At 36.4% G+C, this 72,089-nt stretch overlaps 4 protein-coding genes across 10 annotated transcripts; 2 read left to right on the forward strand and 2 right to left on the reverse strand.

Moving 5' to 3' along the window:
* The first annotated feature begins 30,503 nt into the window (after window positions 1–30,503).
* On the forward strand, window positions 30,504–34,960 carry LOC113287406 (vacuolar-sorting receptor 3-like). 2 transcript variants are annotated; one of them, XM_026536157.1, is made up of 12 exons: window positions 30,504–31,151; window positions 31,232–31,924; window positions 32,010–32,098; window positions 32,193–32,262; window positions 32,344–32,427; window positions 32,532–32,608; window positions 32,689–32,770; window positions 33,401–33,504; window positions 33,590–33,656; window positions 33,962–34,090; window positions 34,178–34,287; window positions 34,514–34,960. In XM_026536157.1, exons 1-12 carry the CDS (start codon window positions 30,851–30,853, stop codon window positions 34,610–34,612), a joined length of 1,905 nt encoding a protein of 634 aa, XP_026391942.1. In that variant the 5' UTR covers window positions 30,504–30,850; the 3' UTR covers window positions 34,613–34,960. The 2 variants fall into 2 exon arrangements, with proteins under 2 accessions (XP_026391942.1, XP_026391947.1); XM_026536162.1 differs by having other exon boundaries at window positions 30,506–31,151; window positions 33,401–33,483.
* Window positions 34,961–35,916: 956 nt separating this feature from the next.
* Window positions 35,917–37,612, reverse strand: LOC113314062 (transcription factor bHLH84-like). The gene is made up of 5 exons (XM_026562860.1): window positions 36,905–37,612; window positions 36,561–36,818; window positions 36,385–36,450; window positions 36,210–36,275; window positions 35,917–36,044 (listed from the first exon to the last, which is right to left on the reverse strand). The coding sequence occupies exons 1-5, from the start codon at window positions 37,610–37,612 to the stop codon at window positions 35,943–35,945; spliced, it is 1,200 nt and encodes a 399-aa protein (XP_026418645.1). The 3' UTR covers window positions 35,917–35,942.
* A 6,633-nt stretch (window positions 37,613–44,245) lies between these two features.
* LOC113287417 (zinc finger protein-like 1) lies at window positions 44,246–51,649 on the reverse strand. The gene is made up of 9 exons (XM_026536175.1): window positions 51,355–51,649; window positions 50,877–50,957; window positions 49,939–50,059; window positions 49,596–49,690; window positions 47,830–47,901; window positions 46,706–46,966; window positions 45,913–46,018; window positions 45,372–45,558; window positions 44,246–44,670 (listed from the first exon to the last, which is right to left on the reverse strand). Exons 1-9 carry the CDS (start codon window positions 51,376–51,378, stop codon window positions 44,583–44,585), a joined length of 1,035 nt encoding a protein of 344 aa, XP_026391960.1. The 5' UTR covers window positions 51,379–51,649; the 3' UTR covers window positions 44,246–44,582.
* A 13,474-nt stretch (window positions 51,650–65,123) lies between these two features.
* Window positions 65,124–70,921, forward strand: LOC113287423. Of its 6 annotated transcripts, none has more exons than XR_003330071.1 (6): window positions 65,124–65,262; window positions 65,584–65,760; window positions 66,024–66,116; window positions 66,207–67,554; window positions 68,103–68,199; window positions 68,936–70,287. XR_003330071.1 is itself a non-coding variant. In XM_026536197.1 (3 exons), exon 3 carries the CDS (start codon window positions 69,423–69,425, stop codon window positions 70,263–70,265), a length of 843 nt encoding a protein of 280 aa, XP_026391982.1. In that variant the 5' UTR covers window positions 67,565–67,719; window positions 68,103–68,199; window positions 68,936–69,422; the 3' UTR covers window positions 70,266–70,921. The 6 variants fall into 6 exon arrangements, 3 of the variants coding, with proteins under 3 accessions (XP_026391982.1, XP_026391978.1, XP_026391969.1); XR_003330065.1 differs by having other exon boundaries at window positions 66,024–66,101; window positions 68,936–70,286; XR_003330057.1 differs by having other exon boundaries at window positions 66,024–67,554.
* Window positions 70,922–72,089: the final 1,168 nt, after the last annotated feature.

Below are 72,089 nucleotides of genomic sequence, written 5' to 3' on the forward strand. Positions count from 1 at the left end.
CGTTTCTATATCAAGCATGTTTTTCAATATATGTCTTGATTTCTAGTATACTTATGACTGAGTCTCGGTCTACGATAGTTAGGAATAGTTGAGCTCCAGACTCCATGGTGATTATCTTGCAAAGACGAAGAACTACTCAAAGAACCGGTGGAAATTCATACGACTAAAAGGTATGTGGAGACTTGAACTCATCTCACTCAAAAGTCTATCTACTCTATCTCTTACTCTTGAGACAAAAGTCGTATAAGTATGATAGTTTTCATACATACACACTTGCTATTTCGACCCGAGTTTACTCGCCTATCCTTTTCTCAAAATACGTGTTGGTAAGCTTTTGCTTTAACCATCTTCATCATTACCCGTGACGAAAGTCATGATGACGTTTCAATGTTGAAAATAGCTTTGATGACGATAATCGATTCTTTATTCTAACGACTGTTATAACATTATAGAAGAATGTTTCAATGATTGAAATGTAGAGTTGAGAATATGTAACCACCTCTGGATGTAAGCATTTAGTGTGTTCGCACATTTGTGTATAAATACATGTGCCGGAAACCAAGTGTGTGCATATGTGTGCATGCAGTATTGGTTAAGGAGACAGGTTGAGTATGCGTACCCGTACGCATACTAGCGGAAGTTCACATCCGTGAAACTCTGCTGGGTTTGAAGTTTACGAAATCAAAAACCAATCACCTTAGGTATGTGTACCCGTACGCATACTGGCGGAACTTTTTCACCCGAAAAAGTATACTGAGTTTGGAAACTAAAACCAACTCAAAATCCGGTGGCTAAGGTACGCGTACCCAAGCTGGTTATTTCTCAAATCGGTAGTTCATGGACTTAAAACAGTAAATTATAAAGAATTCAATCTTTGCAAACCGTGGGTATATTGTTCATGAATTGATTCAAATGAATCAAACCGATTTTGTTTCAACTGTGTCTATGTATAAAGACCTAAGCAATTGAACAACTCTTGAACTAGTTCTTATGAGTCATTTGAACTAGTTATGAGAAAGATGAATATGGTTGATATGAAAGCACTCATATGGCTAACCATTGGTCAACCATTTGTGAACCAACCAATGTACATGTTTAGGTACGGTTACTCAAACCTAAATGAATACATTTCTTGTGTGTGTGACAAGCTAAGTTTCGATCTAACGATTGAAATATATTAGCTTGGATAAATCAGGTTTTTCATCTAACAGTGAATATTGAATGCTTTGTTACCAAGGTAACTTGGATTGCAAACCCGGATTTGAAAACTATATAAGTATACGTCTAGCAACTGTGCAAAACTAATCCCTACACCTCATGTGTGATACTAGTTGGTTTGCTAGAGTCGATTCTCCTTTAATCGTAGGTTTCTTCTCGAGACCCTGTCGATTAACGACTGAAAGACTTCATTGGGATTGTGAAGCCAGACGAAACTACTTCTCTTGTAGTTGATCGATCTGATCTTGCCATTTTCTATCGTACGAGTTCAATTGGAATAATTGACTTGAGATTATATTTCCGATAGGGCAAGATAAAAAGAAATCACAAACATCTTCGTCTCATCGTTTGTGATTCCGCAATATCTAGTTTCGCTACCATACGATTTAGATTATTGTGAGGTGATTGATAATACTAGGTTGTTCTTCGGGTATATAAGTCATGTTTATCAACTGGCTCTTGTTCACCTTGATTTTTATCAAAAGACAGAACAAAACTTTTAGGTTTATATGTGGGAGACAAATTTATCTATCTTTGTAGACTTTTCTGTGTGATACAAAATTTGTTTATTAAATTCTTCGACTTTGGGTCGTAGCAACTCTTGGTTGTGGGTTAGATCAGCTAAGGGAATCAAGTGCGTAGTATCCTGCTGGGATCAGAGACCTAAGGAGCGCAACTATACCTTGAATCAATGTGAGATTGATTAGGATTCAACTACAGTCCAGACCGAAGTTAGTTTGTAGTAGGCTAGTTCTGTAGCGGCTTAATACATGTGGTGTTCAATCCGGACTAGGTCCCGTGGTTTTTCTGCATTTGCGGTTTCCTCGTTAACAAAAATTCTTGTGTCTGTGTTATTTCTATTCCACATTATATTTTGTTATATAATTGAAATATCACAGGTTGTGCGTTGTGTCGATTAATAGTGAAATCCAACCTTTGGTTGTCGATTGGAAATTGATTGATCCTTGGACATTGGTCTTTGGTACCGTCCAAGTTTATCATCCTTGTATTTGATAAAGACTCGCAAATTCTTATTTGCTTGAGTAAAGATCAAATCAAGTGAGAGAGATATTAACTCCTCGATATACTTTTCTCTAGATTGAGTCTGACTGTCTAGTTGATTCTCTATAAAGTATATTGGATTTAGTCCATACAGATTGCTAATCAAAATATTGGGTGAGGTTGTTAGACCCCCGCATTTTAAATTGGTATCAGAGCAGGAAAACACGTTCAGTCTGTGTTTGTAGCGATCTGACTCTATGGATAGAGGTGTTATCTCTATTAATGTACCACCAGTCTTCGATGGCTCGAATTACTTATGGTGGAAAATTGTTATACGTGTGTTTCTTCAAGCGCGTGATTTTCAATGATGGGTATATATTGTTAATGTCTATGATGCTCCCATTGTTGCAGTAGGTAACGTTAATGTTCCAAAAAATATTGGCGAATACGATGCTGCAGAGATACTTGTTGCAAAGCAAAACTCCGACGGTTTGAATGCCATTATAAATGCCATTACCCAAAATCTTCAGCACCATGTGTCAAATTGCACTAGGTTTAAATATGCGTGGGGTATCTTAGAAACCGTATTCGAAGAAAATACCAGTGAAAAGGAAGCTAGGCTTCAAAACCTTAATTCCAATTGGGAAAACCTTCGTATGGCAGATGAGGATTCATTTGATGAGTTTAATCACAAAGTGTCTGAAATTGATAATGCATCTTTTGCATTGGGTAAGACTATTCCTGAAAAGGACATTGTGATGAAAATTCTCAGATCGCTGCCATCTAGATACGATTCTAAGAAGCATGTCATCGTTGAGGGAAATAACCTTGATAACCTCTCCAGAAATACGTTGGTTGGGAAGATTAAGATCTTTGATCACGAACACTCGTCCAAATCTAAGGATGTTGCGTTCAAAACACTTAAAGACACAAAATTACTTGATAAAAGTAAAAATGTGTATATCTCTGAAGATAATCACTCTGAGACAGATTCATCAGATGAAGATCTCGACAAATCAGTCTCGATGATCACAAGAAAATTTAGAGATCTTCTGTTGAAGAGAAGTAAACGGTTCTCCAGAGATAAGCCAAAGGCATCAGTCAAACCTCATAATCGTATTCCTTCTAAAAACAGGGACACAGATGAAACTGATGACGAGGATATGCCTCAGTGCTTCAAGTGTAAAGTATTTGGTCATTTCGCAAATGAGTGCCCAAATCATAGAAAATACACTGGGAACAAAGGTATTGCTGCGACACTTGATGAGATGTCTGACAATTATGATTCTGATAAGAAATCAATTGTTGCTCTTCTGTCTGAAAATATTAATTTTGATAATTGTAGCAATACATACATCAAGCTTGATAATCTTTTAGAAGAGAGCCCAATCAAGATGGAAGAATCTGACCCGTCTTTTGGAAACCCTTTACTTTAATGTTTCAAGATCTACTATGTGCCTAACAACTTGCATTTCAAAGGTCCCTGAACCATTCTTTGCATTAACATGATCCTATTGTTCTCTCAAGGGACATGAATTTTCAAAGTGTTTCAAGTACAAACACAAGATGATATGTGTCAACAAGCTTCAATGAAGAGAAGATCGTTTAGCCAATAAGCTTAAACTCGCGGAGAAAACAGCTAAGGTATGTAAGATCTTGTCCTCTTCGAAAAGACTGGTTTCCAAAGAAAGATATAGACCATTAAAGAGGAAAAACTGGTCTAAACATACAGAAAGGCGGAGTTCCATTGATTCCGTACAAAAGGGTCATGGTGGACAAATCGTTGTTCACCACAGCACAACCTGATTGTGTTGTTTTTTGTGCATCTTGTCTCATGTGCCTGTTCAAAAGAGATAAGATCTTGCACACCTCAGGCTTTAAAATTAAAATAGAAAATATTTTCTTTTCTTTTGTTTTTTAGCTTTGAGTTGTTTGGCTTTGGAATTTCTTCATATCACTGTTGGTATTGGAAGGGACCAATTTTCCAAAAGAAGAGGGTTATTATCGACAATTCCGCTCTTTATAGGGTTGTGAGTTGGACGTATACGAACCTGTTTAAAGATTTCAAATCCCTACATTCCTTTTTCCGTCTTTGATACTCTTTATATCTTAAAGACTTCTTGTTGAAGTTTAATTGTGAACTCCTCTCACAAAACCACACCATGAAAACTCCAAGCACCATGTCTTTAGATGGTAAAGATATCAATATTATTTTTAAGCCATCAATCACCAAGAAAAAAGAAAAGTCTCATGTGTCTCCATCCTTGAAAAGAAAAAGAAGGAATGCGAGGAAGCCAGGGGCAATTCCTTCTAACTCTCAGAAATTCTTTGATGTTCTTAATGAGTTGAAAGAGACAAGAAAGGAGATTCGGCAAATAAAGGCTTGTGTGCTAAGATATTTGGAAATTCAGAAGGCCCTGGTTCGATATCTCCAGCCAAGACGGTTTGTTGGCATTGACTCCTTCCTCCACGAACCTTATGTTCCAATGGTTATTGATGACAAGGAGTTTGGGAACGATGCAGAATTTCTCAAAGATATTAATGTCTAGAAAGTCTTCTTATGAGATTTTTTCTCTTATGTTTTAGGAAGAATAACTAGAGTTTGGAGTAGTCATTATTGTGAGTACACATAGTTATGTCCATTGTTTTTTCATCTTTATTTTTTAGGTTTATTTGTTTAAATTCTGGTTTGGAAGATGATTTTTGCAGTATTAATCTTTATGGTTTTATATATTGCAATAAGTTATGGGATATGTGTGTTTACGTCCGTGAACTATTATTGTCCCATATGATGTCGAAAGTTATCTCCTTTATATGTCGATATGCATGTGTTGATAAAAGAAGGAATGAACTTTTGACAAACAAAAGTTAAGCCTATTATGTCAATTATTGATGGAAGAGAGGTTAAAATCTTTTGTTCGCAAGGATTATGTCTATTGTATGTCATTGTGCAAATAGTGATGAAAAATAAAATGAATCTTTGTATATGCCGCAGTATTAATCATTTCCTGATCCATATTTTATATGTATACTGCAATGCTCCATAAGTTTTTTCTTGTGTTGAGCATAAGACGATTGAGTTAATCATTCTTTTATGGTGAACTTAGTCGTAGCTCCGTAAGTTCTCTTATGTCGAGCATTTCCAACTAGATTAATCATAGATTCGTTTGTGGTTATTTTGGTTGTGTATTCCGATTAAATTAATCATGGGGTCTCTTGTGATTAGTTTAATTGAGTTTTTTTGATATAGAAAATCATTTCTTTATGGTTTTTGGTGTCCAATAAAATCCTTCTTTTTTTTGTAAAAGTAAGGTCGCTCTTGTTGTTTTCTAGGGAATGACATCAAATGGGGGAGAGTTCTTTTGAACTTGCGGTTAAATTCCATATCTTTGTGGAGAGTGCGGATGTAGAATATTTGAGGAGTTATCTTGTATCTTTATAAACTCCGTGATGAATGCATTTAGCTTCGGCTTTATGATTGCATCTAAACAAGTTGGTATGTACTTTTCTTTGGTCTTGAAGTGTTTCCATGAAAATTTTCATTAGGATCCCGTTTTCGTACCTTTGCCAATTTTATTGACAAAAAGGGGGAGAATTAATGTGTAGTTCACACTACAAATACATATGGTTTTCGGATCATTATGTAAGGGGGAGTGGTTTCCATGTTGAGACGAAGTATTGACTAAGGGGGAGTGATACATATCACCATAGTATTGTTGTCGAAGTTGTGATATGAGAACTTTGATGATGTGTCATAATACTATGACATTGTATAACAACGATCGAGAGCCTTTGTTTTCTCATTTTTATGGATACGGAACTTCAACAACTATGATGCTGAACTTTCAACCTTTGGAATCATGGGAGTAATCGGAAAAGACGAAGTTTTCGAGTAACGTTGAAGCGCCAAGGAGATCAAGCATGTGGACGAGAAGCTACAAAGTTTTATTTATTTTGTAATACATATGCATTAATAGTTTTGCCACTAAAATTGACAAAGGGGGAGATTGTTAGAGCATTGCTCGGTCGAAATCGCACGCGTTGCTATATCAAGCATGTTTGTCAATATTAGTGATCAAAACTATATGTCTTGATTTCAAGTATACTTATGACTAAGTCTCGGTCTAGGATAGTTAGGAATAGTTGAGCTCCAGACTCCACGACGATTATCTTGCAAAGACGAAGAACTACTCAAGGAACCGGTGGAACTTCATCCGACTAAAAGGTATGTGGAGACTTGAACTCATCTTGTCACTCAAAAGTATATCTCCTCTATCTCCTACTATTGAGACAACAGTCGTATAAGTATGATAGTTTTCATACATACACACTTGCTATTTCGAGCCAAGTTTACTCGCCTATCTTTTTTTTAAAATACGTGTTGGTAAGCTTTTGCTTTAACCATCTTCATCTTTACCCGTGACGAAAGTCATGATGACGTTTCAATCTTAAAAATAGCTTTGATGACGATAGTCGATTCTTATGTCTAATGATTGTTATAACATTATAGAAGAATGTTTCAATAATTGAAATATAGAGTTGAAAATATGTAACCACCTATGGATGTAAGCATTTAGTGTGTTCGCACATTTGTGTATAAATCCATGTGCCGGAAACCAAGTGCGTGCATATGTGTGCATGCAGTATTGGTTAAGGAGACAGGTTAGGTACGCGTACCCGTACGCATACTGGCGGAAGTTCACGTCCGTGAAATTCTGCTGGGTTTGAAGTTTACGAACTCAAAAACCAGTCACCTTAGGTACGTGTACTAGTTTGCGTACTGGCGGAACTTTTTCACCCGAAGAAGTCTGCTGCGTTTGGAAACTAAAACCAACTCAAAATCCGGTAGCTAAGGTACGCATACCAGTACGCGTACCCAAGCTGGTTATTTCTCAAATCGGTAGTTCATGGACTTAAAACAATAAATTATAAGGAATGCAATCTTTGCAAACCGTGGGTATATTGTTCATGAATTGATTCAAATGAATCAAACCGATTTTGTTTCAATTGTGTCTATGTATAAAGACCTAAGCAATTGAACAATTCTTGAACTAGTTCTTATGAGTCATTTGAACTAGTTATGAGAAAGATGAATACGGTTGATATGAAAGCACTAATATGGCTAACCACTGGTCAACCATTTGTGAACCAACCAATGTACATGTTTAGGTACGGTTACTCAAAACTAAATGAATACATTTCATGTTTGTGTGACAAGCTAAGTTTCGATCTAACGATTGAAAGATATTAGCTTGGATAAATCAGGTTATCATCTAACGGTGAAAATTGAATGCTTTTTTACCAAGGTAACTTGGATTTCAAACCCTGATTTGAAAACTATATAAGTATACGTCTAGCAACTGTGCAAAACTAATCCCTACACCTCATGTGTGATACTAGTTGGTTTGCTAGAGTCGATTCTCCTTTAATCGTAGGTTTCTTCTCGAGACCCTGTCGATTAACGACTGAAAGAATTCATTGGGATTGTGAAGCCAGACGAAACTACTTATCTTGTAGTTGAGCGATCTGATCTTGCCATTTTATATCGTATGAGTTCAATTGTAATAATTGACTTGAGATTATATCTCCGACAGGGAAAGATAAAAAGAAATCACAAACTTCTTCGTCTCATAGTTTGTGATTCCGCAATATCTAGTTTCGCTACCATACGATTTAGATTATTGTGAGGTGATTGATAATACTAGGCTGTTCTTTGGGAATATAAGTCATGTTTATCAATTGGCCCTTGTTCACCTTGATTTTTATCAAAAGGCAGAACAAAACTTTTAGGTTTATCTGTGGGAGAAAAATTTATCTATATTTGTATACTTTCTGTGTGATACAAATTTGTTTATTAAAGTCTTCGACTTTGGGTCGTATTAACTCTTGGTTGTGGGTGAGATCAGCTAAGGGAATCAAGTGCGTAGTATCCTGCTGGGATCAGATACGTAAGAAGTGCAACTATACCTTGAATCATTGTGAGATTGATTAGGTTTCAACTACAGTCCAGACCGAAGTTAGTTTGTAGTAGGCTAGTGTCTGTAGCGGCTTAATATAGTGTGGTGTTCAATATGGACTAGGTCCCGGGGTTTTTCTGCATTTGCGGTTTCCTTGTTAACAAAACTTCTAGTGTCTTTGTTATTTATATTTCGCAATATATTTTGTTATATAATTGAAATATCAAAGGTTGTGCGTTGTATCGATCAATAGTGAAACCCAACCTTGGTTGTCGATTGGAAATTGATTGATCCTTGGATATTGGTCTTTGGTACCGTCCAAGATTATCATCCTTATATTTGATAAAGACTCGCAAATTCTTATTTGCTTGAGTAAAGATCAAATCAAGTGAGAGAGATATTAACTCCTCGATATACTATTCTCTAGATTGAGTCTGACTGTCTAGTTTATTCTCTAGAAAGTATATTGGAGTTAGTCCATACAGATTGCTAATCGAAAAAATTGGGTGAGGTTGTTAGATCCCCGCATTTTCATAACCATTTTCTCAACAAGATGGAGTTATTGTATTTTGGATTAGTTTTATTTAGTTTGATCGAGGACTATCAAAAGCTAAGTGTGGGGGAATTTGATAAGTGCATAATTCATATGATTTTAGTGTCCATTCCATACTTATTTTAGCTATTATTCTTGCATGTTTTCGTATTATTACTCTTGTTTGCTCTTATTTTACTCTATTAGGTGAATCATCCAAAAAGGAGCGACAAAGTTCTGAAAAGAGCTATGGAGAGAAGTATTCCAATTATCCAAGTGCCCAAGTCCACGAGAAGTGGAAGAAGTGCGACGAAAAGGAGCAAAACGCTCAAAATCAAGAGAAGGGCCAAAGACCGATCTTCACTCATTCAAATTAAGGATTTCTCATCATCATCTTGAATAGAATTGAAAGATAAAAAATAATTCAAAAAGAATGAGGTCATTCCGAGTTCGGATGAAGAAGTTGTGGCCAAAACAATTTTTATCGAATACCGAAGACAGTAAGGTTCGCATACCGGGTACGCATACTTAATTCCGAAAATTTCTGCTGGAATTTGAAGTTTGCGGACCAGGTACGCGTACTTAGCAAGTAGGAAAACGTGTATTAATACCTTGGAAGGCCTAAGGTCACGTTTGGGATATTTCGTATTTTTGGGTCGGGTTCTTGAACCGAACTAAATACGTGAAGGCCAAGCAATGTAAACCTATAAAAAGGTATTAGGTTATGTGAAATATCATCAAATCAAGGGATCACGGAATTGTAATTCTTGGAGAGGAGAAATATCAAAGCTAGGGTTTCGGAGCGGTTCTTCAGTCGTAACGATATCTCTAAACTTTTCTCATATGTATAACATGGATGTTTCTACATCCATGAGTAGCTAAACACCTATTGATTGAGGATGAATTCTAAGTTGTCAACAAGATTTGAGTTATTATATCAATCTACTTTGAAGTTCTTCATATGATTATCGTTTGTTTGTACTATATGAATATTCATGATTGATTGATAGATTTTTTAGGCGGCTAACTAAATTGATTTGTTGATTCAATCTATTGCTAGTATTAAGTTAGGAGATAAGTAATCGTCGAATAACTTGTTGGTGGGCCCAAAGATATTATATTTAAATGCAAAATGGTCCCCGGCAGCGGCGCCAAAAACTTGGTGGACCCGGGAAAGCGTATAAAATTGAGTGAAATGAAACGGGCCTACAGTAATACCGCAAGTAAACGGTCGTCAGTTGTAACTCGTGCAAGTACGGGTCGATCCACAGAGACTGGGTGTGTTTGGAGTTTCTAGCTATTTGGGTTCTAGTTGGCTATTGGGCTTTAGGTATCAAAGGGTTGTGGTACCAATGGGTTATGAATACCCTTTGGAACTGTTGGGCTTAATGGGTTTGTTGTAATGATGAAGTGCTTTAGGCCCAGTGGGCTTTTGAATGATTTGGGCCGTGAACTAGAGCTAGGTTTTTTAGCTATAAACCTGGGCTTTTAGCCTTTGGAATTGCACTGGGCCTTGTAATGTGAACTGGGCCTTTGATTTGGAATTTGGGCTTGGGCTCAGTGTAGTGAACTGAGCCTTAGGCCTTAACCTGAACTGTGGTCTGGGCCTTGGAGAGGAAGCAGCAGCAGCAGTGGTGGATTGGCACAGCAGGAGCAGAAGCAGTGCACAGCAGCAGATGCTCAGCAGGGAAAGGGAGAGCAGCAGTGGCTTCAGCAGTGCACTTAGGCCACAGTGAGCTTCAATGGACTAATGGGGAGCAAAACAGAGAAACTAGAAGAGCAAAAGATAGCAAAAGAAAGAGAATAAAAGAGAACACAAACAGAGATGAGGAACAGGGAAGAATAGGGAACAATAACTAAAGGATTAACAATGGCAGTGAAACAAACTAACAATGATCATGGGAAAGAAGCAAAAATCAGTGGCAATGAGGCACAACGGCAGTTAGCCTAAGGCAAGGGAGCAGCAATGAAACAAATGGTAACAGTGGCAGTTAACAGGAAACAAAACCAAATAAACCAAGGCTGTTAGCCAAGGGCAGGGAGGAGAAGAAGTAACAAAGCAAAGCCAAGGCATTCATCTAGAGTGGGAAGAGAACCAGCTTGCTCACAGTCACTAGTGAGCACTAGTTTCTCCCCACTGCTCAATCAACTCAATGCTCTAAGGCTCTAACCTAGCATTGACACAAAACAGTAAACTAATCCTAACATTTGAGAAGCTAACAGTTGACAAAACAAGAGAGCCTAGGCATACAACTAGAGTGGGAAGAGAACCAGTTTGCTCACAGTCACTAGTGAGCACTAGTTTCTCCCCACTGCTCAATCAATCCAATGCTTCAAAGGCTTTAGCCTAACATTCACACAAAACAGTAAACATCACAGAGACAACATAGTAACATACACAAATCAGGAGCATTTACAGTGAAATTAAACAGTGCAACATTCTAATTAAACTATCCTAATATAGATTAAACAATGAAACATTAACAAAATTTACAAAATAAAATTAACAGTAACACAGACAATTAACAGCAAACACTAAGAATAAAATTGAAAATTGAAATTAACTGAATTTGAAATTAAAACTAACCTAAACATGGAATTAAACAATAAAGTATGGAATTGAAATTTGGACAGTGGCAGCAAATGAAGAACCCTAAAAATTAACAGTGAAATTAAATTAACCTTGAGAATTAAATTAACCCAATTAGGGGGTATCTCGGCTAACCAAGAACAAGTTTTAACATCCTACATCAGTTCCTATTTATAGTTTACAACAAAATCCCTAATTTTGAGAAACCCTAAATTGATTTGGGGAAAATCAAATTCTCTCACCCATGTGTGAATTCTGCTCGACCCATGCCCTGTTGATGTTCCCTCTGCTCCTCCTCAGCTCGAACTGCTCCCAATTGCGTCTACTGATGCCCTAGCTTTTCTCTTTCTTATCTGTAGCACCTAGGGTTGATGCTAAGAACAAGAAAGGGAAATACTAGGGAGCTGGATGATGGTGATGGCTCTGATTTGGTCGAGAGAATGGAGATGGTGAAGCTCGAGGTGGTGATGGAAGAGATGGTGGTGGCAGTGGAGTTGCAGGCGGTATGGTGGTGGAGAAGAAGTTTTGGGGAAAGAAAATGATTTGGGAAGAAGAGGGTGTTTGGCTTGAGGTCGATGGGTTCGATGGCTAAGGTGCTGAGCGGGTTCATCAAACTTTGATGTCTATCGAGGAGACGCGTTGGATGTGAAGATGGTTGGTAGATCTAACGATGGTATGAGAGATGAATCACTTCGACCGTTGGATTGTGAAATACAACAAAGTTAACGGCGAAGATCGAGGTTAGGTGCTGTAGTGTTAAGCGGAAGTATCGAGATTTGATGAGCAGGCAAAGAAGCGACCGTAGGATCTAAATGTGATCTAATCTGAAGGCTTGGAATTTAGGTACTATGGTGTTTTGCAGGGACTTCAGATTTTGATGAACGATGAAGAAGCGACCATTGGATGATGAGATGGATCCGATCTAACGGCTGAGAATGGAGGCGGGTATGGATATAGAAAATGGGTTTGGGTAAGGGTTTTGGGCCTTGGGTATGCCAAGCCCATATCTTCTTTAAGAACAATTCTTCCTTCTTGAGCCCATTCCTAGCTTTTTGGACGTGCGCTCCATTCTTTGCGTCTTCCTTGCGTAATTTCTTCCGGCTTTTCACTACTTTTCTGCTCCGCAAATCATCCAGACTTTATTTGGTACCTAAAAATGCAAAATTAATTAAGAAAAATATTTATTCTTGAAAACAATGAAAATACAGAATATGGGATAAAATGTAGAATTAATGCACAAAAGATGAGTTAAATGCCAACAAAAAGGGATAAATATATACATTATTTGGCACTCATCACTTGTACACAAGTAGAGAACACAAAACCTTGCAGTGGGATTCTGTGGAGCGATTGTGTGTATAAACAACACTAAAAAGTAGACCTTGATCTAAGAGTCTAACTAGTAGGATCAACCTATAAATTCACAAAAGATAAAACATTCAACTAAATTACACATTGAGTGATCTACTACTAGGTGGTTTGGGTGAATAGAATCTGGTAGCGCGGGAACTTTCGTATCCAGTGATATAAGGAATTTAGAGGATAGCACTGATCTAGTTGTTATTCCACGGTTGGTGATAATCTATGATTAAAAACGAGTAGGCAATTATAATAACTCATTGATAAGTTAATACGCTATAAATTAATAACTTCGTTAAGATAATAAAACCCTATGATCCTAACTAAGCTTGCATAAGCTAAATTTTAGTTTGATAAATTAATAATTTCGATAAAATGAGTTTTCTTTGATCCCAACGCTATTAATTTAGCGAAGTTTACTATATCACTATACCCTCAGCCAAGTAAGACTCGGATGAGTGGATACAAATCTTCTTCTTCTTTTTTTTTTGATAAATAGCCGATAGATTCAATACAGATTGCAGTGCGTGACTCAACTCTTATAGAAATTTATTCCACCTCTTGTTCAAGGATATAAAGACTCTAGACTTTGAAGTGCAAAATCATCTCTAACCCCCTTCTTTCTAGATACATCTTTTCTCTTTCTTTCGAATCATATATTCATTTGATCATTTGATCTCCAATGAAACCCATATTCACCAAATAAATAAACCTAACTCCTTCCTTATTTTGGTAAGCTCCGTTATGACTCACACCCATAATTTCTTTCTTGCAAATATGATTCACTTTTAGGGTTTCTAATTTTTTTTAGTAAAACTACACTCAGATTCCTCCTAATGCCCTAATTTTTTATCACCTATAATCAAACTTATCACTGGTTTGTTGTTAATTTTGATATTTTTATTAGGTAGTGTAATGATGAACATAAAAGCAGCAATATATGCTGAAAGGGAGACTAGGGAAATGCTTAGAAATCCTGATAGGGATATTAACCGGAAGTTGTGCAGAATTCTTAAAACCAGAGCCAAAGTATTCTTCTATTCATACTTTCGCTTTCCCTGTGATGCGTTGATTTTGGTACTTTGTTAGTTTTTGGTTTTATGAATGAATTGTGAAGATTATATGATTAACAATTCACTATTCTTGCAAATTTATAATCTTCAGTTTTTTATATATTTTTCGAATCCGTACTCAATCATTTGATTCTTGATGTTTAAATGTGGTTTGGGTGGATTTGGTATTTTCTTATTTGGTATATGAATTTGAGATGATAATATCGTTAGTCTTTTTAAAAGCAAATCAACCCATCAATTTAGTGTTTTTCATTTTTTAGATAATTTATCCCATTAACTTGACTAGATATGTAGATCATATTCTAGATAATTAATCTCATTAATTTGACTAGATATGTGGATCATAACGAATTATAGTCTAAGTGACAAATATTAGTATAGGTGCAATAAATTAAGAAACCAGACTTATGATATTTTAGAGAATGATTAAATAATACTCCCTTCGTCCATTTCATTTATGCGGAAGATTTTTTTTTTCTTATATGAGAAAGTATCTAAGCTTTTATAAATATATTTATTTAATACTTCTCTCATGCTCATTTTTCTCCTTTTTTTATTTCTCTTTCCCCTCCTTTCATCTTTTCTTTTAGAAAAAAAATCTTGCCTCATACTCAGATTTGGTCCTTTTTGGACCAGATCTGAGCAAGATTTCTTCTTCCTTATAAGTTTTAGTTGAATTAAATCAGTTATTTTAATGTTTTTGATGTCTTTTGACATATTTCTTCCCTATTTGGAGCGATTTTTCTTCGTCATTTTGGACGAGTTTCTCTCCGCTTTGAGGGTGATTTATTCAAACCTTGATCGTTGGTTCGTGATTTTCTATTCTCGAGTCAAGAACATCGACTTCGACACAGTGTTGCTTTGAATCCATATTCAATCCAAGAGATTTAGGGCATCCGGGTTCGTTTGGATCTACAAGATTTTTGACAAATTACTCTTTTCTTCTAGAAGCGTCTCTTATCAAGAAGAAAATTAGATCAAATGGTCGGAAAGATTTCGGATTATACTATCATCCTTCCCTATTACATTTACAAAAAATTGGATATCTTTGCAGTTACGGCTCTTTCTCTTCGCGATTTACTTGTAATTGATATCTTCATCTGTATTAGGGTTTTGATTATCTTGTACTTTGATGTTTTTGTTATTCTTGTAATCACGATTTTGATTTGAATAAATCGAAATTTGTTGATTGACCATATATATATATATTTGGTAATAATATATATAATACTATTCATAAAAAAATTCAAATTAAAGATTACTACGCAACATATCAAAATAAAAATGGTAATAATTTTGATAATATCAGGACAAGTCTTAGTTATCTTTGTTTATAACAAAAATGAATATGTATCAAAACCTAAAAAATATTAGAACATGCCATCTTGAAGATTAATGGTATTTGGCCTATCAAAATAGACAAAAAAAAAACACATATGTCTTTCAGTATGTGTTTGAGACCAAGGCTGATGGTGATACAGTCATTGTATACTTATCAAATGTTGTATTTTAAGAAGTTTGTCAGTTATATATACAGTCATCTGTTCACTATAGTTAATATTTTGCTTTTTTTATCTTGTGATTATAGATATTTAGAGTCTTCACATGGGGTGGGGTGGGGGTAACCATCGACATTTGAGTCACACAATATACCATGTCGCTTTGCGCTAGGGATTCCAAAGTATGACCACATGCCAGGGTACGACACGTTCCAGGTGAAAAGCTAGATCCTTAAAGTTTTTATCATTTTTTTTGGTCTCTGTTTGATCTTTAATCTATAAATAATACTTTTTTTGATTTTACAGTTGAGGGCGTTATGTCATTGACCGTGATAGCCTTCACGGTGGTGCACATCGTGCTCCGATATTTGGACCACGTGCTTGCAGCTGTCATTGTAGCAGTAAGAACCATTTTTATTAATTTTCAAGTGATATAATATGAGAGTCGCATTGTGTTTTGGGTTTGGCTTTGTACGCTAAATAATGGTTTCAAATTGAGCTTCCCAAAGATACTAGTTTCTTGTATATTGTACAACTTGAAGTGATTTTTTTTTGTTGTTGCAGATTATAGCATACACATCATCTCAAGTTATATACGTGGCTTATTTATGGGTCCTACACGTACAGAAATTTATGGAAAACTTTGTATGGAACCTTGCGGAGTATCTTGATTACAACCAAGGTAATGAAGTTTTTTAAATTTCATATGGTTGATTTCAAAACATTAGTAAAAGAAACAAAAACTCTATTAAACCGTAACTTTTTGTTTAACATATAGGTTCCTCTTTTCCCTGAGGTATTTCTCGCAAATTTACTTTCATCCATGGAAAAGGTATGTGTAAGCCTGTACTTAATTCAATTATCTTTTTATCACTAATGGTTATTAGACCATTTGATTTATATGTCACCTTCTCGTAGGTAATATCTGATATGGTGCAAGTTATATTGCTAATGAATGATTTATGGAAGCTCAAAATGAGAGTGCTAAAGAAGATCCTATCGATCAAAAATGAAGAATCAGTGCTCAAAATGAAAAGCCCGAAGCTCAAAATACTCAGTAAACTACTTATTTTCTTAGATTTGTCTATTAATTGCTCCAAGTGGTCGAATCATAGACACTACGCAACAATACAACAAAAGGGTCGTCATTGTCAGGAGGTCAATACCATGATGATTCTATTAAGTCGTCATTGTCTTGGGATCAATCAATGACGATTATAGCATGCAACTTTCCCGTGTTATGAAAACATGAATTTGAATCCAAGATATTCAATTGAATTAACCACAAGCGAACCCATGATTAATGCAATTTAAAAAAACACAACCAAATTAACCACAAGAAAACCCATGATTAATTTAATTGGATACACAACCAAATTAACCGCAACAACGTGATCAATTCAATTGGTCATGCTCGACATAAGAACTTACGGAGCAACAACTAAAATAACCACAAGAGAATGATCAATTTAGTTGGTGATGCTCAAACATAAGAAACCTTATGGAGCAACACAGTATATGCACAAAAATGTGGATCGGAGATCGACCAATACTACGGAATAAACAAGGATTCATTCTAATTTCCATCACTATTTGCACAATGCATATAATAGACTTAATCCTTGTAAACAAAAGTTTTATCCTTTCTTCCATCAAAACTATGACATAAAAGGCTTTAATGTTTGTATTGTCAAAAGTTTATTCTCTCTTCTATCAATACTTTCATACCGACATAATAGAGATAACTTTTGAACAAGTATAGGACAGTCACAGGTTCACTGACGTAAACAACATATCCCATAACAATTTGCAATAAAATCATAAAGATTAAAATTGCAAAAATCATCTTCCAAATAACTTAGAATTTAAATAAATAAATCTAAAAATATTGAAGATAAAAGTCGTTGGACATAGCTATGTGTACTCACAATAATGGCTATTCCAAACCCTAGTTATTCTTCTAAAAACACAAGAAATAAATTCTCTAAAAGAATATTTACTAGACATCAAAACAACTCTAAAACCAAAGACCAATCACAAGCGATAATCAGAGTTTCGGTATGGAAGCTTTACTGGTTCCAAGACCTTCGAGCTTGTGACAGACAGAACTGACAACATCTTCAGACACGGCATTGAGACTTCATTGGAGCAAGTTCGGTGTTGACCTTTATCAATTCGGCTGTTAACCCATCTAGCTCTTTTGTTAACAAGCAATAGTTTTGTATCGTTAAACTTTTCGATAAAGTTTTGAACAACTTTCATTAGAAATCTCTTCATCATCCTCAATATCAGACAAGTTATTAGGAGATTGAGAAGATGTGTCATCAACTTCCACGAGAGTTCCTTTTTCCTTCTCCTCGAGTATGAGACCAAAACCCTTATCAAGAAAACCTCTTGGAAAATAACTAGTGCATGAAAGTGATCCCATTCATGACAAAAAGTAGCCTGGAGTATGCGTACTTTTCAATAGTTGGGTTTGGTATTTAAATGGTTTCACAGAAACCCCAATATTAGGGTTTCCACAGTCGGTGCGTGACATGTAACAAGGATACCCATACGAACATGAGCTTGGAACATTATTCATAAACAACTCAAAACGACAAGTACTCAATTAAGAAGACAGATTAAGGAAGGTGTTTGGCTATGTAAAAAGATTCACAAGTCTTAGCTCAATAAACTTTTTGAATCTCCATAGGGAAGAGATATTTAGAGCATAAGAGTAGCCACTTTGACACAACAAAAAGAAGAAGAAAAAATATCAAAAAGGGCACAAATACTAATGGATATATGTTTGTGATTATCCGGCTAAGAGCGATAAGAAACTAACATAGATATTTTGGAACATCTGCCATCAAGTATACCTGAGTACATATCACTCTACCGGGATTTTTCTTGAGAGTGAGCATTTCAACCTTGTGATTAATTAGCACAAATATGAGCCTTAATCTCATTAAATGAACGTCATTTTCGGTTAAACCTCTTCTTTTTGATCTTTGGAGGAAGACCATTATGATGTGAAAAATTATCATCAAAATATGATGTATAGTGCTGATTCTTACCTGAAGATTTTTTCCCAGAGGGAATAGACAGCCTGTTGATAATTTATTACATCCTTCAATTTTCCCTTTTAAGTTGTCTTCCATACCTCCGTTTTTGCTTCCTTCTTCTGGTACCTTTTTCACATCATGTACAACATTATCTCCCCTTTTGAAAGAAGAAAAACCATGAGTTCTTCTTGATTGAACAACATTGGGAAGTCTGTTAAATTCTTAAACATTTGAAGAACACCTCGAACTGACTTTCCTGGTAGAGTACATAAGGTGATTACTAAATCCAATTGGTTTAGACATACGAATGTCAGTTACACTTTTGAGAATTAAATCTAAGGTGTATTGAAGATGACTGACATAATTGTCATTTAACTTAGATTTCTTTTTTAGTCCGTCATGACCTTTTGAATCACAAAAGAGACAAACTTTCTGATCACTTGAGTGATTAGAAGGAAAAGACTCAACACTATTGTTGGGAGACTTCTTCATTCCAAGTGATGTGGATATTCCTTGATTAGAGGAAGACACGACCACATTATTTCCAACATGGAGGGATTTCTGTTTTGCTTCTAAGACAGGGTCTTTTACAGTTTTAACAGAAGCAATTGGTATTGTGGACTCTTTGGAAAAATCTTGAACAAAGAGTTTCCTCAAAAGATGTTCTCAATGAGTGAGGTGTTTTCCTTTCGAAGGCCCTTTAGAAGAGATTCATGCTTATTGTCCATACCTACAAGGACATTGACTTCCTGTTTCAATTGATTGACATTATCAGCCCGGATCCTAAAAAGTTTTAGAATCGTTGAACTCTCTTTGGTTGTATTCCTTTCAACTTCTGAGTCAGACTCGTCAGTAAGGTAGTCAGGGAAACACTTTTCAATGTCTGTTTGTTTCTTTGGAACACTGGGTTCATCTATATTCATGATTGACAAATCTTTCTCTTTAATAGACTTCATAGAAACATAACTATTATTTCTGGCGATGCGTTTATCAGAGACAATATTGTCTGTCATCAGATCGCTATAAACACAGACTTATTAGGTCTTTAATGTGTTTTCCTGCTCTGATACCAATTGAAAATACGAGGGTCTAACAACCACACCCAATAATTCGTTTGGAAATCTGAGATGACTTACTCCAATACACTTTCTAGAGAATCAACTAGACAGTCAGACTCAATCTAGAATAAAGTGTATCAAAGAGTTTAATATCTCTAACTCTTAATTCAATCCGCAATCAACAAATAGAAATCTGCGATCTTGATTGAATATAAGAGGAGTAACTTGAACGGTACCAAAGACCAATATTCAAGTGTCAATCAATGTAAATCAACAACCAAAGATTGGATATACTTATTGATTGATCTTTACGCACAACCTGTGATATTTCAATTATATAAAAAAATATAATGCGGAAAAGAAATAACACAGATACCAGAATTTTGCTACCGAGGAAACCCCAAATACAGAAAAATCCCGGGACCTAGTCCAGATTGAACACCACACTGTATTAAGCCGCTACAGACACTAGCCTACTATCAATTAACTTCGGACCGGACTGTAGTTGAAACCTAATCTATCTCACACTGATTCAAGGTACAGTTGTGCTCCTTAAGTCTCTGATCCCAACAGGATACTACGCACTTTATTCCCTTAGCTGATCTCACCCACAACTAAGAGTTGCTACGACCCAAAGTCGCAGACTTGATAGATAAATCTTTCTCACACAGAAAAGGCTATAGGATTGAATAAATATGTTTCCCACATAAATATCCAAGAGTTTTTGTTCCGTCTTTTGATAAATCAAGGTGAACATGAACCAATCGATAACCCGGACTTATATTCCCGAAGAACAACCTAGAATTATCAATCACCTCACACTAATCTTAATCGATTAGCGAAAGAAGATATTGTGGAATCACAAATGATGAGACCAAGATGTTTGTAATTACTTTTTTATCTCGCCTATCAGAGATATAAAATCTCGAGTCAATTATTCCAATTGTACTCAACATGATAGAAACAGCAATCAGATCACGCAAATACAAGATAATAGTTGGGTCTGGCTTCAAAATCCCAATGAAGTCTTCAAGTCGTTAACCTACAGGGTATCGAGAAGAAACCTAAGGTTAAAGGAGAATCGATTGTAGTTATGCAACTAGTAAAACACAAGAGGTGTGGGATTAGGTTTCCCAGTTTCTAGAGTTCTCCTTTATATAGTTTTTAAATCAGGGTTTGCAATCCAAGTTACCTTAGTAACAAAGCATTCAATATTCACCGTTAGATGAAAAACCTGATTAAACCATGCTAATATCTCTCAACCGTTAGATCGAACTTAGCTTGTTACACACAAATGAAATGTACCCTCATTTAGGTTTATGTAACCGTACCTAAACGTGTACACCATGTTGGTTCACAAATAGTTAACCGAAATTAGCCATATGATTACTCTCATATCAACCTTATTCATCTTAACCATAACTAGTTCAAATGACTCAACTGAAACTAGTTAAAAAGTTGTTCGATTGCTATATTCTCATAGAATTATACAAGAACACAATTGAAGCAAAATCGGTTTGATTCACTCGAATCAATACATGAACATTATAGCCACGGTTTGCAAAGATTGCATTCCTTATTGATAAATGTTTAGTTTCATGTACAACCGATTTTAGAAAAGTAACATACTTAGGTATGCGTACTTAAGTAACCGGATTTGAGTTTGGTTTGGTTTTCAAACTCAGTAGAAATTCACGGACGTGAACTTTCCGCCAGTATGCGTACGGGTACGCGTACTTTAGGTAACCGGATGAGTTTGGTTTTGGTTTTCAAACTCAGCAGAAATTCACGGACGTGAACTTCCGCCAGTGGTCGTACGGGTACGCATACTTACCCAGTCTCCTACAACCTTTTTGTATATCCACAAGTATGCATACTTTAGGTTCCCGGTTTTGGACTTATACACCAATGTGGGAACACACTATGCTTATATCCAAAGATGGTTACAATATTCTAAACTCTTTATTTCAATCATTGAAACATTCTTTTGTAATGATAATAGCCTTCACACACTATTAGTATCAAAGCAATTTTCAAGATATTGAAATAATCATTATCGAAACATTTTAAGCCTACATCAAATGATTGTATCACACAAACCATGTAAGATGTTACTCGGCAATTTTCTCATGATATAAGATGAACTTGGTTGAAGCGAAAGCTTACCAACACATATTTCGAGAAATATGTAAGCGAGATATACTCAGCTCGAAATCTCAAATGTGTATAGAGAAAATTATATCATAACACGACTTATGTCTCAATATAGGAGATGGTAGAAATAGACTTTCCAAGTGATATATGAGTTCAAGTCTCCATATACCTTTTGTCGAAGAAGTTCCATAAGCTCCCCTTAGTAGTTCTTCGTTTTCAAATGATGAACTCCGTGAAATCTAAGCTCAACCACACAATCTATGTCCTAATCCGGGACATCTATAAATAGGCTAGAAAACAAGACTTATAGTCTTGATCACTAACAATTACAAACATGCTTGAGATAGCAACGCATGCGAGTTCGACTGAGCAGTGCTCTAACAATCCCCCCATTTGTCAATTTTAATGACAAAACTATCAATACACATGGATTACAAAATAGATAAAAATTGTAGCTTCTCGTACAAATGCTTGATCTCCTTGGCATCTTCAACGCGACTCGAAATCTTCGTCACTTCCAAGTAATACATGATCCTAAAGGCTGTAAGTTCAACATCATAGTTTTTGAAGATCCGTAGCGATAACAATGAGAAAACAAAATGCTCTTAATCATTGTTATACAGTGTCATAGTATTATTACACAGCATCAAAGTTCAATTGTATCACAACTTTGACAACAATACTATGGTGATATGTATCCCTCCCCCTTAGTCAATACTTCATCTCAACATGAAAACCACTCCCCCTTACATAATGATCCGTAAACCATATGTATTTGTATTATCACACTACACATTAATTCTCCTCCTTTTTGTCAATGTAAATTGGCAAAGGTACGAAAACCAGTGGGATCCTCATGAAATTTTCACAGAGATACTTCATGACCAAAAGATAATACCATATCAACTTTTTTAGATGACATCATAAAGTCGAAGCTAAATGCATTCATCAAGGAGTTTATAAAGATATAAGATAACCTCTTTAATATTACACAACCGCACTCTCCACAAAGATTTGGAAACTAAGCACAAGTTTGAAAAGAACTCCCCCCCATAAAATGTCATTCCCGAAAGAACAACAAAGGCGACCTTGCTTTTAACAAGAAAAGAAGGATTTCTTTTGGATAAAATCAAATCACATGAAAACTTAAATTTGAATCCAAAATATTCAATTGAATTAACCACAAGTGAACCCATGATTAATGCAATCGAAAAAAACACAACCAAATTAACCACAAGAAAACTCATGATTAATTTAATTGGAATATACAACCAAATTAACCACAACAACGTGATCAATTCAATTGGTCATGCTCTACATAAGAGAACTTACGGAGCAACACAGTATATGCACAAAAATGTGGATCGGAGATCGACCAATACTGCGGAATAAGCAAGGATTCATTCTATTTTCCATCACTATTTGCACAATGCATATAATCCTTGTAAACAAAAGTTTTATCCTTTTTTCCATCAAAACAATGACATAAAAGGCTTTAACTTTTCTATTGTCAAAAGTTCATTCTAAATTCTATCAATACCTTCATACCGACATAATAGAGATAACTTTTGAACAAATATGAGACAGTCACGGGTTCACTGACGTAAACAACATATCCCATAACAATTTTCAATAAAATCATAAATATTAAAATTGCAAAAATCATCTTCCAAATAACTTAGAATTTAAATAAATAAATCTAAAAATATTGAAGATAAAAATCGTTGGACATAGCTATGTGTAATCACAATAATGGTTATTCCAAACCCTAGTTATTCTTATAAAAACACAAGAAATAAATTCTCTAAAAGAAGATTTACTAGACATCAAAACAACTCTAAAACCAAAGAGAAATCACAAGCGATAATCATAGTTCCGGTACGTAAGCTTTACTGGTTCCAAGTCCTTCAAGCTTGTGACAGACAGAACTGACAGCATCTTCAGACACGGTATTGAGACGATCCTTAAGACGTGTCTTCATTAGAGCAAGTTCGGTGTTGACCTTAATCAATTCGGCTCTTAACCCATCTAGCTCTTTTAGAGTGTTAACAAGCAATAGTTTTGCATCGTTAAACTTTTCGATAAAGTTTTGAACAACTTTCATTAGAAATATCTTCATCATCCTCAATATCAGACAAGTTATTAGGAGATTGAGAAGATGTGTCATCAACTTCCACGAGAGTCCCTTTTTCCTTCTCCTCGAGTATGAGACCAAAACCCTTATCAAGAAAACCTCTTGGAAAATAAATAGTGCCTGAAAGTGATCCCATTCTTGACAAAAAGTAGCCTGGAGTATGCGTACTTTTCAATAGTTGGGTTTGGTATTTAAATGGTTTCACAAAAACCCCGAGATTAGGGTTTCCACAGTCGGTTCGTGACATGTAACAAGGATACCCATACGAACACGAGCTTGGCCCATTATTCATAAACAACTCAAAACGAGAAGTACTCAATTAAGAAGACAGATTAAGGAAGGTGTTTGGCTATTTAAAAAGATTCACAAGTCTTAACTTAATAAACTTTTTGAATATCCATAGGGAAGAGAGACTTAGAGCATAAGAGTAGCCAATTTGACACAACAAAAAGAAGAAGAAAAAAAATCAAAGAGGGCACAAATACTAATGGATAGATGTTTGTGATTATCCAGCTAAGAGCGATAAAAAAATAACATAGATAATTTGCAACATCTTCCATCAAGTATACCTGAGTGTATCTCACTCTACCGGGATATTTCTTGAGAGTGAGGTTTCAACCTTGTCATTAATTAGCACAAGTATGAGCCTTAAGATCATTAAATGAACGTTGTTTTCGGTTAAACCTCTTATTTTTTATCTTTGGAGGAAAACCATTATGATGTGAAAAGTTATCATAAAATTTACTATCATCAAAATATGACGCATAGTGTTGATTCTTACCTGAAGAATTTTGCCCAGAGGGAATAGACATCCTGTTGATAATTTCTTTACATCCTTCATTTATCCATTTTATGTTGTCTTTCATACCTCCATTTTAGTTTCCTTCTTCTGGTACCTTTTTCACATCATGTACAACATTATCTCTCCTTTTGAAAGAAGAAAAACCATGAGTTCTTCTTGATCGAATAACATTGGGAAGTCTGTTAAATTCTTAAACATTTGAAGAACACCTCGAACTGACTTTCCTGGTAGAATACACAGGGTGAGTACTAAAGCCAATTGGTTTAGACATACGAATGTCAGTTACACTTTAGAGAATTAAATCTAAGGTGTGTTGAAGATGACTGACAGAATTGTCATTTAACCTAAATTTCTTCTTTTGTTCATCGTGACCTTTTGAATCACAAAAGAGAAAAACTTTCTGATCACTTGAGTGATTAGAAGGAACATACTCAACACTATTGTTGGGAGACTTCTTCCTTCCAAGTGATGTGGATATTCCTTGATTAGAGGAAGACACGACCACATTATTTCCAACATGAAGGGATTTCTGTTTTGCTTCTGAGACAGGGTCTTTTACAGTTTTAACAGAAGCAATTGGTATTGTGGACTCTTTCGAACAATCTTGAACAGAGAGTTTCCTCAAAAGATGTTCAATTCTCAAAGTATCCTTTTTGAGGTTTTTCTCAATGAATGAGGTGTTTTCCTCTCGAAGGGCCTTCAAAAGAGAGACATGCTTATTAGCCATACCAACAAGGACATTGACTTTATGTTTCAATTGATTGACATTATCAGCCCGAATCCTAAAAAGTTTTAGAATCATTGAACTCTCTTTGGATGTATTCCTTTCCACTTCTGAGTCAGACTCATCAGTAAGGTAGTCAGGGAAACACTTGTCAATGTGTGTTTGTTTCTTTGGAACAATGGGTTCATCTATATTCAAGATTGACAAATCTTTCTCTTTAATAGACTTCATAGAAACAAAACTATTATTTCTGGCGATGCGTTTATCAGAGACAATATTGTCCGTCATCAGATCGCTACAAACACAGACTTATTAGGTCTTTAATGTGTTTTCCTTCTCTGATACCAATTGAAAATACGAGGGTCTAACAACCACACCCAATAATTCGTTTGGAAATCTGAGATGACTTACTCCAATACACTTTCTAGAGAATCAACTAGACAGTCAGATTCAATCTAGAATAAAGTGTATCAAAGAGTTTAATATCTCTAACTCTTAATTCAATCCGCAATAAACAAATAGAAATCTGCGAGCCTGATTGAATATAAGAGGAGTAACTTGAACGGTACCAAAGACCAATATTCAAGTGTCAATCAATGTAAATCAACAACCAAAGGTTGGATGTACTTATTGATTCATCTTTACGCACAACCTGTGATATTTCAATTATATAACAAAATATAATGCGGAAAAGAAATAACACAGATACCAGAATTTTGCTAACGAGGAAACCGCAAATACATAAAAATCCCGGGACCTAGTCCAGATTGAACACCACACTGTATTAAGCCGCTACAGACACTAGCCTACTACCAATTAACTTCGGAATGGACTGTAATTGAACCCTAATCAATCCCACACTGATTCAAGGTATAGTTGCGCTCCTTAAGTTTCTAATCCCAGCAGGATATTACGCACTTGATTCCCTTAGATGATCTCACCCACAACTAAGAGTTGCTACGACCCAAAGTCGAAGACTTGATTGAAAAATTTGTCTCACACTGAAAAATCTATATGATTGAATAAATATGTCTCTCACAAAAATACCCAAGAGTTTTTGTTCAGTCTTTTGATAAATCAAGGTGAACAGGAACCAATCGATAACCCGGACTTATATTAATTCCCGAAGAACAACCTAGAATTATCAATCACCTCACAATAATCTTAATCGACTAGTGAAAGAAGTTATTGTGGAATCACAAATGATGAGACCAAGATGGTTTTAATTACTTTTCTATGTTGCCTATCGGAGATATAAAATCTCGAGTCAATTATTCCAATTGTACTCAACACGATAGAAACAGCAAGATCAGATCACGCAGCTACAAGATAATAGTTGGGTCGGGATTCACAATCCCAGTGAAGACATCAAGTCGTTAACCTACAGGGTATCGAGAAGAAACCTAAGGTTAAAAGAGAATCGACTCTAGTTATGCAACTAGTAACACACAAGAGGTGCGGGGATTAGGTTTTCCAGTTGCTAGAGTTCTCCTTTATATAGTTTTCAAATCATGGTTTGCAATCCAAGTTACCTTGGTAACAAAGCATTCAATATTCACCGTTATCCATATGATTACTCTCATATCAACCTTATTCATCTTAACCATATCTAGTTCAAATGACTCAAATGAAACTAGTTAAAGAGTTGTTCAATTGCTATATTCTCATAGAATTATACAAGAACACAATTGAAGCAAAATCGGTTTGATTTACTCGAATAAATACATGAACATTATAGCCACGGTTTGCAAAGATTGCATTCCTTATTGATAAATGTTTAGGTTCATGTACAACCGATTTTAGAAAAGTAACACACTTAAGTATGCGTACTTAAGTAACCAGATTTGAGTTTGGTTTGGTTTTCAAACTCAGCAGAAATTCACTGACGTGAACTTTCTGCCAGTATGCGTACGGGTACGCGTACTTTAGGTAACCGAATGAGTTTGGTTTTGGTTTTCAAACTCAGCAGAAATTCACGGACGTGAACTGCCGCCAGTAGGCGTACGAGTACGCATACTTACCCAGTATCCTACAACCTTTTTGTATGCAGGTTCCCGGTTTTGGACTTATACACCAATGTGCAGAACACACTATGCTTATATCCAAAGATGGTTACAAGATTCTAAACTCTTTATTTAAATCATTGAAATATTCTTCTATAATGATAATAGTCGTTTTCACACACTATTAGCATCAAAGCAATTTTCAAGATATTGAAATAATCATTATCGAAACATTCTAAGACTACATCAAATGATTGTATCACACAAACCATGTAAGATGTTACTCTGCAATTTTCTCATGATATAAGATGAACTTGGTCGAAGCGAAAGCTTACCAACACATATTTCGAGAAATATGTAAGCGAGATATACTCAGCTCGAAATCTCAAATGTGTATAAAGAAAATTATATCATAACACAACTTATGTCTCAATATAGGAGATAGTAGAAATATACTTTCCAAGTGATAGATGAGTTCAAGTCTCCACATACCTTTTGTCGAAGAAGTTCCACAAGCTCCCCTTAGTAGTTCTTCGTTTTCAAATGATGAACTCTGTGAAATCTAAGCTCAACTACACAATTTATGTCCTAGTCCGAGACATCTATAAATAGGCTAGAAATCAAGACTTATAGCTCAGATCAATAACATTAACATAGATTTAACACACATGCATTTATTAGGAGTGAAGTTTTACAATCTCCAATGCAAGAAAACACTATCTCTCTTATTTTTCTAACTGGTTTTTCACTTCCCTGATGTAATGATTGGGTGTTATCTTGTGCATTCATAATTCATATTCCCGTAAGTCATAAGACTGCTCAAAAGCCTCAAAACCATGAGTAAAAAAGATTATGCAGACAAATAAGTCTTTAAGAATAAGACTCGCAAGTCTGTTGTGGTGTAACAACAAGTAACAATCAGGATGGAATAGAAATGATGAAATGGTAAGATAAATCTCAAATCCACAAGGGATTGAGCGAAATCTGGTTCTGGAAGAACTCAGCCACAAGGTTTTGATGTTTTTTCCAAAAGTGATTGTAGTAGTGGTAAAAAGGTTCTTTTCAGACTTGTGAAGAAAATAAGTTTTAGATTTAAATTAAACTAGACAATTAAATAAAGTTGTTCAAAGTTATAGAGAAAAACACCAAGACTCTGGATTCCACCATTGTCCCATTAAATGATAAATTCTATTCAATATTCATGCAATTTTTTCCTTTTCAAGTGATTCTAATATTTTCCTATAATAAATTTTTGAAGTAATAATTGTAATCACAGAGTATGAAACATCAAAAGTTTTAAAAAACCCAGCATGCTTCATCAAAATAATTCACAACTACTCAATAAAAATCAATTTATCTATTTCAATTCCATGCAAATAATCATATAAAAAATATTGCAAATAAATAATAAAAATAGAATTATACCAATTAATCTGGGACAATGGCTTCCTTCGTTGCCTCGGCTAATAGGTTTAGCTCCTCATCCCAAAAACATAATCAAAAGATGTGTTCATGACTTAATAGGTGTTTTTATTGATGAAATAGTGTAAAAAGAAGTTTGCAACGCTGTAATGGTGTTACAACGTCACTGTTACAAAGATAAGTGTTGCTGTAAACGATATATTTTTGTTGCTGTAAAACAACGACACTCTGTTTCTCTTTTAAGACTGTTGAAAAACGACTGCCTTAGCTTGTCTGTTCTTCGTGTTCTTGAAGGTCTTCAATGGAGGCAGCAGCAGCAACAATATCTCTCTGTAACTCGATTCTCTCGTCTCTCCTGACCTTTAAACTCTCTCCAAAAAATTTTCAACCCTTCTATGACATAAACCCAACTATTTATAGGCTTTAAATCCCCTAAAAACTCGATCGAAATCGTTGAAAATTCCCATTATTCTTTACAGACAGTTGGGAGAATAATTCCCTTTTTGTTGCGTTCCACTGTTTTGTTAGCTATTCTCTCGTCACAAATCTCTTCTATGACTTGGACTAAACTGATTTGACGTGTATCTCACGTAAGAATATCCCATAAATCTCTCAAACAATTCTTGAACCCTAAACAGAGAGAAGCGGTATCCTGTTTGGACTTTGATCTCTTCTCCCGGCTATTCCAGCCCAACTGGATCAAGGAAATTGCCCATAGAAGCCCAGTTAAGTCTATTAGAGTCCAGCCCAATCGAAATCCAGTGTTGAATCTCATAAAATCACGTCAAAAATCCAAACTCTAATTTACTGCTGTGAACTCCAAATTTCCCGCCATTTTTCTGTCTTGAACGTGAAGAAGAACGGTGTCCCCCTATCCTCTGATGGGTGCGAATAGCAAGTGGTCACCCCTTATCAAGTGGGTGCCCCATATCCAACTCAAGGATACCTTTAGCAATTCTTCTGGGATGTTTTCCGCACTTTTTCGGGGTTCCTCTGGGATATTTCTGGGGTGTCTCCAACATACTTCTGGGGTGCTTCTGGTAGTTATCAACGGAGGTCCAAATGCCGCATTTTTAGCCAATTTCGCCACAAAGCCTTATTCTTCCAAAAACACGTACAAATAAATAAAATAACCAAATAAGTACGATATCGAGCACTAACAATATATACAAATGAGCTATATTAGATACATAAATGCGTCTATCAGGTTTTCTTTATTGACTTTTCTACCTGAGAAGATAATACTCTTCTCTTACGAATTAAATACCAATAATGGAACTCAGCCAAATACCAACGGATTGGACACACATGTCGCAATCTGACTGATCGGCTACTAACTAATCAAGTAACAAAGGAATTTAATGAAGGCACCCCAAAGAACTACTAGCAGCAGACTCCTCAGTTGAGTTTAGCAGTCACACTGTGACAAAATCATACCATCGTCAACGTTGACTCCTTAGTTTTCACCCCTGCTACACGCAGTATAAGTGAGCCACAACCTAGCGATGAAGTTTTTTTTGAGTCAATTCCCCACATTCTGACTACAAGGAGTGTCTACACACCGTTCAACTAACTTATTTACTCTTGGTCCGCAGGTAGTCTCCATGCAAAGAAGGGTCTGGTACAATGGTAAAGAGACATTTTGAGAAAATAATAATAAACAAATGTGACTCCTAAAGCGGGCAGTTCACACTGCCAAAAGTCATAAGACTACTCGAAAGTAAAGAAGTCTTTGAGAATAAGACTCATGATTCGTACCTGTCAACGTTGACTCCTTAATTTCCACCCCCTGCTACACGCGGTGTAAATGAGCCACAACTTGCGATCAATTAAGCTTTTTCGGGTGTAAATAACCAGCTCCCTCCATCTAACAACCCCTTGTTACTTGGAGCAGGTAAAGAATTGATGATACGACTCGCAATTCCAAGTCTCCGTTTAATGCTCACACCCATCTCTAGGCCATCCAGATTCATTCAGATCATACAATTACAACCGTTCAATTTTACGTATCACAAAACCGACGACATCAAAACCTGCCACGTAATGAACGTACCCCTGAAAAGAAACCAATAAGAATGTAGCAAAGAGGAGCAGGAAGAAAAAGAAAACAGAACGCCATTAAACACTCACCTTCCTAAAAAATTCTTCTTCTGAAGTACCATGAGAAAGTTCATATAAAGTTGGTAACTTTATCAAAATTCAATCAATTTGAATCAGCCCCGAGTTTTCAATTTTGGGTTTCTAATAAGTGATTTCTTCGTTTATAGTTTTACAAGATGAAGAAATTTATAGGGGTTTTGGTATTTAGGGTTTTTTATATGATGATGTTAATGTCATTAACAATGGCTAGATTTGTTGTAGAAAAGAATAGTTTAACAATAACATCACCAGATAGTATTAAAGGAACTCATGATAGTGCTGTTGCGAATTTTGGTGTTCCTCAGTATGGAGGTAGTATGGCTGGTACAATCGTTTATCCTAAAGAGAATCAAAAAGGTTGTAATGAATTTGATAAGATTTCATTTCATAAGAACTCTGCTGGTGGGCTTCCTCAGTTTGTTTTGCTTGATCGCGGAGGTAAATTTTTATGGTCTAATTCTCTTTATAAAGTTGGTTTTTTGAGTGTATTTGGTTTGCTTATACTGGATTTTGTGCAGATTGTTATTTTACTTTGAAGGTTTGGAATGCGGAGAAAGCCGGGGCATCTGCAGTGCTTGTTGCGGATGATGTCGATGAGCAATTGATAACAATGGATTCATCTCAAGATGGTGGTGCATCTGCAAAGTTCATTGAAAACATAACTATACCATCTGCTCTTATTACCAAGGATTTTGGTGAGAAGCTGAAGAAGGCGATTAGTGGTGGCGATATGGTTAATGTGAACTTAGACTGGAGAGAAGCTGTTCCTCATCCCGATGAGCGTGTAGAATATGAGCTGTGGAGTAACAGTAATGATGAGTGTGGTCCTAAATGTAATATGTTGATGGAATTTGTCAAGGATTTTAAAGGTGCTGCGCAGATTCTTGAGCAAGGAGGTTATACATTGTTTACGCCGCATTATATAACTTGGTACTGTCCTCAGGCGTTTACGTTAAGCAAGCAGTGTAAGTCTCAGTGTATTAATCATGGAAGGTACTGTGCGCCTGATCCTGAACAAGATTTCAGTGAAGGGTATGAAGGAAAGGATGTGGTTGTTGAAAATTTGAGACAGCTTTGTGTGTTTAGAGTAGCAAATGAGACTAAGAAACCTTGGCTCTGGTGGGATTATGTAACTGACTTTCAAATACGGTGTCCTATGAAGCAGAAAAAGTACAACAAAGAATGTGCGGATGGTGTTATCAAATCTCTCGGTATGTGTTTTTGTCACCATATGTATATGGTTTTTGCACATTATAGTATGTACATGAACAAATAATTGATATCTGTCATCTATAGGCCTCGACACTGGAAAGATTGAGAAGTGTATGGGAGATCCAAATGCCGACTCTGACAATTCTGTCTTGAAAGAAGAGCAGGATGCACAAGTAGGTGTCATGTTGTTTTCGTGTATTTATGTATCTCAAGTATTCCAAGTTTCAGTTATATTGTCAGATTGAATTTGAAAACTCTTTGATATAGGTTGGGAAAGGATCCAGAGGTGATGTTACTATACTCCCTACCATTGTAATTAACAACCGACAATATCGAGGTTAGTCTTCACTTATCACTTTTATTTTATTTTTCTCTATTCAGCCTCGTGGTTTATATGCCTGACTTTGTAATTCTGCAGGAAAGTTAGATAAAGGTGCTGTTTTGAAAGCCATTTGTTCTGGTTTTCAAGAAACTACTGATCCAGCTGTTTGTCTAAGCGGTGGTAAGTATTTCCGATAAATCCTAGCAAATTATACAGCATATATATAGACTGCTTGTTTTGTCAAGTTTGTTTATAAGTTTCTGAATCAAGTATGACTCCTGCAGATATAGAGACAAATGAGTGTCTGGATAATAATGGTGGTTGCTGGCAAGATAAGGCATCTAACATCACTGCCTGCAAGGTATCACTTATCCCAGTTGCGTTTAGTCCACACTCTTTCTATTTCATTATAACTAAAATTGGCTGTTGCCCTGGTACTAGGATACATTTCGTGGGAAAGTGTGTCAGTGTCCCTTGGTTGACGGTGTGCAGTTCACAGGAGACGGTTATAGCCACTGCACAGGTGAAGCACCTCTTGCCTTATCATTTTTATTGAATTTACCCTTTTGAGAACTCATTCATTGAAGTTAAGCATGTTATTATGATTGTTGTTTATGGTGTTGGTACTATTTGATAAGCAAGGGATATCACCTTGTCTCCTTGTAGGTTTCTTTGATCTAACCTAGAAGGGAGTCTGTTAGTACAATAAAGATAAGTAGACGAACTGAGCTTCTTGGGATAAATCAACATTAAGTGTCTCCCTCAAATCCATCAGTCGCTCATATGTTCTAGGAGTATAATTTTCATCTTAAGCTAAGCTCGTGAGGTGGAGAACTTTGGATGGCCTGCTAGACTGCTATTCTTCATAGAACTATGGACATTCCATAACTTATTATATCTTAGTTCTATTCTAGATGAATAATATAAGTAAACGAGCAAAAGAATTTGCGCATTGAGGATCGTTTGAAGGATTACCATTTTATGGCTACCTTTTATGCATCTAGTGTAACTATTTTCAACTGTAAGTCACATGCTTCTTTTATGCCAATTTTAATGGATTTGGTTGATCTGATAGTGTAGGTTTTCTCAATCTACATTCTGTGTCAAAAGATCAATGCTTGTAATTAAACCTAATGCCATTTTCCCCTTGCAGCAAGTGGTCCAGGGCGGTGTAAGATTAATAATGGGGGATGTTGGAAAGAAACTCGTGATGGACTGACATCTTCTGCTTGCGTGGTTGGTGATATCTTTCATTATGTATTTCCTAGTGAACACAGTTCTTTGATTAGGTTGTTTAATATATGTGAACATATATACGGGGTCTCATATTTCTTATCAACAGGAAAGTATGGGTGATACATGCCACTGTCCGCATGGGTTCAAAGGTGACGGTGTCAAAAGCTGTGTAGGTAAGACTTGCCTGTTGTGCTAGGCTTACGCATATGTATCTGTGAGATATGCAGGACCCAACCAATTGATGGGTGTGCTAGTAGATGTACATCAAGCCGTTGAAAACAAATTTTAAGTTCTATCTGACTGATCGGTGTTACAGAGTTCACTTGGAATCCCAAGTTGATAAAGCACTCTAGTTTCACTTGAAACTATAACCACAAAACCACGTGAAAAACTTAGAAATAGAAGTTTCTTTTTATTCTTTTCTCGTGGTCTTTTCCCCATTTTTATAAGCATGTTTGTGTGTCATTCTCGTTGCTAGATATTGATGAATGCAAAGAAAAGACAGCTTGCCAGTGCCCCGAATGCAGCTGCAAGAATACATGGGGAGACTATGAATGTACCTGTAGTGGAGGACTCCTGTACATGAAGGATCATGACACTTGCATAAGTGAGTGAAGCGAATTAACCTAAGCTAGATTTATGTTCCACGGAACCATGAACTGATTTGTTTGACTGATTTTCGGGTAACCAACAGGTAAGAGTTCTAGTGGAGCAAGGTCGGCCTGGACTGCTTTTTGGATCAGTTTCGTAGGCTTAGCTATGGCTGCCGGTGGAGGCTATCTAGTTTACAAATATAGATTAAGAGTAAGTTGATTTTACTATATATTTATTTCTACTGATTTAGAAGTTTTGCATGATTCCTTTATTCACACGAGGCTTTGAGTTTGCCATAGCTTTGATCTTATCCTCTATTTAAAAAAATTTAATTTGATTAGTCTTAGGGCAAAGTCATTATTCACCAAATTACTTGATATTAGTGTTGAAGTTATAAATGGAAAATCTTGCTGACATATCTTCATTTCTGTTTCAGTCGTACATGGATTCAGAGATTAGAGCAATCATGGCACAATATATGCCATTGGACAGTCAAGTAGAGATAGCAACTCACTCCAGTGAGAATCACGCCTAAAAAGTGATCTCTCCTGTCAATTTTCTACAATCAACAAAATTTGGTGATGCAGTTCTATTTACAACTCTGCATCCGTCCGTAAGGAAGTCATCCTTCTCTCCCAAGTGTGGGGCATCTAGTTTCCTGATAAGACTGGACCCTGAAAGATTGCGTGGAGATTTAATTAGGTCATAGTGATGAGATGAGCCGAACAGTTGCTGGATTCCAGTTGTAGTGGTCTCGGCTCAGTATGGAACTCATCTAAAGAGCATTTGTATTTCATGTATAGCTTTTGGTTACGTATGTACAGTTTGCAATATCCTGTACTTTCTCATTATTTATATGAAAATCCTTTACTTATTCGGATAAGATGAGAAAACGAGGAGAAGAGTCAAGAACGCACTGTTAGGCATGCCCAGATGAATTTAAGCATACTGTCATGTGTTGAAAGCTTCTTTTCTAAAAATAGTTTGCAGGACTACCTCCCATGCGTGGATAAGTTCGAGCTACCCACAGCTTATGCTGCTGGTAACTTGGTAAGTGCTCTTTCTTTGTTGTTTTACTCAGCGTAATATGGCTGTTATCCAACATGTACTAGTTTTGGACACACCTCGCAGCCCAGTTTCACTCGGGCAGCTTTCAACAGTAGACTCTTCGAGGCATCCATGTAAATGCTTTTAACTTTTTATCTTTTCTTTTCTGCTTATTCAATTTTTACCCATATTTCTGAAACTGAACAAAGCTTTCATTTTCTATAAACCTAAGATTAATGGCAATTGTCAGACCTCAAAATCCTGCAGTATGGTTGTTGAAACTGAACAAAGCTTTCATTTTCTATAAAGCTAAGATTAATGGCAATTGTCAGACCTCAAAATCCTGCAGTATGGTTGTTGTAGTTCAACTACTAGTATGACCAACCTAAAACCGTTACCCTGGAGGTGTTGACCCAGAATCATTTCTGTCCCTAAGCCATAATGTAGCAAACTGACCATTGCAAGAAAAAACATTCATCTTTCCAGCAACAAGTTAAATTGACATTTATTAGTGTTAAAACTACATAATTACATAAAATCCCTAAAGGCAACACTAATGCTGCTCAACCGGAAGAATACATAATGATGTAAATTAATGAATCAGAAGTTTAAAACTAAATGAATTTTTTCTTTTCGAATTAATGGGGAGTCATCAAGCGATTCAAGCCGAGTGGATCATTGGCGATCAATATCTCTGCTATATCCTAAAACAGCTCTGTAGTAAAGGAGGTGAAGCATTTAGTAAAATGAGTCCCTAGAAAATTTGAATGGAGATATATTAAGATCGTTGCTTGCAGCATCTCAGTTGTCTTAACAAATCATAGGAGTGCAGCTGCAGGATGCCTGCTTCGGTCGAGTCCAATATCCATTCCGTTATAAGCAATTGGTGCATACATCCAAAGATCATCTGAGCTTAAAAGCTGCAAATATTTACATGAACAGTTAATAACAAGAAAACATATAACCAAACAATGTTTGAGAAGTTGAACTTGAAAACTACTTTCATAAACTTTTCTAATGGTTTGAAGTTATGCAGAACACGTATTGCGCCAGTAGTTGATATTTGAGTTCGAAAAGTTTTATACCTTGATCTGAAGTTGCAAAAACTTGACATATTCAACAGCTTCTTCGAGCATTGTACTGATATCAACCTGTCAAGCAAAACGCCAAGAGTTCATTTAGATGTTTTGTTTTGTTTCTTCGGCTTTATTCATTAGAACAACAATGCTAAAAGCAATTTAAACAAGAAACTTAATTCACCTTGGTTCCATTAGGTACCAGGTTCTGCAAGATTCTTAACCTTTCATTGATTCTTTCTCTTCGTTTCTGCAAGAAAGAATACGATATAACACGTTAATTGCTGATTCTAGTTGTGGTTCAATAGTTGGAGATACAATGAGAAATGGTGGAAAAAGTTGCTAGTTAATAGTGGTTACCCTTGCATAGAGGCTTTGAGGGTCGGTTGCCGATCCTCTACTGGCTCTCGTTTTACCACTCAAATTGAGTGCACCGGACTTTTTGGAGGTTTTTGAAACTGAACCTCCATTGGGTTCCTGAGGAGCGTTGGATTCGTCTTCAGAGCCGGAACAACTAGAGCTGTGCTTATTCAAACCAGCATCTGTCTCGTCCTCTTCCTCCTCCTTACTAGCCTTCTGGTTCTTCTTTGCATGTGCATTCCTCTTGTTTTTTGGAACCTGCAGTTTTTGTCAATTATTATGAGAAATCCAAGGTGAAGCAGAAAAAGACTTCAGAATGATAAGTTTCATAACATGTTACTCACATATGAAGACCGAGACTTCTTCTTCGGGCTTGGTAATGACTCAGTATTGTTAGTGTTATCATCTTCTGTGGTTGCTTCTGGTTCCAAACTCTCCGATTTTCGCTTCTGCAGAATTTTCCTATCCGAAGCAATGGCCTCCTCTGCATGGTCTCCTCGAGGATCATCCAAACTATAACTATTCATTTCTAGTTTCATGCAGACAGGTTCTTCAATTACATTGTCAGGATATGACATTTTATGCGATGAAGTACTACTATTCTGCTGATTCATTGTACAAAAATTCATAGAGAGACAACTAATATCAGTCTCCATATTTGGATCAGACTCGTTTAAATTATAGCTTTCATGATGACCGGGAGTCGGGAGAAAAATACTAGTGCGGCCATTGTAGTTATTTTCTTGCGAATAATAATATACATGATGACCAGAGTTAACAGTATTATTCTCTGAACAATAATAAGAAGCTTGATGATCATTTTCATGACCATGACCATGACCATGCCCATGTCCATGTCCTGCCATGCTGCTGGTTTCATGGCTAGGCCACATTGAAGATGGAGTACTCAATGTAAGACACGGGTCTTGATCGTTCTGACATGATGATGAATAGTTCCCTGCTAGCAGTTGAGCCATGAAATCAGCTTCTTCTTCCGTTGAAACTCCATGAAATGAATTCCATTCAAGTGACAAAGTTCCACCGTGCTCCATTTTTTCACCGAAAGAAAGTTTTATACCAACCAACGAAGAAAAAAAAGAAAAAGAAGGCAGGGTGCGATGGTGTGGTATGGTTTTTGTTATCAAGTGTTATAACTGTTAACTGTTAACTGAATACGCTATACGACATACTTGCTCATTATATACTACGGCAAACCGAAAAAGGAATTTTGGTTGAGATTGACCTTCATTATATTTTAACCATTGTTTGAGTTTTTGGAAGTGAGGGCCATACCCATATACAACTCACATGGAAAGCGAAAGCTACTGAAATACGATCAAATTAAAAAATGCGGCTATTAGTTGTCATTCTATTTACATTGCGTATGATCAGATTGATGTATCAGAGGGCAATGATTGATTAAAGGATTAAGAGTGATTAAGTTAGTATATTTAGAGAATCAATATGTGAGAGAAAGATTGAGAAGCTAGCCGCACGTTGTAGGACGTGTGATGGATGGTCTTTTAGAGGGGAATCTTGTTGAAGGGTCTTAGGAATATGGAACCAAATGCTGATAGGTGGAATGTAGATCGTGTCCATGGGTTATGATCAATTCCAATTATAGTAACCTAAACCTAGACAAGAAGATCGCTAGACTTTGATCTTGTCTCCAAAGATATTCTTCCAAAAATCTCTAAGTTTTTTGTTCAAATGATTGAACTTGGTACAGTTATATTGGATGAGGTCCATTGGTGTCTTGCCTTGATCATGTATCTTATCCATTATGGATCCATATTCAGCTTGGACCAATGGATGTTCGAGATTTATCGTCTCATAAAAGATGGAGTTTCTAACCTCGTTATACATATCGAGTCACGTAATAACATGATTTCATTTATGCTAGAATCAGATACACTGCAACAAATTGTGAGATGCACTGAAGAATTACATGATTTATTTATACTATGAAACAATACCATTTTCATCAATCTTTGTCACAGAGAAAAACAAGAAAGATGAAAATTTCTTAAAAGAAACTTGGCGGTGAAAAGAAGTCCACTCCAAGCCAAAACCATGCAGGGAATTGCTATAAGATAACCTGGCTTGATGGGGTATACCCAGATTAATTGGGGTATACCCAAATCTAAATGGACCTAGTGCTCTTGCTAAGGGGTGGTCAAAATTGGTGATTTTACTTTAATACCCTTGAACTAATTAACTGAAAATTAAACCGTAAAATTAAAAAACTCTTAATCTTCCCTAATCTCTCTGCTCTTCCCCTTCATCTTCTTCCATTTCTTCCATCAACCAAAAATCTTCAACATTGATTTTCCAACATTGGCAGGAGAAAAGAAGACTCTAAGTGATGTCTAAACTTAAATCCATCATTGTGTTGTGTGATTTGGTTGTTATATAGTTGTTATATTAGGTTAGAAATCAAAAATTATGATTTCTGTGTCTTCGGCTGGCAAGGTCGTGACATGCATATCTTGCGGACTTTTCATAATAGCCATGGCGACTGTAAATTCTTTTCAACAGCCGGCAGGGTATTTTTTGAAGGCCTTGCCGGCCAATACAGCCGGCAAGGTCGTGACATGCATATCTTGCCGATTTTCAGAATAGCCATGGCGACTGTAAATTTTTTCAACAACCGACAAGGTGTTTTTTGAAGACCTTGCCGACTAATAAACAGCCGGCAGTGTATTTTTTGAAAACCTTGCCAACTAATACATTTTTCTCAACAGCCGGCAGGGTATTTTCAACACCCGACAGGGTATTTTTTTGAAGACCTTGCCGACTTTTTTTTCTGTCGTCTCCTGTATGTCAAAAAAAAAAGTCGGCAAGGTCTTCATCGTCGACCTTGTCGACTTTTCATACTTTCAGAACTGAAAGTGTTGATTTCTGATCTAATTTTGAGTATGATTTCATACAACATCTTTGCAATCCCCTCTTTAGAAGTGTTAAGGTGTGCTTTATTTCCGTTCCAAAAGATTTTCTCAAAACAAATTTTTTTCCATCAAAAACCTTCCCAAATAAGTTCAATCAAAAACAAAATTTCATAACTCAATTTCATAATTTGAGAAGTTTTAATCTACTTAATTAATTAACCTAATCAGAATTTTTAATGTTAATTAAACAAGGACATATTAGCTATTTAGAAAATACAAGGTTAAGGGGTGGCTTGGTTTTACTTCATAATGACCGGATTTTGTCTTATTGAGTATACCCCAATTAAATCTGGGTATACCCAAATCTCGCCAGGTAAGATAAGGAAAGGAAATCACCAGGAAACAACGAGTACCACCTTCTACATTTTCTTGCAATGTACTTGGTCAAGGTAGAAAAATGTTAGGTTACTATCCCTCACTATGTCCAATTTTGAACCTACTACGCCCCTGCCAGGCTGCGATCTGCTTCCTGCGACATCCCTCAAGATACGTTCCAGATATCGCCTATAAGGCAAAGGCTCAAGCCTTGTCGCGCTTAAATTTGATATCACCAAGAACAGATTTTATGGTGATTTTTTTCTTAACAAAATAAAGAAAATCAAAATGAAAAAACCGAAACCGTTATTTGCCAGTGTGATGGTGATCGATTCGATTAACTGAAAAAACACTTGAAAATGAAATGATTGTTTTAGGGGCCAATCTATCTAACCCCCTAAGACAACGCCGGGCTTCTTATTGATCTTTACGCGTTAACACTAGATTTCATTATTTAATCATAAGATCCCATGAGATATTTTTCAAGGCCGGCCATTGTAGAAGAAAGAAAACCTGGTTAGCTCCCGAATAACCAATGGGAGTAAGTCTAAGTACATATATGACAATGTATTACTCCGCAAATTAGAGTTTGTTACTTGAAGCTCTTGGCTGCTCAGTTTTTTATAACAGAGGGGCACATACACATTTTTAGTTTAGTTTTTTGGAAGAAGCTGTCACTCGGCTATGTGGCGCGAATGATTCTGCTACAAAAGAACTATAAACTTGGATTCAGCTTTTTAAAACAAAAACAGAAAACGAGCTAAAGAATTATAGTAAAATTTTGTGGAATGGGTGGTGTTGACATGAGAGCGATGAGTCAGGGAGACGATTGTGGTCATCGTATTGATCCATCTCTTCTGAGCCAAAAGAAGATTAACCAGGAGTAAACTCTTTTGTAGAATGATTTTCTTAAAATGCACAACATGTAACCTTAATTACCATCTATGGATCTACTGATATAAATTTCAATGTTACGGTGAGATACATATGATCATAGAATGATCTATTTATATATTTTTCGTGAGAGTGTAAAACACATCAAGATTGATGGCGCAACAAGAAAGAGACATTGTTACACCCCCAAAATATCTAAACATCGACCTTGCAGCTTATTTTGCCCCACCATGCATGCCTCTTAGCTCTTCCACTGATATCAGATGCACCTGGACTGTCATTCATGTATGAAAAGCATTGTGTCACCGTTTATCCTAGTTCAATATGAATTTAACGCAGGTCTATTTCAGTATTTTGGATTATTATGTTTGACAAATTACAAATTCAACACTAATAAATATTAACAAGAAGAAATCACATAAAATCACTGACCAAGCAACTCAATTAAATTATTGTTCATACGATCTTTTACTTGGGTGTAAAATCTTTTCCTGTCTATTCTATATTGTCTTCTTCATTGTTTTATAAAAAAAAAATTATTTTGGTGCAAACTCAATATTGTCTTATATTTCCCTAAACTTGGATCAAGCAAAACACACCCACTTGTTTGAGTTTCAAATAACCAATATGATTTCTGCAATTTGTAGCAAGTGAATCATTCATTATAGACGATCAAGATAATCTTCTATAACTTGTTTCATATGTGGAATCTTGTTTTGAATTTCCACAACAGACTCTAGGAATAAATCAACATGGCTCAGTCAGAACCAAATAATAAGACATTTGCATTGTTGAACACTTCAAAATAAAAATAACATTTACGGGCCAGTTAACGGATCATTGTACTCCAACTTTTGACTTAAACAAGTCAAAAATTCCCTCTAAAACAGAAAAATCTCCCTCCCAAAGCATTACTTGCTACGGATATAAGTGAAACATTTGAGTACTAGCACAATTTGCATAAGTTGCAAAATTTTTACGATTTGACTTAAGAGAGGAGGACTTTTTGCGAGGAAGGGCTTTTTCTTTCGTTTTTGATTTTGGGTATCAAATAAAAATTATTAGCAAAGGACTTTCTGCATATTGAGCTGTTAGAACGCGCAGCTTTATATATACCTGAGTATATTTTGATTTTGAAGGGCAATATACCCAAGTATATGCTTATCTGAACTCTAAATTAAATCTTTGATTGGTTGGATTTTCATATTCAACTGGTTTACTTAAAATCAAAAAATAGAATCAGAAGATGCTTCTCTAAGTTATGACGTCGTAAGTATATTTGAAACTAAACTACATGGAATTTGTAAGACTTTAGTTCTGGAAAAGAAGTTTGAGGTTGTAATCTGTTTACTTTGTTCCTAAAAAGAAAAGTAGTATTTTGCTTTGCGCTTTTGTTCTTGGCAAGTGAAATGGCCAGCTTTATTAGAGCATGGAGCGAAGAGTTACAAAGTACATCGGACAATATGTAAATTAGAGGCAAAGTTAACTAAACGTGTATTAACCTCCTAGTTGTGTGAGGCGAAGGGTGTTGACATATGATGGCACTTTGGCTAGTATCATCATTATGTTGATTGCTCGGAATAACTTATATTCCATGCATCTTTCCGTGACGTTAGATCTGAAAGAGACTCGACAGAACCGCGATAAACAAAAATTCTCGTAGTTCCTGGGTGACCAGTTACCCTCTGCATTGAATGAATTAGGCCTTCCGGAGGACAAAGACGTGCAAGAAGATTAGTTTAAGTTTAATAAAATTTTAAAATTATGGAACAATTTATTTATACTCTAAAGAACACGGGTTTCCGCGTTGAAACGAGACTTTGAAAAGTAGTCATCAAACAAAATAATTCGGCCTTTTCTTTTTCTTATAAAGTTGTAAAATCTCGGTAGGCATTGATGATGTGGATCAAGAGAGGAGGCAAGGCATTGCAAGAGGAAGAATATAACCAAAAACGGGACCATGGAGAAGAAATATTTGGAACAGGAAAAAACAACCACTCTCCAACATGCGACTTATTAATTATGGGATTTATGTGTAATCGTCATCAAAATCAAAATTAAAATATGATTTTCTTTTTCATTTACTTTTATATATTGGAGTTCTATTTCCAACAACTTACTAATTTAGTGTTCGGCACGTCGTGCTTGGCACCTGAAAGATTAGGTGAGTATTGGCTGGGAATACAAAAGTGATTTTTCAGTATGATTAGGGGTGTAAATTCGGGCAGGCCGGGCCGCCCGACCCAAAAACTAAGACGGGCCGGGCAGGCCAGGCTTAATATTTGTGAGCCCGTAAACAAATTCAGGCCGGACAGGCCGGGCACAAGTAGATAATTTGCTACCCAAAGACCGCCCAAATCCCGTTTTTTATACGGGCAGGCCAGATCGGGTCGGACAGGCCACTATTTTGATTTTTTTTTTTTTAAGTTTAAATTTCAAATGAACGGTATTAAATACAATATCCTTTCCTTTCCAACATCGCATATCGTAAGTGATAGTATTATTTTATATTTAAATTATACTGACAAATTTTTAATTTTAGCCTATAATAAATAATTAATTAGAGTACAATAAACTTTCTAATAAGAAAATATATTACCATTAATGTTTTTAAAAGGTTAATTATAAGTAAAAAACCAATTATATATTTTATTTTTCTTGACACAAAATTGACAATTATAAAATTGTAACTTTTAAGTCTTTTTAAGAGGATATTAAATGATTAATGACACATAGAAGGCTTTCAGGCCGGGTACCAGGCCGGGTATCAGGCCGGACATCATAATTAATCGCAAAGCCCGAGACCGCCCAATAAATTAATCCAGGCCAGGCCGGGTGGTCCATGACGGGCCATAACAGGCTTTGGGCTACTTCGGGTACAGGCGGGCTCGGGCGGATACAGGCAGGCTGAGTATTTTCGGGTATTTACACCCCCAAGTATGATTGCCAAATATAATATTTCAATATCCCGTGGGTTGCGCACACCGTAAAATTTAGAGTTTACTGCAAGGATCAAAATCAACCACTTCAAACTGCGATCTATAATCAAATCCCCAGCTGAGCTGATCGGGTTATGATTTTGACTCCTAATGCCAATGCTGCAAGGAGATCCCTTTATTGAATTTGTGGGCAGATTGGACCTAAGGAGTGGGGAACTAGACAGAAATCAAATTTGGTAATGACAAAATTCATGGACATCCATAAGAACATAAAGAGCCATTAATTGCTTTAGCAGACATCTTCAGAAATCCTCGTCAATATGATGTATATGTCCAAGGCAGCTAGGTGCAGGACCGCAGGCAGTCATTTGCACAATGAACGACCTTTAGTTTTGTGCCAAGATATACTGCGCATGGAATGTAATAGAAGTTTAAGTGCAAGTTACAGCTCTAAGTCTCCAACCTGCTCTAGCATACCTTGCTAGTCCTCAGGAAAAATTGCAAAACACACTTTTACCACTAGCAACCACAAATTCCTCCCATCTAGTAGCAAACTATAAGCAAAAACCTAAGATTTTGCAAGCCTAAATTTGAAGAGATAAAGATGCCGATTTATTATATGATACACTGGTAAAAAGAAGTACTCAAGTAGTAAAGAAGAACACAGCCTTTTTCTTTTAACTCCAAAACTAGAACATGTATGACGTAATGATAGGGCAAAAAAGAAAGAAGAAAAAAGTATGTAAATGACATTAAGAAGCCAGAGGGCTGAGTTATTGACACTGCGAGAAGATAAATTTTGTAATAATCATGGGTTCTCGCACTTTCTGTGTGTTTGTGATAAGACAAGAGAAGCTCACTTGAAACTGCATCTTTCACAAAATAGCTAACAACTCCATTGGAAGGGTAAACAATGATATCCTCACTCATTGCGGATCATCATCAAGCCCGATTTCACCAAGACTACTTTGTGATATTCTGTAATACAAAATACCCATCGTCGCCATGCATGCCCTGGAAAAAAGACGGAACTATATGAATAAGTGAATCCAAAACTAAAAGAACAAAACAGAAACAAAAAAACAGTTGACTGGCCAATCTTAAGCTGATGCACAAATACAGAATTTGACTTTCGGAACTGTGCTTGTACTCTAACAAAATTCCCAAGGGTCAAGTGAAATTGAATCAGAGGGATGCAATCATGCAATTGGAACAACAAATTGAATCAGAACCTTTGTGGGCTACAAGTGGCAGAAATGTGATTGGATCAGAACTACAAATTCAATGACACCCACCACGAAGAGTCACAATCCAATAAGAGGACACTAATGTCTGATGCACCACCTTCATAGAAGCATTCCAGGAGAGAGAAAGACCATGTTGAACAGTTGCACTTGATCAACATGGAAGAATTTGAGAGAACTGTTCTCTTTCTCCTAGATAGTTGCAATCACTCAACACACACAGACAAGAAATACGTTGTGGGGGCCTTGAACACAATCACAGGTGAGTGTTTTACAAAAGCACAAGGGCTGCTGGTGTCTTATTCCTAATGCAAATTCTCAATGCATACATAGATCATAGCAGCAAGGTCAATCCATTTGGTCCGAGCTCACGTACATCCAAGTTTCATTGCCCATCGCGAAGTGAATATAAAGATAAAATAGATACATAAATTTGAGAAAGAAGTACGAAAATAGAGAGGAAGTTGTTACATGATAGCCATGAAGAGGAGGATTTTTCTTGGATCCATCCTTGACGACTTTTTATGCCGAACATGACCTTCGGAAACCTCATCAAGGTTGGATGCATCTTTTCGCGAAGGTGCGGTAACTGGCAGAATTGGTAAAGAACTAGACCAGAAAGGTAATAGCGCTCTTAGAAACTTGTGACGCAGAGGACCTGCACAATATAGCTACTGTTAGTTGAACACTTGATAAAACAGAAAGGTACTGTTTAAGACTAAGACATGTTGATAAAACAGAAGCTAAGGTGGTGACCAAGTTTACAAAAGCCAGCAGACAAACATGGTTCGGCAGCAAAATCTATTGACTATTTTAGCACCATCTCTATGTAGATGGCAAATGGCAATATAAACTAAGAAGGCATGAAGAGCTAAGTAACATATTCAATCGCTGTTTTAGGAACTCAATCATCCTCTAGCCACCAGTAAATCTCTGACTTACAAAGCTCCTAAAAAAACTGAACACACAAAAAAAAGGTGATTACATTAATAAAAGTACACTTAGGACTTACCTCTTCGACTGTACTTCTTCTTGTTCCCATCCTCATCATCAGCGTAGTAGGAGATTTCGGAGTTTTGCCTATCGACATAAGCACCCTTTCTTGTTGTGGCAACTGGCTGTTTTTTCCAGATACAAGTAAAATTGTATCAGATACTAAATTTTTAGTGTACATGTTCAACAAACTAGCACCTACATAAGATAAATGTCATCTAACATTCTTGCTTGAGTTTCGAGATGCAACTCAGTTACTCAAAGTATGAGTGAATGAGTACATGCACATGTTGAACATTGAAGCATAAATACACCAGAAATGCTGTGTTGCAACGATACGGATACGGTATCAGATACAAGATACCAATACGCTATTATGATGCACCAACTTGAAAAACTAAAATACGGCGATACGGCGATACTCAATATTGATCAGTAGTTTAACATAAATATATTATATATAAGATAGAAATTTAACGAAATACATACATGTGTTTGCATGATCAAAATATAGTATGTATGATTAACCTCACTGGAGAGAGAAAAAGTCTGGATAAGAAGGAAGAAAGTCTAGCGCAAGATCAGTGGACAGATTTGGAACTAATATTTTGTCACTATTCTCATAGAATCTAGTAAAATATCTAAATTTTCTGATATTTAGTCAAAGTTTTCTAACTGAGTTGTATCTTGAAGTATTGGGAGTATTAGTACGCGTATCCGTGTAAATACGTGTCGATACGGCTGAATTTTTTTTTTAGGCGTATCGTTGTAACACAGCAGAAATGTAATATTAAATACAAACATCAACCTACACCAGGACTTGTTGATTTCAGCGGATTCGGCTCATCTATTTCCACAATATCAGAAGTCGAAAGTTTGGAAGGTCCTATTCCAGTTGCAGGGGATACTCCAGATATTGAATTTCCATCTGCTACAGAATCCAAAGAGTCTGTGTGACCTTTATCTCTCCCCTCCATTAGCGGATCAGAAGCAAAAGCAGGGGGGGGAGCACGAGAAACGGGTGTTGGTAATTGAACAGGATGATTCCCAAACAGATTTTTCTCCGTTCCTGTCTGCATAACATGAGAGAGTTAGCAAAAAATAAAATGATACAGTGAACAGTATAAATAAGGCCTTTTTTGTGCGGCTGTGCCCACTGGTGTCGCCACCCAAGAGGGGGCGTGGGGACATAAAAACGGTGGAGCTATCTAAAGCATATTATTCACAGGTAGAAAACGGCACGACCAAAACAAGTTTATCCCTCACGTTTAATTGCAAAAATTCCTACATGTTAAGAAAAAGAAATATTGGGGGGTTTATTACTTCAAATATCTTGATGGCAGTAAACTTTCCAACAATACAATAATAATTGGGTTGCGCTAAGAATTGATTCTACGCTGCTATCCAAGTAGAGAGCAACACTAAAATAAAAGGAGATAGCTAATGATAGATCTAGGACTAACTTGCTGCTGAAACCTAACATGCTGCTCAAGTAATTAGCACTCACAAGCAAACTAGTAAAGAAATTTACACTAATTAATGTTCAACAACTAAAAATATCTAAATGTAGCATTTTCAGTTTCATCACTCTGGGAGCAATAAAGCAGCAGTCATGTACCATTCTGAAATGATTCAATTAATAAACCTATATATATTCTCGGATCTAAAGTCTACTCGACTGTGTTTCCACCAGGACATTGTACAAGAGCATAAATAGTGATTACTAAGTATCTCTTGTACGTATTGATTGGACAGTAAGATTTGATATGTCCTGTCCACAAATGGATAATTTGGTTGACAAATTAGCTAAGAATACCAGGAAAACATAGTCCAGATTTTTTATAGCCAAAGTGAGACCCTTGTTTTTGGATTCCACCGTTTGTGATAAACTAACCACCTCTTTTATGAAAATCTCATAAAACACAACCTAGCTTACCTGCATAATAGCTTCCTTCAGTTTCGAGTGAAGACGTGATCCTGAATCTTTGATGCTTTTAGGAGGCCATATCTGCTCAACAAAAAAAAAATTATTAGCAGATGGAGAATGTAGACAACCCCTATTAGACAAACGAACCAATTGAACAGAATAACTAAGTTGCTTAAGAAATGAAACTTTATGATGCAGAACTAGATAAGAGAAATTTATTGGAAGTCATTGACATCTATCAGGCACTTCCTCCGCTTGAATATCCATCAGCACTAGTTTCTTTTTCCTGATTTGAAAGTAAGGTCAAACTAAGTATAGTTTTGTAGTATATCATTAGAGAGACACTTCAAAAACAAGAAACCTTCATTTTGATCATAAACAATACTGATTCCACCAGCAAAAGAGAACACCGTGTTAGAAGTAGCCACATAGTTACGGAACAAGTCTCTTATGAGCTAATGAATCACATTTATGAAGTTGTGACTATACCAGATATTGCCACATGAAGTTGAAGCTCTTCAATCAGTCTTGTAGAATGTCAATTGCGATAGTCAGGAATAGCACACAGACACTTTTATCAATCCACAACTTGTGACACTATAATATTAGATCATTTGATGTTCTTATTTAAGACTCAATTGTATCTATCCTTAACAGACATGGACAAGGAACCAGTTGAATAGGTGTCTCAACTGTACTAGGTGGCTCCAATATACTGGTTAAAATCAATGTTAACATAATCCTATGCTTACCTACAATCATTTCAATGGGAATCTCAAAGTGACGCAACTACCCATGATATGTCTCATACCCTAGCATAGCAGTGTCACCTTTTCAATGATGTGGCTGACACATGTGAGCACAGCATAGAATTTCACCAGGCTTCTTTGATATAGTATAGATAAATCAGAGAAGCAAGGTGAAACTCTCTGCTATAGTGACATGTGCCGACCACATCATTTAAAACAGTTAATCAGTTATGTTACATAAATCGGCTTGCATATGTCCATACATGCCTATAATATGAACAGAGTTATTCAAATGTAACCCTTCAGTTTGAGAAAAATATCTGAATGGGTACATGTCTCTTACGAACTAATGAACATATAAGCCTGTAAACAAGAACCTATACCCACTTGAGAATTATCTAGAACATCAAAAGTAAGAAACAACTGTGTACTACTAGAGATACATGTGTGGCACTTCCTGCCATCCAACTCACAATAACCACTACCATGATTAAATAGTTTCATAGATGTGTAAAAAAAATATTCTGGCAGGAGCAGGTGAGATTATATATATAACAAAAATATTGATTTTTATCTGAGTCGGGGATGAATATGAGAAACGTCTAAACAAGCATCCGCAGGGAAAAATGTTTATCATATCACTACATCTGCAGTCCAGATTTCTTATAAGCCTCTTGTTTCAGATATCCTCCACCATTTCACCAAGCCAATTGCTCAATATATTAATATAAACAATTTTGGTACTTCCAGCACAGTAAAGCAAATGAAAATAAACAATCTTGTAAAATGAGGATACAAAGGTAACTTCCAACACAAGAAATACTGAATAAAAGTGGGCCTTCTTAGTTGCATGACAAGTGACATCTGACAATGCATAGCAAGAGCATCAGATTACACTGTTTATGCCAGAAGACATTAACAACTGAGAAACAGCATTACTCTGCTAGACTTAAGATTTAGCAATATGGTTCTGGACGCAGAAAAGAAAATACTATTTATAAAAATAGCTACGTACGCAGATCTTACCGAAGTTGAACATGTAGGACACACATATCCTGCTGGTGCAGTGTGTGGCGGGAAGCCTTTAATGTGAGAGAGAAAGCACTGGGTGTGTATGACATCTGAAATGAGTGAATACGAGTAAGGTGACCAATGCAGAATAAGACCACAATGCTTTGACAGGAATAAAAATGATAGTAAAATGAGTGAAAACGAGTAAGATGAGTAATACAGAACACAACCATGGAACTTTCACACAAACAGAAATAAAAATGATAATAAAATGAGTGAAAACGAGTAAGATGAGTAATACAGAACACGACCATGGAACTTTTACACAAAAAAATAAAAATATGTATGGATAACATACGTAAGCATCCCAATCGAGTGGTTTGTGTATCTGTTCCATCTTGGAGTACAGCTTGACATTGACAACATGTGGGAGGCCAGTCGTATTCTCCATCGATTACCCACTCAGAGTAAGTACGTACCTACAAGATTTGCAACATAAGTAAGATTATTATACTAGATGGAGAAATCAAACAAAATTTCTTTGGCACTACAGCAAATGTGGTCAAGGTCAACAATTCCACCATGCACAAAAGTATTTGGCACTAAGTCATCAGAACAGACTCGATGGTTCCCAAAGCTCATGCTTGGGTTTTGACAATTAACCCTTTGGTCACCCTACCGTCATATTTCTCATCAACCTTGAATTTCAAGTCAGCAAAATCTTAAATGATCAAGTCGCATAACCTAATTAGTAATCTCTGTTGCCTGTATGTTAGACGGGCAGGTTGCTTGACCTGCGACTCTTAACATGGGTCTCACAACAGTTAACTTTCGTATCAGAATTTGGCAATTAGCAAACCAAGTTGCATAGTTGCTTGACTGTGGGCCCAGGACTTTCAATATTCATATAATGTGTGGCCTATTTTGGTAGCTAAGGTAGACAAATACACATGGTGCAATCAAGTGGAATATCACCAAATTTTCTTATTCAAGTTCTCTTGTTTCTTCCATTTGATAAAAGAAGAATCTTACGTTATATGATACATTAGCTGTTACCTATCTTTTTCCTCTCAAGGGTTTTATTCAGACAAAAATTCCTTGTAGAAACACACTAAAACTATATCAAGATCCAACCTTAACTCTGAAATTAAAAGTTAAAACCAGCAACCTCTACCATTCCATATCTTAAGATTTTAGCCAATTTTTTACAACAACAAAAATTAGTAGTTGGGCACGAAATGCATTACTGTAATCAGTTTGGTGTAGTTCATACAATGATAAAGCTTAGACACCTACCACGCATATTTGATGCTCCGGAAAACAAATACACTCCCCACATACAGGAACTTTGTGAACAAAACAGTAGAGCTTGGTCGCCTGAAATCAAAATCTCTCCTCAAATTAGAAACCAAACACATAACAAATCCACACCAAGTGTTGACTAGTTTCGCCCAGATTTTACAACATGCATCAACTAAAACTACTCATGCCCACAAAATATATGTTCATACTAACCCCAAATATCCAAATTGTCGAACGAAATGTAGCTACGACTAACTTAAACTACATTACACAAGAATCAGATCTCACAGATCACTATACTCAGCTTAACAATGTCAATCCATCCAAATCGTTTGTCTGATTAATACCTACAGTCTAACCTAATTTCTCAAATTAGGTTAAATCATTACAAATGACGACAGAATTTCCACCTAAAAGCTGAATTACAACGAGATCAAGAAGAAAATGAAGATGAGATAGTTAGAGTGAGTACCTTGCGACATTTGCAGACTACCATCGCATGAGCAGGTGATGTTGATACTTAATCGAATTGATTGATTAATTTACAGTTTTGAGAAGATTGGGATTCTTAATTTTACGTGTAGATCGAGAAGAGAAGCGAATAGATGGATCTACAGATATTAAATTGAATATTCCAGAGAGAGAAAGTGAATCCAATGGAGATGAATGACGAAGATCGGAGGAAGAAGATGTAAGAGAAATATGGATCGGACCATTCACTCACATAAATTCCGTTTTGGTGTCCTCTTCTTGGCAGCGGTTTTGTTTTGCTTTCTTTTGATTATGAAGGCTATTATTGGGCGTCACCATCCAATAGAGGGGTTTCATTTGGATATTTAGTAACCAAAAATCTGGTTATGGGATATTTTTGACTCAATAGCAACTGTCCAAACTACCCATCAATTAAAATTAAAACTTAAACCAGAAACAAAACCTAATTTCTATTCTTCATTCTTCACATTTCAATTGCTCTTCTTCTTCCCCTCCTCTTTCTCTTCATCCTTTTCATCGTAAATCCATTTGAATTCATTTCATTGAACAAACCCATGGTGTATGTAAGGTAATAATCGAACATACCCATTTTTGTTTACTTGTTTTTGTGCTTAAAATAGGTTAGATTAATGAAATCGAAGTAAAATTAGGGTTTAGTTACTTTTTGCTAGTGTTACGTCTGGGTACGTTACTAGATTTTTCAACCGTAATTTAGTTTTTGAAGAACTTACGTTTAGGTTTAGTTCAATTCAACCGTAAACTTTGATTTGCATGTTGTATTACGTCTAGGTTTAGTTGAATTCCAGCCGTAATTTTCAATTTTACGTCTAGGTTTAGTTTACTGAATTTTCCTTTCGTCAACCTAGCCGTAAATTTCAATTTTACATCCAGATTCCTTTTAATTCCAACCGTAGAAGGTTGATTCCAACCTTAGAAATTGGTTTTACATCCAGGTTTGGATTAATTCCAACCGTAAAAATTAATTATTATCTAATAAAATTGAATTAAATTAAAATTAACTAAAGGGTTGTTCGGTCATTACAAAATTATTTGAGATAAGGGGTTTTTAATATTATTTCTGGGTGACCCGTTTTTGTCCTATTAGATGACGTCCCTCTCATGGAATGTGACGCCCCAATAATAGCCTTCTTGATTATGGTCAGTTGGGCAACGGGCTTTATTCATCTACATGCCTTTTTCACGGACCGTTAAAATTAGTAGTAGATTTTTTTTACTACACGGTATAGTATTTACCTAGTGTCAGTGTGCCTCTGCAAATTTTCTTAAGCCAATGACCAGGAACACGATAGCGCTACGTACCCCTACTCATACCCCATGATATGGCATCCCTCCCTTCTTCTGGAGCTAGCAGAGTTGTTTTTTTTGAGTAGAAAGGTTAAAACTTTATTGATGTAAGAAAAAATAAGAAGGGTGGGACCCTAGGTATAATCCCATTCAAACTGATTACAAATTAGCTATTAAGGGTGGGACCCTAGGTATAATCCCATTCAAACTGATTACAAATTAGCTATTGATGATAACTTTCGAGTGAGTGACAAGGTCCTAAATGGAGTTGTTCTAAACCATTTGTTTTCCAAGTTCCAAAGAAAGATAAAATGTTTCACTTCATGTTTGTGACTACTTTTTATCTTGCTTATCGGAGATTAAATCTCGAGAAAATCTTAGAAAAGATAGTACTTAATACGATAGAAAAAAGCAAGATCAGAACATGAAACTACAGAGAAAATAGTTGTGTCTGACTTCACAATCTCAATGAAGTCTTTAAGTCGTTAACCTATAATAGTTTTAGGAAAAACCTAAGTTAAAAGAGAATCGACTCTAGTCGCAACTAGTATCACGCAGGAGGTGTGGGGATTAGGTTTCCCAGTTGCTAGAGTTCTCCCTTATATAGTCTTCAAATCAGGGTTTGCAATCAATGTTACCTTGGTAACAAAGCATTCAATATTCACTGTTAGATGAAAACCTGATTAGACTCAAGCTAATATCTTTCAACCGTTAGATCGAACTTAGCTTGTTACACACAAATGAAAAGTGACTTCATTTAGATATGGGTAACCGTACCTAAACGTGTACACCTTGTTGGCTCAACAATAGTTAACCGAAGTTAGCCATATGAACACTTTCATATCAACCTTGTTCATCTTAACCATAACTAGTTCAAATGACTCAGATGAAACTAGTTATAGAGTTGTTCAATTTTTTATATTCTTATAGAAGTATACAAGACATAATTGAAACAAAATCGATTTTGATTCACTCGAATCAATTCATGAAAATTATAGCCACGGTTTGCAAAAGATTGCATTCCTTAATTTATAAATGTATTAGTTCATGAACAAACCGATTTTAGAATATAACCCACTCAAGTATGCAAACGGGTACGCATACCTAAGTAGCCGGATTTGGTCTGGGTTCGCCAGTATGCGAACGGGTACGCATACTGTCGTACACCACCAAACTCTGTTGAATTCCCGGACTTGAACTTACGCTGGTACACACACGGGAATGCATACCAAGTTCCCGGACTTCAACTAACCAACCAGTACGCATACGGGTATGCATACTATGGTTCCCAGACTTGGAATAATTTGCAACAGTTAGCATACAGGTACGCATACTGTCTTATATCCAATCAATGGCAATCATTGAAACATTCTTAGAAGACGGGAATAGCTGTCTCACACAAACTAGTAGCTTCAAAGAAATTTTCAAGTGATCAGTACAAAACATTCCGAGTCTACACCAAATTACCGTCTCACACAAATCATATAAGATGTTAACAGGCGATTTTGACATGATCATCTTTTGACTTTCGTCAAGAATATAAGATGAAATTGGTTAAAGCGAAAGCTTACCAACACATATTTCGAGAAATATATAAGCGAGTTAAAATCAGCTCGAAATATCAAATGTGTATAATCGAAGTCTATATAGTTATACGACTTTTGTCTCGAATAGGAAATAGAGTAGAGAGACTTTTGAGTGATAGATGAGTTCAAGTCTCCACATACCTTTTGTTGATGAAGTTCCACAAGCTCCCCTTAGTAGTTTATCGTCTTCAATCGATGAACGCCGTGAAGTCTAAAGCTCAACTACACTTTCTATCCTAATCCGAGACTTAGCTATAAGTGGACTAAAAATCAAGATTTATAGTTTTGGCAAATAAACTCGACAAACAAGCTTGAGATAGCAACACTTGCGAGTTCGACCTAGCAGTGCTCTAACAATCTCTACCTTTGTCAATTTTAGTGATAAAACTATTAATACATATGGATTACAAAATAAATAAACTTTGTAGCTTCTCATCCAAATGCTTGATTTCCTTGGTTCTTCAACATTACTCGAATTCTTCGTCACTTCCAAGTACTCCAGTGATTCTGAACGTGTTCAAATCAGCATCATAGTTGTTCAAGATCCTTAGCTATAACAATGAGAAAACAGTAGCTCTTAATCATTGTTATACAGTGTCATAGTATTATTACACAGCATCAAAGTCCAATTGCATCACAACTTTGACACCACTACTATGGTGATATGTACCACTCCACCTTAGTCAATACTTCATCTCATAATGAAAACACTCCCCCTTAATTACATAATGATCCGTAAACCATATGTATTTGTAGTGTGAACTACACAATAATTCTCCCCTTTTTTGTCAATATAAATTTGGCAAAGGTATGAAAATTAAAGGGATCATAATGAAATTCTCATAGAGATACTTCATAACTAAAAGGGAACATATCGACTTTGTTTTGATGATTTCACATAGTCGAAACTTAGTGTATTCATCAAGGAATTTATAAAGGTAACTATTCCACAACTGCATTCCCCACAAAGATTTGGTAATTAAGCACAAGTTCAGTTACGAACTCTCCCCCATAAAATGTCATTCCCGAAAGAACAACAAGAGCGACCTTACTTTTACAAGAAAAGAAGGATTTCTTTGGACATTAAAAAATCACTTGAAACATGAATTTGTATCCAGAAAACTCAATTAAATTAACCACAAAGGAACATCAATGATTAATTTAATCGGAAATGCTCAACATAAGAAAACTTACGGAGTCGTACATTACATTCATATAGAAGTGGATCAGGGAAAGATCAATAGAGCGGAATATTCAAAAGTTCATTTTATCTTTCATTAATATTTGCATATTGACATAATAGACTTAATGTTTGACATGTATGGACAATCATAGTTCACGGACGCAAACACACATACCCCATAAATTATTTTTGCAATATATAAAACCAATAAAGATTAATACTGCAAAATCATCTTCCAAATAAACTTTAGAATTTAAATAAATAAATCTAAAAACATTGCAAGATGAAAATCGTTGGCAATAACTATGTGTACTCACAATGATTGCTATTCCAACCCCTAGTTATTGATGAGTGCCAAATATTGTATATATTTTATCCCTTTTTGTTGGCATTTACTCATCTTTTGTGCATTAATTCTACATTTTATCCCATATTCTGTATTTTCATTGTTTTCAAGAATAAATATTTTTCTTACTTAATTTTGCATTTTTAGGTAATAAATAAAGTCGGGATGACTTGCGGAGCGGAAAAGAGCTGAAGAGTGGTGAAAAGCCGGAAGAAATTACGCAAGGAAGCCGCAAAGAATGGTGCGCACAAGTCCAAAAAGCTAGGAATGGGCTCAAGAAGGAAGAATTGTTCTTAAAGAAGATATGGGCTTGGCATACCCAAGGTCCAAAACCCTTACCCAAACCCATTTTCTATATCCATACCCGCCTCCATTCTCAGCCGTTAGATTGGATCCATCTCAACATCCAATGGTCGCTTCTTTATCGTGCATCAAAATCTGAAGTCCCTACCAAACACCATAGTGCCTAAATTCCAAGCCTTCAGATTAGATCACATTTAGATCCTACGGTCGCTTATTTTCCTGCTCATCAAATCCAGATACTTCCGCTTAACACTACAACACCTAACCCGATCTAGAGCCGTTAACTTCGTTGTATCAAAAAATCTGACGGTCGCTACCAACCTCTTCAGGAGGAACCATCCGATCCACCTACCAGCTTCACATCCCACGGCCCATCTCACGAAACATCACCTCTTGATGGACCCGCCTCACACCAGAACATCCCATACCCTAAAACTATCGAACCAACCTCATTCTTCCTCTTCCCTTCTCTTTCTTTTCCTTCTCCTTCACCCGACAGTTGCAGAGCTCTGCAACTGCAACTCCTGCCCCTGCCATGCCGCCAACACCATCACCTCCACAGTTCTGCCACCACCACCTTCCCAAAACCGACCGCCTCGACCATAACCTCAACTTCTCTCTTCCTCGGTTATAGCTTCTCCATCAGACGCTAAAACCTAGAAAGACAGAACTAGGGTTCCATCAGAAGACAACAGTGAGGCGTGTTTCAGGAGCAGAAGAAGAAGATAAAGCATGGGTATGAGCTTAATCGCAGAGGGGACAACGAAATCAGTGAGTAATTTTGGGAATTTGAGAAAACCCTAATTTCAATTTAGGGTTTCGAAAATTTAGGGTTTGTTGTAAACTATAAATATGGATGTTGTTGCTACTGTTAGGGGTGTTCTTGGGCTAGCCAAGATTCCCCCAAATTTGGGTTAGTGTATGTTTAATTTTAATGTTCAATTTCAGTTACAAACCAAAGCCCAGGTCTAATCAAAAGACCACAGTCCACTGTTAGCTCAATCCCATTGAGCCCAAAAGCCCAGAGCACGACTTGAGCTCACCAGAAGACCAAAACAAAACCCATTAAGCCCAAAACAAGGTTTAAGACCTAAAGCCCATAGTCCACATTTCTGAGCCCAAGCTCAGTTCAATCCATTTCAAAACCATTCAAAGCCCAACAACAATTAGAACCCAAAATAGCTAAACACTCCAAAACACACCCAGTCTCTGTGGATCGACCCGTACTTGCACGAGTTACAACCGACGACCGTGCACTTGCGGTATTACTGTAGGCCCGCGTTTTCATTTCGCTTCAATTTTACACGTTCCCGGGCCCACCAAGTTTTTGGCGCCGCTGCCAGGGATTGGTGCTGTGTTTTATCTGTGTTTTTCTTAGCTATTTTTGCATTTCACTGCATAGCATTTGCATCTGCATCTGCTTCACTTCATTTGCTGTTGGACCTGCTGTTCTGAACCTGTTTTTCCTCTGCTGGGACGCCACCAAGGAAAAGAACCAAAACCCAACGGGTTTTTGCAACAATATCAGAGCAGCTGGGCTGTGCTAAAAAGGTAAGCCTAAACCCATTCCATTGAGAGAACCCAACCTGTGGGCTTCCAAATTTCTTTAATTGTGGGCTTGTAATAATTAACCCAATTTTTTGGGCTTTTTATTTTTCTATTTTGGGTTTGTAATTAATTATTTTTGGGCTTGTTGTTTAATTTGTGGGCTTGTATTTATTTTGTGTGGGCTTGTTTAAATTCTTCCATTGGACTTGTATTTTGGACTCTGGGTTTAAACCCAGCTGAGCTTGTAACCGATTGTGGGCCGCAGCCTTCCTTCCATTCCATTAGAGGACAAACAGTGGGCGTGCTCCCATTTCAAAAACCAAATTTTATTTTCTTTTTTTTAAAAAAAAAAAAAAAACCAAATTTTACTTGCTCGCATTTTAACCCAAATTTTTTTCTTTATCCCATCTTAAACCAATTTTTTTTTTATTTTACTCCCATTTCAAAACCAAATTTTCAAATGTCTCCCACCAAAACCAAATTTTTCCCAAAAATCCAAACCCATCAAAAACCAAATTTTTGAAAACCCATTAAAACCAAATAGTGGGCTTTGTGTCATTTCAAAATGGGCCAACCTCATGCTCTCCATGAACACATGTATCCGTCAATAAAAATTCCATTATCATGTATTGTATTACCTCAAACCAATAACCCTTTTAAAATAAATGCAAGCATGATACAAATACTTCCTATATTTCGAGGGTTCGATTCTGAGAACCCCTATACTCATGTAAGAGAGTTTGAACAAATTTGCTGTACTATGCAGCCTGATCATAAGTCCGAAGACTCTCTGAAATTGCGTTTGTTTACATTTTCTTTAAAAGAAAGGGCCAAAACATGGTTTTACGGTTTGAGACCACAATCAATCAACACTTGGGACCAACTCACAGATCTATTTTTCAAAAAATTCTTTCCACACCATAAGACCATCGCTATTCGTCAAAGTATCAATTGTTTTGTCCAATTGGATGAGGAAACTGTTTTTCACTATTTTGAACGTTTTAATGATTTGTTGAGTGAATGTCCGCACCATGGAATTGAGAAGTGGAGACTTGTCGTCATCCTCTATGAGGGACTAGACTTTAAATCTCGAACCATGGTTGAGTCTATGTGTAATGGTGAGTTTATTGATAAATCTGTGGATGATGCATGGAATTTTTTAGCCGAGATTGCAGAGAAAACCCATCAATGGGAATCCGTTAGGGAAACAGGAACAACACCACATGATATGAGTCACCCCCATGAATTAGAGTTTTATTCTTGTAATAGCTCCGACCTTAGGATTGAAAATTATCCTAGATTGCAAAATCCCTATCATGATGATGATGATGATGATGATTATGATGTTATGTTAGAAGAACATGTCTATACTGAAAATGATATGGAACCTTTGGGTTCAAATACATTAGGCTTCTCTGCCCCGACCTTAATGCATGATATTTCTTCTAGTATTCCATGTGATGTTTCCCCTGATGTGCCGATACATGAAAATCAATTTGTTGATGATGTTGATGATTCTGAGTGTGAACTTGCTAAACTGATTGATGATTGTGAGCATGATGTGACATGTGTAGATGAGTTAGGAGATTTTGATTTGATTGATAATGATATGCCTATTCTTCTACCTAAGTCACAATCTGATGGTCGTCCACCCAACCTAGATTTGGTTTGTACCCATATTGTCAAACCGATTTTTCTGAAAATTCATAATCTAGGATTGGAACTGTGTGCCTCCCAAGTCCTCTTGGACTATTTTGCTTCAAAATATAACACTTTTAAAGAGCCACAGTTGGAATGCATTTCTTTGCCCATCCCGAAAACAGTCCATTATGAGTTAGACCTTTTGAATCCTGAACCCCTAAAATTAAAAGATTTTGTGCTTAAAAGTAAACCTGTTGAACAATTTAAGTTTAGGGATGATTCATTCGGTTTTTCACTCTCACTCCCATTTAAGTCCAATTTTAGTGTTTTGAAACTTTCTATGTCTCTACACTTTTTCTTTTGGGTTGATCCTCAACTCTTTAGACTTTTGGTGTATGGTGAAGTTTTTGTATATAATCAAGTAGATAAATTTTAAACCCTTTTGTTCCTTTTGTATATATTTTGCTAATCCAATATGATCTCGGCTGAAATATGTTGGATTTTTTTGCCTTGAATAACGGAGTTTTAATTCTGCTTTCGCCGAAATCGGGTATTCTCTCTCCTTTTACTCTACTCAGCATGTCCCTTTCCATATGTTGCATTTTAATCCTTTCCATATTTTGAAACATTGAGGACAATTTTTAGTTTAGGTTTGGGGGTATAGAGTAGATGCCACGATAATATGCTATAATTGAAAACGAACTCCTTCTTCTTTTTGAAAAAATTGAAAAATTCCAAAAAAATTGAAAAATCAAAATTGAAAAAAATTAAAAAAATTAAAAATCATAAAAAATGGAGCTCATTTACCTTGAAATGTTGACTCTTGTGCAAATATGTATAATTATTAGGAGTCTTAGTCTAGATATTTAGGCACCCTGATTCTAGCACAATTCACATAGTGATAAGAAATTTGCACGCGCACGATCTACCAATACATGTATGGCCTCGATCTTCAAGGTGTTTGATAGGAAGTTACGATTGCCAATCACTTTAGAATACTGAACGAAACTTGACTAGCTTGTTCTTTGGTTGGTTGGGATAGAAGGTGGAGGTTACATTAAGAAAGACAACCATCGAATTTAACTGGGTGCATCAAAAAGGGCTACCTCTTGCAAAGTGTCATGTAATTTTTATTTCCTGTTGTATTTGTATCAAAAGTGTTTCCTTGTTCTAAAAAAAAAAAAAAAAAAAAAAAAAAAAAAAAAAAAAAAAAAAAAAAAAAAAAAAAAAAAAAAAAAAAAAAAAAAAAAAAAAAAAAAAAAAAAAAAAAAAAAAAAAAAAAAAAAAAAAAAAAAAAAAATCAGAAAAATACCAAAAAAATCAAGTATTTATCAATTCCATCATCTCTTGTTCCAAAAATAAAAGAGATTTGTCAATGTAAATAAGAGTCATGTAAAGAGTCATTTTATTGTTTCTTTGTAATAAGCAAGGAGGGTGTATGCCATTGATGTACAACGCGAGTAATTGTGAAATACCTCCAACTCATTCACAATTCTCGTAAAGTCCGGACAGCTAGCTAGATTTCGACCTCAGTTCTTAGCCTGAGAAACTATCTCTTGGTGATTAGTAGTCATGACTTCAGATCTTTCTTTACACATGTGTAGATACACTTTACACTCTTATCACATGACTTTATTTGTTATCAGCGCTAGGATTGTGCCTTTGATAGCTAGATTGACATCTCCATTTTGCTGTGAGCTTAAACTGTTTTGCACATGTCACATTTGATGGAATCTGAGCTCATATTTTGTCCTTAGGTTTTGTAGGCACACCTCTGGTAAACCTTCACGAGACTTCAACTCGTCCACTAGGGACACTTAGTGGTTTAAAAGGCTTAGTGCATACGCTAAATGCATTCGAGAGACCAGCGACAGTGGTATAGTTAGGATTTCCTTAGTTTCGTTTTACTTGAGGACAAGTAAAATTCAGGTTTGGGGGTATTTGATGAGTGCCAAATATTGTATATATTTTATCCCTTTTTGTTGGCATTTACTCATCTTTTGTGCATTAATTCTACATTTTATCCCATATTCTGTATTTTCATTGTTTTCAAGAATAAATATTTTTCTTACTTAATTTTGCATTTTTAGGTAATAAATAAAGTCGGGATGACTTGCGGAGCGGAAAAGAGCTGAAGAGTGGTGAAAAGCCGGAAGAAATTACGCAAGGAAGCCGCAAAGAATGGTGCGCACAAGTCCAAAAAGCTAGGAATGGGCTCAAGAAGGAAGAATTGTTCTTAAAGAAGATATGGGCTTGGCATACCCAAGGTCCAAAACCCTTACCCAAACCCATTTTCTATATCCATACCCGCCTCCATTCTCAGCCGTTAGATTGGATCCATCTCAACATCCAATGGTCGCTTCTTTATCGTGCATCAAAATCTGAAGTCCCTACCAAACACCATAGTGCCTAAATTCCAAGCCTTCAGATTAGATCACATTTAGATCCTACGGTCGCTTATTTTCCTGCTCATCAAATCCCGATACTTCCGCTTAACACTACAACACCTAACCCCATCTAGAGCCGTTAACTTCGTTGTATCAAAAAATCTGACGGTCGCTACCAACCTCTTCAGGAGGAACCATCCGATCCACCTACCAGCTTCACATCCCACGGCCCATCTCACGAAACATCACCTCTTGATGGACCCGCCTCACACCAGAACATCCCATACCCTAAAACTATCGAACCAACCTCATTCTTCCTCTTCCCTTCTCTTTCTTTTCCTTCTCCTTCACCCGAAAGTTGCAGAGCTCTGCAACTGCAACTCCTGCCCATGCCATGCCGCCAACACCATCACCTCCACAGTTCTGCCACCACCACCTTCCCAAAACCGACCGCCTCGACCATAACCTCAACTTCTCTCTTCCTCGGTTATAGCTTCTCCATCAGACGCTAAAACCTAGAAAGACAGAACTAGGGTTCCATCAGAAGACAACAGTGAGGCGTGTTTCAGGAGCAGCAGAAGAAGATAAAGCATGGGTATGAGCTTAATCGCAGAGGGGACAACGAAATCAGTGAGTAATTTTGGGAATTTGAGAAAACCCTAATTTCAATTTAGGGTTTCGAAAATTTAGGGTTTGTTGTAAACTATAAATATGGATGTTGTTGCTACTGTTAGGGGTGTTCTTGGGCTAGCCAAGATTCCCCCAAATTTGGGTTAGTGTATGTTTAATTTTAATGTTCAATTTCAGTTACAAACCAAAGCCCAGGTCTAATCAAAAGACCACAGTCCACTGTTAGCTCAATCCCATTGAGCCCAAAAGCCCAGAGCACGACTTGAGCTCACCAGAAGACCAAAACAAAACCCATTAAGCCCAAAACAAGGTTTAAGACCTAAAGCCCATAGTCCACATTTCTGAGCCCAAGCTCAGTTCAATCCATTTCAAAACCATTCAAAGCCCAACAACAATTAGAACCCAAAATAGCTAAACACTCCAAAACACACCCAGTCTCTGTGGATCGACCCGTACTTGCACGAGCTACAACCGACGACCGTGCACTTGCGGTATTACTGTAGGCCCGCGTTTTCATTTCGCTTCAATTTTACACGTTCCCGGGCCCACCAGTTATCCTTCTTAAAACACAAGAATAAATTCTTATAAGAAGTTTCCTAGACATTAAAACCTTTGAAAAATTATTTATCGTCCCCGAACTCCTTGTCGTCAACAACCATTGGAACCTAAGGTTCATGAAGAAAGGAGTCAATTTCAATAAACCTTCTTAACTGATGCCGAACCAGGGCCTTCTGAATTTCAAGAGTCCTAAAAACAATTGCCTTTATTTGCTGCATCTCCTTTCTTGTTTCCTTCAACTCTTCAAGAACACCAGAAAACTTCTGAAGATTTGAAGGGACATCCCTTGATTTCCTCGTATTCCTCCTTTTTATTTTCAAGGAAGAGGGTACCGAAGATTTATCTTTTTCCTTCATGATTGATGGCTTAACAATCATATTAACCTTTTTCCCATCAGAAGTCATAATGCTTGGAGTCTCCATACAAATATGAATTTGTGAGAGTAATTCACAAAGCAAGCTCTACAAGCAAACTTGTGATAAAAAGAGTTTTTCAAGGAAGGAAAAAGAAATGTAGGGTTACAAAACCTTTATACCAAGTAGAAAGATCCACGTACGGACAACTCTCAACCCTAAAGAAGGCAGAATTGTCGATTTTAACCTTCTTTTAATGAACCAAAACATGGAAACATATTTTCAATACCAATCTAGGGTGTTGGCACCCACTTCTCTTGACACTCTGCAAGATCTTCAACTGAAGGACCCGCATGCACCCCCTCTATTTTTTCCCACGGAACCAATTTCGGTTACCGCATTAGCCGTGGACTCCAATGTTGTACTCAATGTTTTGAAATCCTTTCATAAAGGAACTTCCTGTGGAAGAGACGGCGTCAGGGCCCTACACCTTATAGACGCACTGAGTGGAGCCGCAGCCGCAGTCGCGGATGGCCTCCTGAAATCAATCACAGGGGTGGTTAACTTATGGCTGGATGGTATGTGCCCATCTACCCTTGGTGAATTTGTTGCAAGCGCACCGTTAACCCCTCTACTTAAACTTGGAGGTGAGATTCGACTTATAGCTGTGGGCACTATCTGGATAAGATTGTGCTCCAAACTTGCGGCTATGGTAGTGTCTAAGGACATGTCATCATATTTGAGTGCATACCAGTTTGGGGTTGGAATCCCATGTGGCAGTGAAGCCATAATGCACTCAACCAATCGAATTTTAGAGTTGAAAGGTGATGATAATACTCGGACCATGTTGCTTATAGACTTCTCAAACGCATTAACCTGGTAGATAGGACTACACTTATCAAGGAAAGCTAGAGCACATTGTCTAATCATTTCACGCTAGATTGAGTTATGTTACTCGAAGCCTGCCAGACTTTACAATAAAGAAAAACCCTTTTGTCAGCTCAAGGTGTACATCAGGGAGACCCGCTTGGCCCTCTTCTATGTGCCCTTGCTTTACATCATATTACAGAGAAAACTGCTGCGGAGTGTTCGCTGGACCTACACGCCTGGTATTTAGACGATGAAACCATCGTAGGCGACACACATGAAATCGCTAAATCCCTCAAAATTATTCATGATGATGGTCCGCAAGGGGTCTCCATTTGAATATTACCAAAACTGAGATATATTAGCTGTCAATTGAACCAAGAAGAGACATCGTTGGAACCTTCCCCGCTGAGATTGGTAAGGAAGTCAATGGTGTAAAGCTCCTTGGTGGACCAGTCATCTTAGATATACAGTATTGCCATGACATGGTAATGGGTAGGGTGGAAAAGACGATTCAGCTTATGGACAGGGTTAAGGAATTACATGATCCTCAGAGCGAATTGCTGCTTTTGCGCAATTGTAATGGTGTTTTAAGGTTGTACTTTACACTCCGGACCACAAATCCCCTTTACTGTGACGCCCAACCTAATTACCTTCTTAACTAATAGGATTACAACCTAATTGAAACATCAAAACTAGATTATCGATTTTAAGAATCATAATTGCATAAAGTACTAATAACAAAAATCCAAACTCTCTGATATTATATAAATGAAAGCCTCTGGAGTGATATAAATATGTTAATGTGTTGTTTTACGTATTAACACAAAATATCAATTAACTATGACACAGTTGCCTTTTTGGAAGAGACAAACAGTGGTCGGGATTGAATTTTGGAAACACAAAGAGGGGTGGTGATTTTGTAGTTCAAACGGGAGAAGATTTACACCGTCCTTTACCATAAGTAAACACTAATCCGCCGTCCTTTGTCTTTCTAAAACCGCTGCAATGCAGTTTTGCGTGTACGTGGCACAACCTCCGTTTGTTCCTCCCTATCTTCCTTATGTGTCTTTTATACAGTTTTTTGTAAATCATAACTCCGTATAACTTCCCCAAACAAGAGACCAAAACTGCAAATCAGTTCCAATTGCTTCCCCCTAATCAGTTTGTTCTTCCGACATGTGAGTTTCACTCCCTAATTACTCCAAATCGCGTATCTTTGATTACTTTGATCTTCATCTCTGTTTCAATCACAAAAACAGATTATAATATCACTTCATCTCCGTACAAAACCTTATTCCCATCTGTTTCTTATCCATGTGTGAATTTTTTTCCATTGTAGGGTTGCATAATTTGTTTACACTTATAGTCATTTTTAATGGATTTGTTTTAACTCTACCGATTGATGCTAATTATATGTATGGTTGCTTCTGATTTTGTGATTTTGGTTCGGGTCATCTGAATCAGTAATTTCAAGTGTTCATCCCTTATTTCTTTTACAGAGATTGGAAAATGGTAGATAATTAACTTCAAATCATTTCTACCATAGAAATATACTTTTGCAAGCCTTGGTAAAGGTGTTTTCCAGGCATTCTTAAATGGTGGAGGAGTGGAAGCTGTGCAGCCAAATCAATGATAACAGACGCTTCCTCTCACAGCTTCAGATCTCATTTTTGTTGGTAAGATATATGGCTTTAGCGGCTGATATACAAGGGCTCTACTTAAATGAGAATGACGTAAATTTAAATTAACTTAACTAGCAAAATATTTCTTATATATACTGTTTTAAGGTTGTGATAGATTTTTTTTGTGTGTGTTTTTAGGTTGAAGCCATTTGATCTTCTGATAAACTCTCTTTCACCCGCTAAAATTTACATTCTTCTTTGACTATTTTAAGTCTCACGATCAAAGTTTTAAATCTGTTTTGTTTTCTTTTCGACAGATCAATATCTGGTCAGATGCAAAATCTAACATGTGTGCGATTGCCGACAGATCTTCTTCTGTTATACCGAATTACCAAGTGCGTTCCTGTATGGTAGGAAGTATGAAATGTTATAGTCACATTAATGAACATTTACGGTCATTTTCATTTTCAATTTTTGATTTTGTTTTGTGGTTTGTATAGTTGATTATGCTTTACTACTCTGGCTACACAATTTAGTTTGTAATGCCATCTTGGGAAGTATATGGTGCAAAAGGAAGGCGGGTTTGATCCGGACCTGATAAAGAAGAGACAAAATTACGGTGACATTGATTTCGAAACACTCAACTCCCATCAGATATTTTTTTTCTTCTAATGATTTACTCGGTTGACATTTTTAGGTTCCATGATTAGTTTAAGAAAAACTATTGTGTTTTTAGGTTGAAAGCAAATGTAGTATCAATAAAGAGTGTTTTGGCGGGGGATGTCAAAATTACTATAATGTTCAGTTGCCTTAAATCGTGAATTTTAGGTGTGATTTGTTTTGCTAGCATCTTCACAGATTAATGTTCAATGGAGAGAGATAGCAAAAGCCTTCGGGTTTTCGTCAGTTTATTTCCTTCTACGCTGTCATATGAGAAAATCATTGAGCGAAGGTTACTGTTGGCTAATATTTCCTTATTGGGTGACTTATAGCAGGATTACAAACGTCTGGTGATTACAAAGGTCATTTGAAACTCTATAACAAGTTAACAACATTTGGTTTAAGTACTTCATCATATTCACTATTACAAGTACCGTAGAACCTCATCGATGATGAACAAAAATCATGGGACCTTAAACAGGCTGCATAAAATCATGGGGAGACACATGTAAAAAAGAAATAAACATGCTCCTTATGTCTATGCTGCACAAATCTTTGCTCTATTCTGAATTGCAACAGTTTATGGCCTTTACTGATTTTCGTCATTGGGAAGAAATTATACTTATATAGAATGTCGTATCAATGTTGTACCTGCAGTTATAGAATTCTCACTAGGACCGATATGTTGCAACATTATACATGTGTACACTTTAGGGATAGATAACAATGAATACTATTTGTTAATCTTGCTTGGCCTTACTGGTCAAGGGGCGAAGCGAAGCCGAAGCAAAGTTTTACCAAATCATATCGGGACAGGGCGAGGCGAGGCGAAGCCGAGCTTTACTAAATAAAAAATATGGTTCAAAGAAAGAGGCAGTGATGCATTGTATGTGTAGATTGAATTGGTGAACCAAGTTTGCGAAGCTGCACGGGCGTAGCACGGGCACAAAATCTAGTCAGATTTATTAATATGTGTGTGTTCTTTTTTATCACCTCTGCAATTGACTCGCCATTCCAATGGAAACCTATTATCAGCAACATATTCTTGTTCGAGAGAACTTTTTTTCTACCGATTAATTTCTAAAATCAGATTCAAAGATATGTATTGAACTTGTTTGAATTATTGAAGCTCAAGAAGAAATGATGATGCCGGTGGTAGTTTCTGTTGTGGCGGCGGTGGTGGAGGAGGTATGTATTTGAATCTGTTTTTACTTCATTATCTGTTACAGATCTAATGAGTTTAGTTTCTCAATTAAAGATTCTTCCTCTCAATCGATATAGCAACCAACTCGAATTTCAGATCGTGTTGATTGGTGATTCTGTTCTTGAACAATTGCCATGAAAATTAAGTAGGTAACAGTCAGATTATGTGTTTAGACGAGTTTACCTTATGATTTTATAATTCGAAATCTGATTCAATCAATTTCACATATCAGTTTCCAATCTTCAATATTTTTTTGTATGATTTGTGTTTCAAATGTTTACTAGTAACGAATTAGTTGATTTGTGTTCATCTTGTTTAATTTGTTTTGATAATGATTTTTTTATATATTAATAATGGTAAATGACTTGTTTAATCTAATAGTGGTAGTGGTGGAGGAGGTGGTGGGTCTAACAGAAGCCAGAGTGGTGGAGATTTTGGTGGTGTAGGAAGAGGTGTTTCTTACAGTAGAGTGTTTCTTAAAATTGTTTAAACGTATTTACTTGATTGTTTAAATTTGGTTTCTATACTGCAGGTGTTAAGATAAAATAAATAACTTGGACATGGAAGATGCGCGAGGGTTTGATCGTTCTCGCATCTCTTCACGTTCTATTGAAGCATACTTGATTCAGGTGAAGAAGCTTTCGGGCCTTTCATATCACGCAAATGTGTAGGGTCTCTAGGTTTTTCTACTTAAACTTGGCAAACATTTACAAATAGTCTATCCGTGGTAGCCTGGTAGGATAGCACATGCATTATGTGTACCATGTCTTAAATTGTTAGAAGTAAGAGCATCTATTCTAGTGCAATAATGGTTATGCATTAGATTATCTCTTGTACAGTGAATGGTTGTGGAATGTGGGCAAGAAGGAATACACATGCAAAACACCTTTAATAATTCAGACAAGCATGTTCCTAATCAGCTGATATACTAGGCCCACGTTCCTTAACATTACTATTAAATCCTTTTTGAATTGTACACGAGGGATGCACAATTTCATGGAGATTTATTAAACACATAACAAGCACTTTTTTACTTCTAGTAAATAAAAGGGTAACAGTGTTTTTCTTCTCGCTCAATCTGTTGATGAAATTTACTAGTGGGCATGTGATATATCCTCATTTCGGTTGCTTTACAGAACTTATTTAGCTAGTTTATTTAAATTCGTAGGATGGGCAATGGGTAGAGAATAAGTATCAAACGTAAGGGAAATAACGATGCTACCTGACCAGCTGTAAAATTTCTTATTAGTGCCAACAAAATGCTAAAATGCTACCGGTAGCTTAACTTCATTACAGAGCATATTTATATGTGATATCAACTAGACTGTCCTAATTGTAATATTGGATCTTTTTCTGTTTTTATAGGACTTATTGGTGAAATGTTGATGATAAACCGTCTGATTGGTGATACTAGTGAAGTATGTCTGTTTGTGTTTGTACAAGTTAATCTACTTAAGAGACACAAGTTGCACGACGCCCTAAGTCAGATGTTCAATTTGGACGGAATGTATCATCCCCTCTCATCGTGGAATGTATCATTGTATGGTATACTGACATTGGATGATATATACGAAGGCGACAGCAGGTCTGAGGCAACTGTAAGGTGATGATATTGGAAGAACACCCTTCAACTGTAAGGTGATGATATTGGATAATATCGGAAGAACACCGACATGTATTCTTCCGATAACCCTTCAAATGAACGGGAAACAACTGAAGAGAGTCAATTGATTCTAAATCTTGCTAGAATCCAAGCTGATAGATTTAATCGGTTAAAACATCATGTCGATGTTCTACTTGGTGTAATGAGAGATTGCAAATCCAAAGGAAATTCTGATATTCAGTCTTCGTTATGTCTCTTGAAGCTAGCCTCAGAAGACATGCCTTGGAAATTGAACATCGCTTGAGTAAGCTCTCTATTCAAGGATGCTCAAAGCAATCTATTATGCCAAGTACTTCTGACACAAAAGATGGTTCATGCTCAGAAGCAAAAACAGAAACCCCTTCTTGTAAAACGAATGTGCCTGAAGTCACCATCAATCAAAAAGGCTGCACATCAAATGGAGGGAAGAAATCTTCTAACGATGATATTAAGACTTTACTATCTATTCATCTTGATGATCAGAAACTATGTCTTGTCTATGAAACTAAGAGTTCTGTTAATCGAAAGGGAACCTCTAAGTTGAAGAAAAACTCTTTGGTTCAACTTCAACATACCTTAGATTTAATTCTTAAAGGTGTAAATGACATTCGTATGACTAAACCAATTGGTTTTCGTACCTACCCTGTATATGTTACCAGAAAAGTTAGTTCAATGAGTCCCCCAAACTCTCGAGAACAAAACAGACGTCTGAATAAACATCGTCTCAAGGAAAATCGTATGATGGTCTCTGAAAATAACGTTGCTCCCGTTGAGAAAGGAAGTTCAAATGAAAGAAGAAAAATTGATGAAATGGGAGATAATCTGAAGAAGATAATTGAAAGATATAAAGAATTTGTCAACAAGATGTCTTTCTCGTCAAACCTAAATTCTTCTGGTAAGAACTCAAACTATGTCTCGTATTTTGATGACAGTAAGTTTTATGATAATTTCTCACAAAAAGGGAGATCCCTCTCTAGTCATAGGAGGAAAAAGAGACTTGACCGTAAACACAAATCTCTTGATGAGCTCGTGGCTCATACTTGTGCTAATTAATCACAAGATTGGAAGAGCTTACTCATAAAAACCCTGTTGAGTAAGATGTGTTGATATTCAAGTATACTTTTGGCATGCGCATCTGTTAAGTTGAGCTATCTTCTTATCGTCCATAATGAAACGATTGCAGACTTGCTGTGCTTAGAGTATTGTATTGGTCTAAAGATGCTTCTCATTTTCTTTAGGAATTCCTCCGTTGAATCTTGTTTCTTGCTACATCTAGGTTCAAAAGTGCTTTTCTGAATTTATAAAGCCATGTTTTTATGTAGCAAAAATAACCTTATTTTTGGGCTCTATCTTTCTGGGTCATGTTGTACTCAAACGGATACCCGTGTTCCGGTACGAGTCAACTGTTAAGAAAACCCTATAATCTCTTCTCTAAGAGGCCCTTATATACCGACTTGTTGAGTTTCAAAAGTCACGTACGCATACGCTAGGTTGGTTTCTGGGGTGTCAAGAATATCTTCTTCTTCATCTTGCTATGGTGGTTTTGCAAGAGGATTCCTTGAAGGTTTTGTTGGTGAGTCCAAGAAGAAAGAACCTTTATAGATGAAGATCATCCTAATGCTTCATGTTATTTTGCTTATGTTCATGAGGATGCTGAAAAGGATGATATGATTTCTGCTGAAGTTGTTCATGACTTTCTTAAGTACTTTGGGGAAGCAAAACAAGAGCTCACTGTTACTCTGAAAAATCTTGATGCTTTGAAAAACTGAGTTGGAAAAGGTTACTGCTGACCTTGATCTCATAAAGTCATGCATCAACGATCTTCGCAAAGAGAATCACCTCTCCAATGTTGCAATGAATGCTGGTGATCACAAGCTCAAAGACCCTTTGTCTCATGAGGATCCAGAATCGTCTGTCTGATGTTAGTTCGTGTCTGGTTTTGGCATAGGAGTCTGTTTGCCTAGTATGTCTTCCTTTTGGATTAGTTGGAAGAATAACTAGTGCTTTGAATAACGATGATTGTGACTACACATAGCTATTATTATTTTCATCTTCATGTTTTTAGGTTTTTTGTTTAAATTCTAAAAATATTTGGAGGATGATGTTTTTGCAGTATTTAATCTTTATGATTTGTTATATTGCAATTTGTTATGGGATATTGGTGTTTACGTCCGTGAACTATGTTGCCCCATATCTTGTCAAAAGTAAAGTCGTTCATGATCGGTATTCGTTTATTGATTAAAGAATGAATTGACTTTTGACAAATACAAAGTTAAGCCTATATTGCCAATCTTTGATGGAAGATAGGTTAAAAAAATTTGTGTTCAAGGATTATGTCTATTAATTATTGTTATGCATATAATGATTGAAGATAGAATGAATCCTTGTGTTTTCCACAGTATTGATCTTCACTGATCCATATTTTATGTAATATTGTGAGGCTCCGTAATGTGTCTCATGTTGAGCACGATACAACCAAGTTGATTAATTTTTGATTAGCTTTGTTGGTTGTTCCGTAAGGTACTTTATGTTGAGCATTTTAGAACTAAATTAATCATCTTGTTTGGTTATTTAGTTATTACTCCATAAGTTTCTCTTGTATTGAGTATATGAACGATTAAGCCAATCACTCTCTTGTATGGTTAACTTAGTCGTTGCTCCGTAAGTTTACTTATGTTGAGCACAATCAGTTAAATTGATCACTTTTTGTGTTTAATTTGATTATGTATTCCGATTAAATTAATCATGGGTTTACTTATGGTTAATTTGATTGAGTTTTTGGATATAAAAATCATTTCATATGGTTTTGGTGTCAAAAAAAAATCCTTCTTTTCTTTTGAAATTAAGGTCGCTCGTTGTTGTTCTTTCTGGAATGAC

This window comes from Papaver somniferum, chromosome 1, assembly GCF_003573695.1.
Source record: "Papaver somniferum cultivar HN1 chromosome 1, ASM357369v1, whole genome shotgun sequence".
NCBI classification, from domain to species: Eukaryota; Viridiplantae; Streptophyta; class Magnoliopsida; order Ranunculales; family Papaveraceae; genus Papaver; species Papaver somniferum.

What these genes read in the sequence shown, in the direction of transcription:
- LOC113287423 (XM_026536197.1), top strand. Translation starts at nt 69,423, where the DNA reads ATGTCTCTTGAAGCTAGCCTCAGAAGACATGCCTTGGAAATTGAACAT.
- LOC113287406 (XM_026536157.1), top strand. Translation starts at nt 30,851, where the DNA reads ATGAAGAAATTTATAGGGGTTTTGGTATTTAGGGTTTTTTATATGATG. An exon ending in TGTTTTGCTTGATCGCGGAG is followed by an intron (nt 31,152 to 31,231) that starts GTAAATTTTTAT and finishes GATTTTGTGCAG; the next exon opens with ATTGTTATTTTACTTTGAAG. An exon ending in GGATCATGACACTTGCATAA is followed by an intron (nt 34,091 to 34,177) that starts GTGAGTGAAGCG and finishes GGTAACCAACAG; the next exon opens with GTAAGAGTTCTAGTGGAGCA.
- LOC113287417 (XM_026536175.1), bottom strand. Translation starts at nt 51,378, where the DNA reads ATGGTAGTCTGCAAATGTCGCAAG. An exon ending in CGGAGCATCAAATATGCGTG is followed by an intron (nt 50,060 to 50,876) that starts GTAGGTGTCTAA and finishes CAAATCTTGTAG; the next exon opens with GTACGTACTTACTCTGAGTG. An exon ending in TGAAATCAACAAGTCCTGGT is followed by an intron (nt 46,019 to 46,705) that starts GTAGGTTGATGT and finishes TGGAAAAAACAG; the next exon opens with CCAGTTGCCACAACAAGAAA.
- LOC113314062 (XM_026562860.1), bottom strand. Translation starts at nt 37,612, where the DNA reads ATGGAGCACGGTGGAACTTTGTCACTTGAATGGAATTCATTTCATGGA. An exon ending in CTCAAAGCCTCTATGCAAGG is followed by an intron (nt 36,451 to 36,560) that starts GTAACCACTATT and finishes TCTTTCTTGCAG; the next exon opens with AAACGAAGAGAAAGAATCAA. An exon ending in TGGTACCTAATGGAACCAAG is followed by an intron (nt 36,276 to 36,384) that starts GTGAATTAAGTT and finishes TTTGCTTGACAG; the next exon opens with GTTGATATCAGTACAATGCT.